This window comes from Schistocerca nitens, chromosome 2, assembly GCF_023898315.1.
Source record: "Schistocerca nitens isolate TAMUIC-IGC-003100 chromosome 2, iqSchNite1.1, whole genome shotgun sequence".
Classification (NCBI taxonomy): domain Eukaryota; kingdom Metazoa; phylum Arthropoda; class Insecta; order Orthoptera; family Acrididae; genus Schistocerca; species Schistocerca nitens.
In genome coordinates this window covers 614,365,170-614,426,117 of record NC_064615.1, presented here as the reverse complement: position 1 = coordinate 614,426,117, position 60,948 = coordinate 614,365,170, and the positions used below count along the sequence as shown (strand labels likewise).

The following is a 60,948-nucleotide window of genomic DNA, read 5'->3' as shown; positions in this document are numbered from 1 at the left end:
CGGAAATATTTCCTGCATCAACACTATACTAAAAAATTGATGTTCACGACATGCCGACTGTGCTTTGCTTGAGTCACTGCAGCTTGATGAAATAGCATTTTACTGAGCTCGAGATGGTTCTACAATTCGTTAGCTATAGCAGGTGAACATGAGTTTTGGTCTGTACATGTAATATTCTTCATGCATCCAAAAGCTCACAACAGTTCGTCTACTTCCAGATTTACTCATAAGGACTTGGTTAGCTGTATTTCAGAGTAAGTGAAAAATAATGGATGAAATATGGTGCCTATTAAGGAAAATGGTCGTTCAGACTCTCAGAGCTGTAGTAACATTAGTGAGTTTTGAGGCGAGTCAGGGGTACTTTGCAAGAAATAACTGAAATATTTAAAGCATACTGTTGAAAGCGAAATTAATTTATTGACTGGGCTAATGAGTTTGTACAGTTATAAGTGAAGTGACGATGTTTAGGCGACGGGTGCGACTGGAATGGCGTCTCCGGTGGCGACGAAGCCGAACTCGTCGGCCTTGTACTTGATGTCGACGGGCTTGCCCTCGGGGCTGGTGTACTGGTACTGGCCGCTCTTGATCAGCACGTGGTCCTTGCCGTCAGGGGTGGGCTTCAACTCGCCGTGCTCCACCACCGTGATGCCGTTGGCCGTCTGGTACCTGCGGACCCACAGCCTACATTAATCGACTTGTTACTGCTGGAGGGGTAAGCTGCAATTGTCCTACAATAAGTCACCTTGTTACTATTGGAGGGATGAACAACTACACATATCCTAGGATATCGTACTTTGTGACTATGGTCGCGGTAAGAAGCTTTTAGTAAGGTATCCGACTGCGTAATAATGAGAGTCGTATACTTGCTATTTTGATTCACAAGAGCCACTAACGCATATTTGTGTCTCCTAGGGAGAAGAGGAGTTTGTGGCACAACTTGATAAGAAGAAGGGACCGGTTGGTAGGACATGTTCTGAGGCATCAGGGGATCACAAATGTAGCACTGGAGGGCAGTGTGGAGGGTAAAAATCGTAGAGGGAGACCAAGAGATGAATACACTAAGCAGATTCAGAAGGATGTAGGTTGCAGTAAGTGCTGGGAGATGAAGAAGCTTGCACAGGATAGAGTAGCATGGAGAGCTGCATCAAACCAGTCTCAGGACTGAAGACCACAACAACAGGCACCCATTATTCAACTTCAAAGAAAATGAAAAGTGGAGTGAGTGAAGTAAGTATCTAAAGAAATCCTTTTGACAGTAGAGAAATTGAAGTCTATTTTTTATTAGAACGTCTAAACCCGCTAATGCAAGCGAGAGATGAGTTGCTGTTTGTTTATATAAATGAAAATGGAAATGTCAGCTTAGTGTATTATGAAAACATCGGAAGCTCCATTTCAGCACTAGTGCCTCATGTTGCGTATATAGTCGTGTGTGTAATACGAAAGAGAGAGTGTGATTATTCGTACGTCCAGCCACGGTGAAGACGTATGTCTTTAATCCACATCTTAATATTATGCTATTTACAAATCCGTTGATTTAATCAGGCTACATATTCGAATGTGACAGTTGTTCTCTATGAAATGAAATATGAACGGATATAACCGTAAAACTGATTAATGACAGAAAAGAATTTAATTTATTCAATTATCAAACTATTTGTATAGGTTTTCTGTATGAAACGCCAATACTTTTCGTTCGAGTAGCTCCTTCCTATTAACACTAAAAGATAAAGTAGATTGCAATCCTACCACAATCACTAATCGTTTCCTTGCATTTAAATGTTCATATAATCCACAGAAGCAAAAGCAACTCGAGAATCAAAAATCATTCTCGATTAATTTTAAAAATTCTTAATCCCATACCGGATTTCACTAATCTCACTACAGAACAGAGCAGACAGACAGGACTCACGTGAGCGAATACTGTCCGGCAGCATCGTGGACCTCCTCCCGGGAGATCACCTCGATGGGTTTGGTGTCGGCCAGCACGTAGGACACGGCGACGACCAGGCACAGCTGAAACACAAGGGCCGCCGCTAGTACAGTGGGCTCTTCCACAAAAGGTAGGCGCGCTGCAGGTCGCAGGATAGTCTTGCACAACACCGACAGTCACTGTTTTAAATCGTTCATTACTTTTTTAATAGCGTATTGACAACTGATTCCGAAGAAATAAAATTACTTAAACCAAATATCATTTTCACTGGTTATACCGCACGTCAGGTTTCATCCATCACGTAGTACTGTTGTGAAGGATGACGTCATTCATTAGTCAGAGATTAAACATTGGCTTTGAGTTTTCTACTAACGAGCGGAAGCAGTGATTACAATTTACGTGAACATGAAACTATTTATGGATACATTTGCCTTTCGAATATAAAATTCTTGCCTGACTTACTACTTTCTTTGAGAGATCGAGGCTCAGTTTGTGTGTTATAGTGATGTTAACCTATTATTAATGCTTTGATTTATTTTGATACTGCGATTTTAAGTACGTTTATTGGTATCGGATTTGGTTTTTTGTACTGCTATAGGTCCGAATTCCTGTAAATTTAGCAATTCTGATGATATCTCTCTCTCTCTTGTTTATTCTGCTTTTATGCTGTGTATTTCAAAATCTTTTTTATTTTCTGGGATCGAGCTTGTTCTTAATTTCTTTTTCCAGAGATACTTGAAGACTTCTTTTGTCAGTCTATTACCATTAATCTTCTATAAATGTCCTGAAAGTGTCAGTCTTCGTTTACTATATGCAGAAAAATTAAACTCTTTGTCAGACTTGGACGCACAGTAGTATAAATGCTCCCGTAAACTAACCGAGCAGCTGCCTCTAGACATTCTCATATTAGATGTCTCCGAGTAAACCTCCGATTCTTTAAACTCCCATGTATAAAACAACGTCTGATTGCTTTACAAGTGAGTTAATGTATTCAGTATCTCACGTTAAGCATGTAAGCGAGCAAAAGTTTAGGAATGGTTTGAAGTAGTGTTGGAAGTTTGTTGCAAGTCGCTGAAGGAGTACAGTCTGGTTAATTTGCTCTCCGTTTTAAGCAGAGAGCTAGTTTTTTACGCATCACAGTCTCTATGACGTCATATCTCCTGAACTGTGTATCGTACAGTAACACAATTTTGCAGATAAATTCAATGTTATACGTGGATACGGTTTGTGAACTGTGCTGCGAATATAGATAGTGATAAAACGTCATGTCTGATGCTGAACAGCAAACATGTAGTAAGCTACAAATTTTTTCTTTGTACATTTTGTGGGGGTGTCACCGAGAAAAATACTCGTAAAGATTGGGAATTATGTGGAAAGTTTGTTGGAAGTCGCTATGTGCTCTCATTCTCAGTGACTGGATGAATAAAGTCCGGGTGTTTGTGGGCCTTGAGTTGCATTGCTTCAAGACATGTACACAGTTTTTAATTGCAACACCTATCTTGCTGTATTAACTGTTTAACATAAAATTATATCTCTTAATGAGTTGACCACGACAGCATTTAAAATTTTTAAATTGGGTCAGTAATTATATGAAATACTGAAAATTACATTTTTGTTGCTCCTAGAAGCCCTTACATACGCAACATGCAATTGGTGCTGTACACCAGGAACCGGGTGAGACGTTTGCTGTTATAGATTGGCTGGACACTGAGGTAGTACCTAACTCCACCCTCCCTACCTGCTCGATATTCTAAGAAGTTGGGCATCTCTACCAACAATTTTCCTTGGAATTTTTCTTCGCTTTTGCAAAATCCGAAAAGCCAATCTAAGCTCCTGGTGTGAAATTGCTTGGAGAAAAAGCGCACTGAAAATGAATCTGACACAAAATAACACAGAGCAGACCTACTGATAAAGGGATATACTTCCTGCTGACATGCACTGAAGGTTTACAGTTGTAGCATGCAGTTGGATAATAGCAAAGAGGAGCCACGATAAAATAGTGATGCGAAATACAGTTATATACAGTAGTGATTCTTACCCTGGGAACCATCAGATTTTTAAAAGGGATTCGCAACTGACCTTAGAAATAATAACACTATGTGTCATTCTTAGCCTGTATATATCTGATAAGTTTTTCGGCAAACTATTCAAATATTGGGGTTCTTCTTATGCCATCTAGCCCAAGTATTCAAGTATTCTCCCATTACTTGATGGAGGGAACGTTTCGTTTATGTCAATCCATATATAAAATTTTTTCCTTATAATATTATAATCAAAAGTTGATGAATTTATTATATCCATACAATAAATATTGATCCGAAATTTTAAGTGTTTCATTTTGAGGATCTGACATTTCAGACTTTAATTAAAAGAGACCCTTCATTAAAATGGGTAAATGCTGGTCAAAATCCAGTAGCATCAGTATAATGGCGAGACATTAACAGTTAACAAGTGAAGGGGTGATGGACATTGATAAAACAAATAGTGTGAACACTTACAGCGATGCACTTCATGGTGAGCGGTGAGTGGTGACGAGCTGTGCTGCCTCTGGAAGTGGACGACTGAGTACGCCCTCTGTCCGTTCTGCGCCTGCTTATATACCTGCACGAACTCTTTACTCGCCCGTCATAATAACAGAGCAGTCATTTACTTGTTTCTCAGCTGAGCGAGACCTTGAGTTAGGCGGTGATGGGTTATCACCTTCGCTGTAGGAGATTTCCTCTCGGCCGTTCATCATATGAAACTTACAGTACTTTCACTTCGCACTCTTAATTCGAGATTATGATGCGGTAAGCAAAAAATTACTCACAAAATTCGTTTCTCAAAAATAAAAATTACGGATATAACACGACTGACAAAAGAACTCTTAATAACTAGGAGCAATGTAAGTGATTATCGATGTTGCCTTTTAATAATTAATACATCTTTTCCGATTGTCAAAGCCGTCAAACTTGGATCCGTCTTTTTGTTCTTGAAGTCACAACTTACTTTGAGAAAAGTGTAAAATAAAATATTTAGATTAACTGTAAGAACATAATGACGGAATAGAAGTATAAGAAAATTTTGTGGAAAACCATCTTCTTTATAGCAGTATTAACGTATTTAGAAATACAGCATAGTTCGTAGTGGCAGGTATGTGTAGGACAGCAAAAAAGAAACGAAGTTAGAGTTTATCGTCTCAGCACTGCCGAAATAAATGTAGATCGATATCTTCTCAAATGGAGAGCATTGCAGAAGGAAACGTATAGGCTTTCCTCTAAAGTAATTCAGGGAATTTCTTGAGAGAAATGTAATGCTGCTGTGGATCTAAACCTAAAACAGAGTAGTAACTGTGTGCACAACACTGGTTGTTGAAAGAAAAGCTATATAAGACGATGCGACGTGGAAGAGAACACGCTATTGCTTCACGAATTTCAAAACAATCCTCGGAAATGGTCTTCCGATTTAGCATGATGATTTCTGTAAATGTTGGTTTTGTAGTGATAGGCGATGAAGCAGATGAGATAATTTGTACTAGCTAAAAGCGAAAAGGTGCGTTGATTTAGACAGTGGATACATATTCGGGAGTGTAGGACTGAAATATCCTTCCGACGACTCTGAGTTCGATTTTCATGCTTTCTCTTTATCACCTGACGTGAATGCCTAATGATTTCAGGAAAAAGATCGGTGTCGACTGGCTTTTACTGTGTTTACTGTATTTATGCAACCAGAGAATATCCTCCATCTTCAATGACGCAGACGTCGACGGATAATTAAATTCAGATCTTCTTTCCTTACACTGCTAAACAAGAGGCTCAGTCAACTGGACCACCGCATCGCCCATCAGCCGAATTGTTACTGTTCTGACTGTAACATTTTTTTCATTTTCAGAAAAGCTCCCACTACACTTTCTCTACCTTACACTTGTTCCATAGCTTTAGAGTCGCTCATACGATGCGTACACGAGATATATGTCAGTTTTTAATACGCTTCTTCTGGTATCTATTCACATGCGAGTTGGTAATTCAGAAATAGTGTCTCCGATTCACTTTTCCTTCTGTCTTTCACCACAATTTGAAATTACCCTTTAAAATGTAGATTTTTTCCCATTGCTACGTATGCGTACGCGTTCTCATATTGGAGGAGCAGCAGACAACATTATATGAAACAACGTTATGTCCATTGACTCAGTGTCAAACATTTCGAAAGTTTTTTCTGTGCAGGTTGTGTAATATACCAAAGAGGAGAAGCAAACAGCTCTTCGCGAGCACTGCGAAATGTACGTTACGCATCATGTCGATTGTCTTCATCTCCTAACATTTGTGCGAAGAGAATAAATGAGATAATTTTACTGTCTTGTAGTATATTATCTTGCCTTTTTTTTCTTTTTTAGCTGAAAAATATATTTTGACGTAGTGTCGATTGATGTCAAAGCACCTAATCCTCCGCTTTTGCTGTGAGTACACCCATACAGAGCGATTCGTGGAGGCCATTGTAATCTTTTCTTTTACTCCAAAAATTTCCAGCTAGCAATTACTCAAAATGTATGATAGGCAGTAGTGAAAATATGCCAAATCTGATGATTAAGGTGGGAGTTCTAACATTTAGTAAGTCAGTTATCTCATAGCTATGTTATTCGCAAGTGACTTGCCTTTATTATTTACTGTTTCTATGTAGAATTCTCTCCAACTAGTTTTTCATTCAGTTAGTTTAGGGGACATGCGTTGTGTTAGAAACTTATTGTTTTACTTTTGAAGGTATTCTCAAAAGCACTTCCTGCAAAATGGAAGCACTTTCCATTTTATTTGATGGACAGCCGCCGACTTCGCCTCTGTGTAGTGATTGATATTTACTTTTTGGTGCTCAGTGGTGGATTCACGTCTCACACAGAGTGACACGACGGTGTACAAAATCAGTTGGGATATTCTTAGAACTGTCTGAAACGGGATTTAAAATTTGGTTCGCGTTTACTCTTGTTTGCCGCGCGGGATTAGCCGAGCGGTCTGGGGCGCTGCAGTCATGTACTGTGCGGCTGGTCCCGGCGGAGGTTCGAGTCCTCCCTCGGGCATGGATGTGTGTGTTTCTTCCTAGGATAATTTAGGTTAAGTAGTGTGTAAGCTTAGGGACTGATGACCTTAGCAGTTAAGTCCCATATGTTTTGGGAAGCTACCAACGTTGTAGAAAAAATAGCATATTGTCTCATATACTCATTCTTCTTCTTTGGCACTACAGCGCTTGATGGACCTTGTCCTCCTCAACAATCTTCCTCTAAACATCTGTGTTCTCTGCTTTACTCTTCCACCCCTGGATCTTCGTCTTGGTAAGGTCGGCCAACACACTGCCCAGCCATCCGGCTCTCGGTCGGCCCCTCCTTCTGGTGAAATACCGTCTGTCATTCATCATGCATTTTTGGCATCCTGTCGCCTGTCATTCTCTCCATATGTCCTAAAGAGAGTATTCTTTTGAGATTTAACAAATATCACTGTCTCTTTCGCTTGTATAAGCTCTGTACCTTACTCTCCAACACTCTGCTTCCGTCACGAGCACACAAATTTTTCGCTGGGTTTCCCTTTCAAATGCCTTTAGGTTGTTCATATCTGCTTCTATCATCGTCCACATTACTGATCCATATGTAACCGCTGCTCGTGCAGGGGAATAGTATACTCTTAACTTAGTTGATCTTGTACTTACAAGGGGAGGCCGCCAATTGTGAAATTCAGATTCGATTCATACTGCGCATAATAAAAGCTCATGGCCAGAGGTGTAGTGTGGCAAAGCACCAAGATGCACTTCTCAGCCGTTGTCTAGAAAATCGACAGTTAAAAGAAACCGTTGCGGTGAAATACTCTCTACGATTAATAATTTTGTACAGCGTCGTGGCGCAGCGGTAAGCGCTGGGGTATATATATATTCCCGGCAATCAGTTGCAACAATTATGCATATAATAAGTTGTTGAAAGTCGTTTGTCGTGGAAAACTGGCGACTTCGAACATCATTATGTTTTCCGCAAACAAAGTTGTATTTCACAAATGTTATGAATTGTCTTCATAATGTTAACCACGTATAGTTAACGGAAGACGTAGAAACGGTACTCCGAAACGAATACGTATAGCGTAAGTCAAACGTTCGAATTAGAATAGAGACCCCACGAACACAAATTTGCTGCGGCAGGTATGAAATATAAACTCCATTACTCGCTCGTTACACTTGAAGGACAGATGTTGAATGGGCCGAAACGAGCCGCCTCATAACAGCGTAGTTGCCTGCTAACTTCGAAAGAAGGTAGATGCGGTCCCTAGCGCAACTTATAACATCGTCGAAAATGAGTGCGGACGGGAGAGCTTTGGTACACCCTGTTAAAAAAACGGAAAAATGGAGGCGGTACAATTGGAGAGCGATCCGCCTTCACCAACATGCATAAGCAATTCATTAATAGTTTATATATATATATATATATATATATATATATATATATATATATATATATATATTACAAAAACCTAATAATAAAAAAAAAAATTGCATGGTGCGAGATTCGATCCGGCGACCTTCGGATTACGAACACGAGCGCTTAGCGCTGCGCCACGACGCTGTAGAAAATCGTTAGTCGTAGAGTATTTCACCGCCACGGTTTCTTTTAACTGTCGATTTTCTCGACAACGGCTGAGAAGTGCATCTTGGTGCTTTGCCACATTACACCTCTGGCCATGAGCTTTTGTTATGCGCAGTATGAATCGAATCTGAATTTCACAACTGGCGTCCTCCCCTTGTTAGAGAAATCTTGAATACCTTTAAGTTTGCATAATAATCTCTGTTTCCTGCATGTATCCTTTCCCTAACATTTTGTCTCATATTATTAGCGCTGGTGTTAAGAGGACAGTTTAATAATGGAAGCAGCTAACAGCTTAAAAATATTTATTAGAGGCTTCTAGGTCAGTAGTGTTCATCTTGCCTTAAAGTTGAACATTACCATGTATTTAGTCTTGTTTCAGTGTCCAGCGACTATTAGTAAGAACTGATCAAGCAGTCTACAGACTAGGTAAACCTACATTATGTCAGAAGCTTCCGCACTTGTATCTACTTTGGAATAAGTCATTGCTAGTTAGTTAATTCCGTGTTGCGTAGATTATTTGTACGATGTATTTCACAATGATGAGGAAAAAATCAGCTTACAGGCAAGGTATACAACATTCGCCTCTAGTGTAGCTAGATCGTTACCATTTAATGATTACAGGGCAGCTCAGAGGTTTAAATTCAACAATAATGAGCATATTAATCTCTGACATTACCCGAGTAATTGGCGAAAGATATTTAGATTTATCACATTGTTTATCATTCACGTTCCACATTCATACAAGGTTACATACTCTCCAGACAAAAATCTACATAAAAACTTTCTAAAGTTTAAATTTACATCCGAAGTTAATTAATTCCTCTTTTTAAGAAATATTTTCTTGCTATTGATAGTCTACATATTATATTTCTTGAGGGTATATTAGTTCTGTCCTTGCAACTGCAAAAAATGCGTGTTTTCCACCAGACGCGTGAAGTGTATTTTTCCTTCTTTTCCTGTTGTTGTTTATTTTGTAAGATATGTGGTGGGTCTTATACCAGCACTACGGGAAGTTGCCTCCCTGGCCGATATAACAAGGCAATATTTTGCCCACCCCAATACACCGCCAGATGAAAGCATTATTACCTTTATCCTCCTCGTGGTCTGAATCCTTCCGTGCCGCCTCCCTGTCGATCCAGCTGCGGTGAAGATCCCTGGAATGCCTCTGCAAGTTGTCTCTGTTGTGCTACTAAATAAGTGGCCACACTTCTCACAAACATGGGTATATTTTGCCCAACATTTTCATTATAACTTTTCACAACACAACTGGCAATTTCTACGGTAATACCCTCCCTTGAGTACTTTCAAACGTCCGTACATGCATACTGTAGGATCTGGGAGAAAAAAAGCAGAAAAACAACTACCACCCTCCAATTGTTCATTACGCCCTTGTTGGTGCGTCGTTAACTACGTGGCTCTCGGATACAGGGACTTGCTGCACCTTGGCACAAATGATTCCCGGACGACCAGTGATTGTAATACCATTTTTACTGGTCCCCTTCTTGCTGGCTCCACCACTGCTCCACATTCACTACATACAAGAAAGGAAAATACACAGTTTTACTACATTTATCCTTATTCGATTTAATCACTAGCATCTCTTGTTGACGGCTTTCCAAAGGTTTGTTGGGATGTTTACAAATATCCCGAAAACCTACATATCCTGCCACTCTCACAAAAGATCTCGTGCTTATGTCTATAGTTACATAAACACTTTTATTAACAATTCTGTTATTATTATCCTACTCTTATATTTTTAAGCTGCCTTTACATAATCTCTCTCACATAACTTTTTATAATCGTTATGATCACTCGTGACTATGTTCACTTAATTACTTAACTACTTTGTTCCTGTTTGGCAGGATTCATCCATTTTCTTCATACTTGTAATATTATTTCTTATATCTTGTTACTTTCTTCAACAGTATGGCCATCTTTTCTAGATCAGCCGAAGTATCTGAGGAACGTGCATAGTAATACAAACATATTAGTTGTCATTAATGCTATTCTTAAGTTCCTTTTATTGGTGATCTTGTTAACCTCATAAGTCCGCTGTTCGTGGTCTCGCGGTATCGTTCTCGCTTTCCTGGTTTCGATTGCAGGTGGGGTCAGGGATTTTCACCTGCCTCGAGATGACTGGGTGGTGTTGTGTCGCCTTCATCGCCATCATTCATCCCCATTACGGTCGGAGGAAGGCAACGGCAAAGCACCTCCATTAGGACCTTGCCTAGTACGGCGGTGCGGGTCTCCCGCATCGTTCCCCTACGCTCTGTCACAGAGTATAGGACTTCATCATCCATGACCTCATAACCAATTAACGATTTTTGTTTCAGATTTAAGACAATTTTACTACCTATCTACTGGATACTTGTGAGACATTTATTCTGATATACTTAGACATCATAATATTATTCCTCTTTAAATAGGTAACGCAATATTAACCTTCTTTAGATAGGTAGCTCATCTTTCGTTATTATACTGATTATAGACTTTCTGATTTTCCATCATATTGACATATCGTTCTTCTCTTTTTAGAGAACTTAACTTCCTTAATATCCCACCTTCCAAGAGTACTGACTTGTATTCAAAAGCTTTTGAGCGCAATTATGTTGAGTTGAAAATTGTCTCCACCACTGCACTCAAATCCTTTCACCTCTTTACTATAAACCATTGGGAGAAACCACTTGTTATTTCTAACTACACTCCTGGAAATTGAAATAAGAACACCGTGAATTCATTGTCCCAGGAAGGGGAAACTTTATTGACGCATTCCTGGGGTCAGATACATCACATGATCACACTGACAGAACCACAGGCACATAGACACAGGCAACAGAGCATGCACAATGTCGGCACTAGTACAGTGTTCAAATGGTTCAAATGGCTCTGAGCACTATGGGACTCAACTGCTGTGGTCATAAGTCCCCTAGAACTTAGAATTACTTAAACCTAACTAACCTAAGGACAGCACACAACACCCAGCCATCACGAGGCAGAGAAAATCCCTGACCCCGCCGGGAATCGAACCCGGGCGTGGGAAGCGAGAATGCTACCGCACGACCACGAGATGCGGGCTAGTACAGTGTATATCCACCTTTCGCAGCAATGCAGGCTGCTATTCTCCCATGGAGACGATCGTAGAGATGCTGGATGTAGTCCTGTGGAACGGCTTGCCATGCCATTTCCACCTGGCGCCTCAGTTGGACCAGCGTTCGTGCTGGACGTGCAGACCGCGTGAGACGACGCTTCATCCAGTCCCAAACACGCTCAATGGGGGACAGATCCGGAGATCTTGCTGGCCATGGTAGTTGACTTACACCTTCTAGAGCACGTTGGGTGGCACGGGATACATGCGGACGTGCATTGTCCTGTTGGAACAGCAAGTTCCCTTGCCGGTCTAGGAATGGTAGAACGATGGGTTCGATGACGGTTTGGATGAACCGTGCACTATTCAGTGTCCCCTCGACGATCACCAGTGGTGTACGGCCAGTGTAGGAGATCGCTCCCCACACCATGATGCCGGGTGTTGGCCCTGTGTGCCTCGGTCGTATGCAGTCCTGATTGTGGCGCTCACCTGCACGGCGCCAAACACGCATACGACCATCATTGGCACCAAGGCAGAAGCGACTCTCATCGCTGAAGACGACACGTCTCCATTCGTCCCTCCATTCACGCCTGTCGCGACACCACTGGAGGCGGGCTGCACGATGTTGGGGCGTGAGCGGAAGACGGCCTAACGGTGTGCGGGACCGTAGCCCAGCTTCATGGAGACGGTTGCGAATGGTCCTCGCCGATACCCCAGGAGCAACAGTGTCCCTAATTTGCTGGGAAGTGGCGGTGCGGTCCCCTACGGCACTGCGTAGGATCCTACGGTCTTCGCGTGCATCCGTGTGTCGCTGCGGTCCAGTCCCAGGTCGACGGGCACGTGCACCTTCCGCCGACCACTGGCGACAACATCGATGTACTGTGGAGACCTCACGCCCCACGTGTTGAGCAATTCGGCGGTACGTCCACCCGGCCTCCCGCATGCCCACTATACGCCCTCGCTCAAAGTCCGTCAACTGCACATACGGTTCACGTCCACGCTGTCGCGGCATGCTACCAGTGTTAAAGACTGCGATGGAGCTCCGTATGCGACGGCAAACTGGCTGACACTGACGGCGGCGGTGCACAAATGCTGCGCAGCTAGCGCCATTCGACGGCCAACACCGCGGTTCCTGGTGTGTCCGCTGTGCCGTGCGTGTGATCATTGCTTGTACAGCCCTCTCGCAGTGTCCGGAGCAAGTATGGTGGGTCTGACACACCGGTGTCAATGTGTTCTTTTTTCCATTTCCAGGAGTGTAATTTTAAGAATAATCTATGTATTATCCTTTTAACAATACTTATCCTCACTTCCCCAAAGGCCACTTCTGTGTCTCAGTACTTTAAAATATTTCTATTTCATTCAGTGTGGTAGTGCCCCATACTTATTCCTATTCTGCTATGGTACCCGTCAATCCCTTTCTTGGTGCCCCTGCCCGCACAGTACAGGTCAACCTTTCTTAGGTCCGCCTATCTGCCTTTTATTCATCATTCCTAATTAGAGAGTACATTCCACATTTCAGATATATTTATATCTTCCACTACTTTTCCCTCTGCTTTCTTCCATATTACTTTGAGGTTCCCTTTTGGCTTCCACGTCTGTACTCTGTTTCAGTTGTTAAGTCTTTTGCTTACTACTTTCTTCATATTTCAACTCATCTATTGACGACACTACATGTGTTTCTTAATTGCACTCTATTCTTTATTTTGTTATCACTTTTCTTAAAACCCAAGCTCCAGCTAGATTACCGATTCAAAACATTACTGTTTCTGCTGCCCTCTTCTATTAATCCATTTTCTATACCTTTACCCTATCTTTCTATTTGTCCATCCTATTATTAAAGTCACGTCAAAAATATATAATTTTTAAGTTTATTTATTGCACAGATTGATTAATTTCTTTAGTTTGTCGGGATTATATAAACTTTTCTCCTGACCAGTATGTGGGCCAATTAAATAGTATGCTTTCGAGTGTGGACTATCTATGATCTTAATTGGTCCTGCATATTTTGGAAAAAATTCTGCGTTTCCCTTTTAAGATTATAACCACGATGTACTTCTTTGACCAACTCAAGATCGTTTATTTCAAATGTTGGGTTTATTGCTGACGTATTATAATTTCGTAATCGTTTATCAGCTGTTTTACGCAATTGATTTCCCACTATTTTGTCTTAAGTTAGCACTTTCTTCTTGTTGTACCTCTGGCCATTTGAAGAATTTTAGTAGTGGTTCCCCTATAAATTTTCTTCGTAGTATTTCTACGGGCGACAATCCAGTAGACAAATGCGGTAGTTCATTCAAAACAATCTGAAATTCTAGCACTAATTTTGCCCAAGTTGTATGTCTCGGTGAACAGTAAGTTCTGTATAAACGTCCTATCTCCTTCATAACCCTTTCACACATTTTCGGGTTTGGGTTATATTTTGATATCGTGACATGTCTTACATTCTCCCAAACTAGAAACTCTTTAAATGATTAACTCACAAACTGTGAACCGTTATCTGTTAATAATCTCTTAGGTTTTCTTACCTCTACAAAATATTTGTGCAGTTTATAACTGTGTCTGTGTTAGCTTGTTTAGATGGATATAATGTAACATATTAGACCAACACTCTAATAGAACGTAAATATATCTGACGCCTCCTTGACTTGTTGGTAATGGTCCATAAAAATCCGAAGCTGTTAAATCATGTAAAGCTCTAGGTACTGTAAAATACGAGGTGCGGCTAGAAAAAAACCGGACTGATGCTGGAAAAAACATTTATTTACAATTATTTACAATTTCATGTTATCTCCTTCAATGTACTCTCCTCCTCGGTCTCTACACCGCTCCATACGAATTTTCCACTGTTCATAGCAATGCTGCAGATCATTTTCGGTAAGTCCATACATTACTTCCGTCGCTTTTTCTTTTACCGCTTCAACAGTCTCAAATCTAGTTCCTTTCAAAGCTGACTTGACTTTAGGAAAAAGAAAAAAGTCACAGGGGGCCAAATCAGGTGAGTAGGGTGGATGATCTAAGATGGCAATGTTGTGTTTTGCCAAAAACGTCTTCACTGACAACGCACTGTGAGCTGGGGCATTGTCTTGGTGAAGGATCCATGACTTTTTTCTCCACAAATCGTTCCGTTTTCTCCGTACTCGCTCACGTGGGGTAGCCAGGACGCTAATGTAGTAATGCTTATTCACTGTTTGTCCCTCTGGTACCCAATAAATGTGCACAATCCCTTTGATGTCTAAAAAAAAAAAAAAAAAAAAAAAAAAACAATCATCATTGCCTTGAATTTCGATTTTGACATTCGTGCTTTTTTTTGTCGTGGAGAACCAGGAGTTTTCCAATGCATCGATTGGCGTTTAGTTTCGGGATCGTAAGTAAAAAACCACGATTCATCGCAAGTAATAACATTTTGTAAGAAGGTGGGATCCCTTTCAATGTTTTCCAGGATGTCAGAACAAATCATTCTTCGGCGTTCCTTCTGTTCAATTGTGAGACACTTTGAAACCATTTTTGAACACACTTTGTTCATGTTGAAACTATCATGAAGAATCTGCCTAACACTTTCCTTGTACAACTCCTGTTAACTCAGACACTGCTCTGATTGTTAAACGGCGATCTTGTCGAACAAGTTTACCGATTTTTTCAATGTTTGCATCAGTTTTTGCTGACAATGGTATGCCAGTGCGAGTGTCATCACTGGTGTCCTCGCGGCCATCTTTAAATCGTTTAAACCACTCAAACCCTTGTGTTCGCGATAAACAATCATCGCCGTACACTTGTTGTAACATTACAAACGTTTCACTTGCAGATTTTCCTAGTTTGAAACAAAATTTGATGTTAACACGCTGTTCTTTCTGTACACTCAACATTTTCCGACGCTCAGACAAAACGTCAACTACTTAAAACAGACGCCACGGGCAGACTGAGTGCAGGAGGCAGATGAAACTCGAGCAGTAGGCGGAGCGAGAGTCACGTGATAGGCCACGCGACTTTCAGCCTTATTGCATTCGTTTTATTGTTTCACCAGTACTAGTCCGGTTTTTTTCTAGCCACACCTCGTACGTTGTGTAATATGTTCCTTTATAATTTTCCTACATCTTTTGACAGACTTGACAGGTTAGTAGTAACCTTACAACTTTCTTGCTTAGGTGTTTAAAATGGTACGACTTTGCCATATGTTTTATACACTTCCTTATTCCAAAATGCCCAAAACCTTCATGTATAAACCAAATTAAATCATTTTGTGAACTCTCAGGTACACTTAATTGTGTGCTTTCTCCAAAACAATACTTGCTTGATCATTGTCCAAAGTTTGTCTTCTGTGTAACTCATTTTTCTCATACTTTAACATTTTAAAATTTACCTATTCTTCGTCTTTCATTCCTTGCCCGGTTTTATTAGCTAATACACGTACTTCGTCTTTCGTATAGTTTATTTTCATAAAATTTATATTAAAAATCATTCCTGGTCCAGTAGTTCTCTGAGAATTACTCATTCCTAATGGCAGTCGTGATAATGGATCTGATACCCAATTTAATGTTCCCTTGATGTATACTATTTGTGTCTGAAACTGTTGTAAAAACAGTACCCATCTCATGAGCCTCCTACGTCATAAACGACTTTCCAGTAAGAATATCAATGCTTGGTGATCTGTATAAATAACAGTTTCTGAACCCCAAATCAATGTTTCAAATTTCTTTAAGCTCCATACCACAGCAAGTAATTCTTTCTCCGTTGCTGTATAATTCAGCCCTTGTTTGTCTAGGCTGTGACTAGCGAAAGCACTGGTTTTATGTTCTCCTTCTTCTGGGTCCCATTTCCCTTGAAATACTTCTGCTGCTATGCCATATTCTGGTGCATCTGTTGCGATGCCAAATGTTCACGATGACTCGGATGGTTTAAAATAGGAGCATTTACTAGGGTATCCTTTACTTCCTGGAATGCATTTTCTGAATTTTCAAATGGTTCTGAGTGCTATGGGACTTAACAGCTGAGGTCATCAGTCCCCTAGAACTTAGAACTACTTAAACCTAACTAACTTAAGGATATCACACACATCCATGCCCGAGGCAGGATTCGAACCTGCAACCGTAGCGGTCACGCGGTTCCAGACTGAAGCACCTAGAACCGCTCGGCTACTCTGCATTTTCATCCCATACCTATTTCACCTTTCGCTTTGAATGTGGATTATTCATGACTTGCCCTTGTACATACCGTCTATAAAATCCTGCTGATCCTAAAAATGAACATAATTGTTTCACATTCCGTGGATGTGGACAGTCTTTAATAGCCCTAATGCGTTCTTCTGGATCTGGTTTAAGTCCTCTTATTGCTACGAGATGTCCCAAGAATTTTAGTTACTCTCACCCAAAATGTGATTTATCGAGCTTCATAGTTAATCCCTTGGTATAAAATTTCTCTAGTGTACTTGCAAGTAAATCACCATGTTCCTCCCATGATTCTGAAATAATAAGTATATCATCTACATAAATTAATAGCTCTTGTAACAGCTTTCTCCCTAATGCTTGATCTAATGCTCTTATAAACTCTGATACTGATATGATTAACCCAAATGGTAAATCTCTAAACTGGTATGACTTTCCGTCATATAGGAATAAGCGATCATTTTACTTATATATGAGCCGAGTATTATTCTGTGACATCGTGGAGTCTGGTCCTTGTCTCAGGGTTGTTCTCGTTTCCCGTCGCTATGGCCGGATACCGGTTGGGACTTACTTCAATTATTCGCTGATTTGATTCTGCATTATTATTTCGTTGCATATTTATTTGCTGGTGGTGGTGGTGGTGGTGGTGAGTGTTTGCGTCCCGTCGACAACGAGGCCATTAGAGGCGGAGCGCAAGCTCGGGTTAGGGAAGGATTGGGAAGGAATTCGGCCGTACCCTTTCAAAGGAACCATCTCGGCATTCGCCTGAAACGATTTAGGGAAATCACGGAAGGCCTAAATCATGATGGCCGGAGGCGGGATTGAACCGTCGTCCTCCCGAATGCGAGTCCAATGTGCTAACCACTGCGCCACCTCGCTCGGTTATTTGCTGATTATGAGGTGTAAACACCCGCGAGTTTATGTTACCAGTCTGGTGATTTAGACCGTTATCCCGGCTGTGAACAGTTGAATTACTGCTTACTACAATAATTGTATTCCTTCGTCCGCGATAAGGAATTAGGAAAGGATTTGTTATTCCTAGTCCCCGTATTTCGGTCATTCACTCAATAATTTTCCTTTCTTTCAGTATTCGGTGTCTAAACCTTCAATAAACGTCAATAACTCGTTCACGGTTTTCCACCCTCTAAATAATATTCCTTGTCGAGCCTGGTATGGTAAACATCTAATGAGTACTTTTACTAAGTGCATTTCATCTATTGGATCATCTAAGTACCTCGATTTTGTCAAATGCCGTTCTATGTACTTTGTATATGTGCTTTCTTAATTACTGTATGGAGTAGGATCTAATAACCTTAAGATTAATTTTTCCTGGGGGCTTGGTTACCAGTACTTCCTCTTAAAGCTTTCCTCAAAATCTTTCCAAGATACAAATTCTTCTGCATGAGCTTTTCCCCATTCTGCAGTGTCTCCCATCAAGTATCCTAATGTGAAATCTATTTTCTTTAAGTTATCCCACTTTTTAGGTAAAGATCTGGCAAACCCTCGTAAAAAATAAATTGAGTGTACATCACCGTCTGGTTTATACTTTGGAAATTGCTTTGCTAAATTAAACCCATTTCCTATATATAAATCTTCTATTACATCTTTAGTCACTCCTGCCGTAGTTTCAGGTTTACTATTTTCTAATTTCTTTTTATTATCGTCTATTACCTCCCATATTCTATCAAGTTCTTGTTTACTGGCAATGTTCCTTCCCGAGAAGTGATTTTGTCATTACATATTTGTTTTGTCTCTTACTTCTTGTTCTACGAATAACTGTAAACGTTTTTCCAAATGTTTTATAGCTTCAGGTGTCTCTATTACAGCATTTTTCTGTAGGTCCGTGATACGTTTATTTGCGTCTGAAATACTAGCTCGTACCGCTTGGAATCGCGAATTCATATTATCTACATAGCCCGTCCATTGTCGGGTTGTTATTCAGTGACACCTTCTTGTAAATCATCTGTTGACACTTGTTTGACTACTTGTTGTACTTCTACTGGCACTGATTCCCGTAATCCAATTACTTTAGAGTTTATTTCCATTATTTTATTGGTTTGATTATTAATTTGAGCATTAAAGTTAGATTCTAAGTGAGCTTTAACGTCTTGTATTTTATGGCTTAGTATGTCATCTATTGGCCAACTGCCTTGCCGCAGTGGTAACACCGGTTCCCGTCAGATCACCGAAGTTAAGCGCTGTTGGGCTGGGCTAGCACCTGGATGGTCACACATCCGGTCTGCCGAGTGCTGTTGGCGAATGGGGTGCACTCAGTCCTTGTGAGGCAAACTAAGCAGCTACTTGACTGAGAAGCAGCGGCTCCGGTCTTGGAAACTGACATACGGCCAGGAGAGCGGTGTGCTGACCACATGCCCCTCCATATCAGCATGCAGTGACGCCTGTGGGCTGAGGATGACACGGCGGCCGTTCGGTACCGTTGGGTGCGCTAGGGCCTGTGGACGGAGTTTTCGTTTTCGTTATGTCATCTATTGATTCAGTCATTTGTTCCTCAAAGGACTTAATTACTTCTACTTGTTCCGCTTTCCGTCCTTCCTTATCGTTCTCCGCTTGTTCTTTAATTATACCTTCTAGTATCGATCTTAGCTCCTCGTTTTGCGTTGCCATCTTTCTTGTGATCGGCATGCACTATTTGTTACCGATCGACAATATTAACATTAAACCATATACTCACAGAACTGTTTCTACTTTTTAAGTGTTCACTGCTCACCCTTCTGCGGAATTGTGAACTGTGTGCTGATTGTAGAACAGCCAAAGCCGAGGCTGTCGATCCAACTGCGGTGAAGATCCCTGGAATGCTTCCGCAAGTTGTCTCTGTTGCACTACTAAATAAATAGGCACACTTCTCACAAACAGGGGTATATTTTGACCATTTTCATTATAACTTTACACACCACAACTAACAATTGCTACAGTAATACCATCCCTTGAGTACATTCAAACGTCCGTACATGCATAGTGTAGGACCTGAGAGAAAAAAACCAGCAAAACAACTACGACTCTACAATTGCTCATTACGCCCTTGTTGGTGCGTCGTTAACTCCGTGGCTCTCGGATTCAGGCACTTGCTGCACCATGGCACAAATACTCGTAACTCCCGGACGAACAGTGGCTGTAATACAATTTTTACTGGTCGCCTTCTCGCCGGCTCCACCACTGCTCCACATTCCCTGCATACAAGAAAGGAAAACACACAGTTTCCTTTTCCCACTACATTTATCCTTATTCAGTTTACACACAAGCGTCTCTTGTTGACGGCCTTGGTTTTCACGTTTGGTGAGTTTTGCTTTATTTTTCTCCTACATTGGGAAATGCCGACTGATAGCACATCAGTGATGTTTTTCTTCTTTCGATACTGATAGTTGTGGTCGAATTTTTAGTTGTTCTACAGCACTATGCATTTCATTATTCATTACACAGCACACTTTTTCACACACCACTGTTTTCTGTTTGTTTTTGTACTTCCAAGTATGTATTGTGGTTTGTGTTTTGTAGCGTGGCCAATAGTTTGTCTTTGACCTGTACTCATCTTTTTTTAGTTTCTTGTATTTGTGTAAATCTATTTAATTATTTTGCTGTGTATATATGTTCTGTGTAAGAGTAGGGAAGGAATGCCGATGGAGTTTTGTTGGGTGGGGAAGGGAGAATCCATGATGAGTGGACATGAGTGTATAGTAGTGTGATGTAGTGTGAGTTAGAGGAAAAAATGAGGAGCAAGATGTGAAATGAAATTGGGAGGGGAATGGGGAGGGGTGTTGGGTGGGAGAGTGGGAGAGAGTGAACGATGGGAAAGGCTCTTTTCTTTTTCATGTAATCTCATCAATTACTTTGTGTAGAGTCTAGTTTCCAATATTTATTAGTTCATTTAGCAACTGTTTATTTTATGTGAGCTTTGTGTATGCGAGAATTTACTTGGAAAGCGAGGAGGTGCCAGTCTTTACTGATTCTTATGATGTTCATATTCTTTTCAATATTGCTTGGTGTAAGGTGTTCTTGTTTTAGGTGATCTACACATGTTGAATGGTTTGTACCGTATTTAAATGCTCTGACGTGAACACATAAATAAAGAATGCATGTTATATCCTCCCCAGTTCGGACATAAACACCTATTTTGATGCCTAATTTAATTCGACTACATTCTGTCACCCTCGACGTCCATCTTATAACCTCTTCTCTATCACTATCAGTTCCGTTCAACTACTCTTGCAAGGTCTTTGCCGTCTCCTATGAAATTACAGTGTCTTCGACAAACAAAGTTCTTATTCTTCTCCCTCTAAATACACACTGAATAATATCTGGTATTGACTATAATACTGTCTAATTCGCTTCCCAACTATTGCTTCCCTTTCAGTCTGGGTTTTCTACAAGATGTAGTTAATACAACGGTCCCTGTGTTTTATTCCTGTTAGCTTCAGCATTTCAAACAGTGTATTCTAATTAACATCGTGAATAGCTTTCCCTCAATCCCCAAATGCTATAAACGTATCCTAACGTATCCTACATTGACCTAAATTTTCTCGGTACTCTTCGCCTTCCTTGTGTTTTCTCTACACTGCCTTTGGCATACTCAGTATACTATATTGTGCGATTTGGTATATGGGGTATATGCCCAGCTAAATTACATTAGGTACACACAACCTATGTCATGCTTCATTTTTCAGCTCTATCCCAGGTACCATAAAAGAGTCTGTCAGTGACGTAATTGGAACAGGAAGGCAGGAAGGGGTTAAACCGAAGGATACAAGGCTTCTACGAAATGTGTAAGACATCCAATTGCTGCTACTTACGTTCGCTGCTGTCACACACATTGAAACACTGTTGCAGCCCTCCCTTGGTCACCCTCTTTAACATTCTACCATATCTTCTTCTGACACCAAGTATAGTGGTGTCGCGGAGAATGGAGTGGGCGATTGGTTGGTGGATGGGCGTGGATGGGGCGGATGGAACGTTAGACGATAAAGGCAGCCAAATATGGTCAAAAGTTTTTATTGTTAACCATAAAAGACGTACTGCAGCATGCCTGCAAAAAGCGGACGACGTGTGACGGCCGTAGAACGCTACACCGAGTCTGAGAAGATGCATTGCTGTAAGCTTTTCTTGAAGAGGTAGCCTACTGTCGAGTGGTCTTGGCTACCGGTCCATTCTAAGCGGCCAAGTGATGCTGAGTGAATATGGTGGCATTCTAAGCGCCCAAGTGTTGCTGAGTGAATATGGTGTGACAGTCTCCCGGCTCGCGTTGTCACAGCGAAGCAGGAAAGTGGCCAGCCAAGCGGGAGACGGTGATGACGTCCAGCTGACGAACCCTGGACCGATGACTAGGGTGATGAATCCAGCGGCATCTTATTCCAGTGTCGCCGAGCTGGGGGACCTCAGTTCGTATCTCAGATCAGAAGGCAATGGCAGGGTCCCCAGCTGATGGTCTCGTGGATGGTGGCAGAGTGAAGGTGACATAATGGTCAGGCCGTTAGGCAGCAGTAATTGGTTCGCACAGCTGCGGCAAAAGAATGTGGACGATCTCACAGCAGAGATTGAAAAATGACAGACGTCGACGCATAGGCCACCCGTGCCGATAACCTACTCAGCTTGCTCGAGAGTATGTGTACAGCCAAAGTAGACGTCTTAGTGTGGAAGACAAGTGCTGTCGCATACTTCAGCGCTATCGAACTTGCTAGCGGCTGGTCGGCGCCTGGTGAAGGTTGCTATTGAGGAAGCCCTCTGTCTGCATCTGCATGCGTACTCTGCAAGCCACCTGATGGTGTGATATGATCATCCCTTCCCTGTTCCATGCATGAATGGTGCGTGGGAAGAATGATGTCGGTAAACTTCTGTATTAGCTTGAATATTCTCGTTCGGCAAACATATGTGGGAGGAAGTAATATGGTATCCGACTCTTTCCGGAACGTACTCTCGCGAAATTTCAAGAATAAACCAAACGGTGGTGCAGAACGCCTTTCTTGTAGCGTCTGCCATTGGTGTTTGTTGAGTATCTCTGTAACGCTCTCGCGTCCACTAAATGACGCTGTGACGAAATGCGCTTCCCTTCGTTGGATGTTCTCTATCTCTTATGTCAGTCCTACACGGAATGGATCCTACACTGACCAGGAATACTCAAGAATCGGTCGGACAAGAGTTTTCCGTGCCACCTTTTTTATGGGTGAGCTACATTTCCTTAAGATTATTCCTAAGAATCTCATTCTACCATTTGATTTTCCTAATGTTTTTTTATGTGATTATTCCACTTATAGTCGCTCCGTATGCTTACCCCAAGATATTTTATGATAAATAATGTTTCTAGTCATTTTTTGTTGATGGTGTAGTTGTACGACAGTGAATTTTTTTCTGTGTATACGAATATCAAATACACTCCTGGAAATTGAAATAAGAACATCGTGAATTCATTGTCCCAGGAAGGGGAAACTTTATTGACACATTCCTGGGGTCAGATACATCACATGATCACACTGACAGAACCATCGGCACATAGACACAGGCAACAGAGCATGCACAATGTCGGCACTAGTACAGTGTATATCCACCTTTCGCAGCAATGCAGGCTGCTATTCTCCCATGGAGACGATCGTAGAGATGCTGGATGTAGTCCTGTGGAACGGCTTGCCATGCCATTTCCACCTGGCGCCTCAGTTGGACCAGCGTTCGTGCTGGACGTGCAGACCGCGTGAGACGACGCTTCATCCAGTCCCAAACATGCTCAATGGGGGACAGATCCGGAGATCTTGTGGCCAGGGTAGTTGACTTACACCTTCTAGAGCACGTTGGGTGGCACGGGATACATGCGGACGTGCATTGTCCTGTTGGAACAGCAAGTTCCCTTGCCGGTCTAGGAATGGTAGAACGATGGGTTCGATGACGGTTTGGATGTACCGTGCACTACCCAGTGTCCCCTCGACGATCACCAGTGGTGTACGGCCAGTGTAGGAGATCGCTCCCCACACCATGATGCCGGGTGTTGGCCCTGTGTGCCTCGGTCGTATGCAGTCCTGATTGTGGCGCTCACCTGCACGGCGCCAAACACGCATACGACCATCATTGGCACCAAGGCAGAAGCGACTCTCATCGCTGAAGACGACACGTCCCCATTCGTCCCTCCATTCACGCCTGTCGCGACACCACTGGAGGCGGGCTGCACGATGTTGGGGCGTGAGCGGAAGACGGCCTAACGATGTGCGGGACCGTAGCCCAGCTTCATGGAGACGGTTGCGAATGGTCCTCGCCGATACCCCAGGAGCAACAGTGTCCCTAATTTGCTGGGAAGTGGCGGTGCGGTCCCCTACGGCACTGCGTAGGATCCTACGGTCTTGGCGTGCATCCGTGCGTCGCTGCGGTCCGGTCCCAGGTCGACGGGCACGTGCACCTTCCGCCGACCACTGGCGACAACATCGATGTACTGTGCAGACCTCACGCCCCACGTGTTGAGCAATTCGGCGGTACGTCCACCCGGCCTCCCGCATGCCCACTATACGCCCTCGCTCAAAGTCCGTCAACTGCACATACGGTTCACGTCCACGCTGTCGCGGCATGCTACCAGTGTTAAAGACGGCGGCGGTGCACAAATGCTGCGCAGCTAGCGCCATTCGACGGCCAACACCGCGGGTCCTGGTGTGTCCGCTGTGCCGTGCGTGTGATCATTGCTTGTACAGCCCTCTCGCAGTGTCCGGAGCAAGTATGGTGGGTCTGACACACCGGTGTCAATGTGTTCTTTTTTCCATTTCCAGGAGTGTATTCTGTGCTGAGGACTAAGATGGAGATTACATTTGGTCCATATAATTCCATAATTTCACGCTGAATCTGTGTTTCAGACGTTTTGCCCACGAGAATCGTAATGGCTCGTGATCTTCAGCTTTGGGTACGTTTCCAGTTGCCTCGCCATTTCACTCCCACACTGAGCTGCACCTGTTATCCATACCGCAGCAGAACTGTGTCTGCAGGAAAGCCAGAACATACAGCCTCTCCAACAAAGCGCCATTCTTGTTGCGCAATGGTCATAGCAAGGGTCGACTTGTGTACTTATTCTTTGAAGTCCTCTTGTACGTGTTCACCGTCTATGTTTGGTTTACCTCTTTTAGCAGTCTCTTGGCCAACTACACAACTTACAATATTGCATTGTTTTTGTAGAACTAAAATCTCTTTCATAAAAATCAACGTGGATTCCGCAAACAGAGATCTTGCAGAACTCATCTCCTCTGTTTCTCTATGAAGTACGTAGTGTAGGAGACATCAGCGTTTAGACTCATGCCGTGTCTCTAGACTTCAGGAAGCCATTTGACATGGTCTTCCACTGCCATTTAGTGAAAATAATACGAGTTTACCGAGTATCGGACCAGATTTTGGCTTGGATTCATGACCTCCTTGCAGAGAGAACTCACCGCGTCGTTCTTAACGGAACAAGATCGACAAGTGTAAAGGTAATTTCGGAAGTGCTCTAAGGAAGTGTAATAGGACCGTCATTATTTGCAATGTGTGTGTGTGTGTGTGTGTGTGTGTGTGTGTGTGTGTATTTTGCAAAAAGTAACTGTCCTATCGCACTTCCTTTGAACACTCCTGAAATTGCCTTTACACTTACATATACCCTTATATTCTAGATAATAACGGTCCTATCACGCTACCTTAGAGCACTTCCGAAATTACCGTTATACTTGTCGATCTTTCCCGTTAAGAACGACGTGGTGAGTTCTCTTTGCAAGGAATTCATGGATCCAGGCCCAAATCTGGTTCAAATGGCTCTGAGCACTATGGGACTTAACATCTGAGGTCATCAGTCCCTAGAACTTAGAACTACTTAAACCTAACTAACCTAAGGACATCACACACATCCATGCCCGAGGCAGGATTCGAACCTGCGACTGTAGCAGTCGCAGGTTCGAATCCTGCCTCGGGCATGGATGTGTGCGATGTCCTTTGGTTAGTTAGATTTAAGTAGTTCTAAGTTCTAGGGGACTGATGACCTCAGATTTTAACTCCCATAGTGCTCAGAGCCATTTGAACCATTTGGAACCAGATTTTAGTTCTACAAAAACAATGTAATATTGTAAGTTGTGTAGTTGGCCAAGAGACTGCTAAAAGAGGTAAACCAAACATAGACGGTGAACACGTACAAGAGGACTTCAAAGAGTAAGTACACATTTCGACCCATGCTATGACCATTGCGCAACAAGAATGGCGCATTGTTGGAGAGGCTGCATGGTCTGGCTTCCCTGCAGACACAGTTCTGCTGCAGTATGGATAACAGGTGCAGCCCAGTGTGGGAGTGAAATGACGAGGCAACTGGAAACGTACTCCAAAGCTGAAGATCACGAGCCAGTACGATTCTCGTGGGAAAAACGTCTAAAACACAGATTCAGAGTGAAATTATGGAATTATATGGACCAAATGTAATCTCCATCTTAGTCCTCAGCACAGAATCTTTTATATTGACTACTCAGATACTCTGCAATTTGTATCCTCTCACTCGGTTAGCAGAAATGTTTTCCTTCCTTCCTTAACTTTCCTTCTAAAACCCGCAGACATAGATGCTATCACTGACTTACGGTCACTGATATCATCCTCTACGTTAACTGATTCGAAAAGACCCTGTCTGTTCGTTGCTAGGAGGTCAAAGACGTTACCTCATTAATTCATTCTCTAACTACATATTCTAAATAATTTGCGGACGAGACATTCAGAATAATGTCATGACGAAATGCTGAGTCGGCTGGCTGGAACCCGCACCCTGGGCTTCTGTATAACCCTAGCCGTTACGGCCTCATGGAACTGAGGACGCAAAGTTTTTTAGAATCTGAATTTAATCCACCCGAATATTCGCTTCACGATGAAGGTGGAATATATGGCTGCCTTCCTTTACTTCTTGTGTTGATTAGGAAGAAGGTATGTGTTGCGTTGAGACACACTATTTATGGGAAGGCAACTCACACTGATTTGTATCTTCAGACTGGTAGTTGCCACCATCCATCTCAGCATGAAGGGGTACTTCGTGCATTGATGCAATAGGGCCCCATCTTGTCAGACCCCGATAGTTTGTCGGCTGAGTTAGCCCACCTCGCCTGCGGAAGTGGCCGTGCGGTTCTAGGCGCTACAGTCTGGAACCGAGCGACCCCTACGGTCGCAGGTTCGAATCCTGCCTCTGGCATGGGTGTGTGTGATGTCCTTAGGTTAGTTAGGTTTAAGTAGTTCTAAGTTCTAGGGGACTGATGACCTCAGAAGTTAAGTCGCATAGTGCTCAGAGCTATTAGCCCACCTCGGTGTCACTTTTCGCCAGAATGATTATACTGAAAGACAAATCAGGCGAGCGTTGTTGCACTATCGACCAAACGTAAATCGTGTGAGTGATGAAAATGACGAGGTGGAACGTACAGCATTTTTGCCTTGCGCCATAATCATTTCCAACAGGGTTGGTCACGTCCTGCGGAAACAGTGTGTGAAGAGTATTTTCCGGCTTTCGTCTAAGTTTAGCACCCTTTTAGGAACTATAAGGATAGATTTTGGTTTGCGTAAGATGAGTGTCTACCATATCCGTTGCTGTTGCGGCGTTCATGCATTGGTTAAATCAGAGGTCGGCAAACTCTTTGGCCCCTTTAGTGTGGCTGCTCTATAAAATACCTCGTGCAGGCGCTCGCGAACATTTCCGGAAAGGTGAAGTATCAACGCACATCCGCAAGTAATATTTTCTCATCGTGTTCTACAGCGTATTACTACCGAGAGCATGTATCCGCACAAAAAATTAGAATTGTAACAAAAATACGAACTCCTGCGGTTGACAATTCCAACCGCCGAAGTGCTTTGCCTCCCCTTCAAGGTTCCCCCACCAGCGGCACTTTCCCCACCACTTTCGCTGGCTCTACTACTATTTGCTTTGTTTTACTATTACTCGCGTAACAACTAATATATGAGATAAAATATGTTGCTACGAAAAGAGCCCCGAAATACCTTTTAGTGATGCTGTGCTGTGACTTTCCTTGGATCATTAATTTTCAACAAAACAAAATAGATTATGTTCTTATTGTTCTAGATCTGGCTTTCTATTAAAGGAACATTTTTTTGTTACTGTAACTCGCCATAAAGTTCAACACATCTTCCTTACTTTATAGTTATTGAAAAGGTTAATGAAAATTACTTCGTTATCAATACTGATGTTACCGTATGAAATGATTGTTCAACATCAATTTTGCAGTGGATTTTTGTTAACAGTAAAACACCAATAAGTACCACGACTAACCCGAGAACATGAGACTATTATCAGAGAAAAAGATGTTTTTACTATAAGGTTTGCCAGACCAGAACTACGCACAGCAAGATTTCTTTTATGTTATGAAGGTAAATTATCTTTTTGCACTGTTAATAATATATTATCAGCAGCCCGCGTCAACCTGTAAAACACATCATTAAATCTGCTGTTCTGCTCAGCAATTTCGAAAGCTGAAAGAAATAATTTTAGTTCACTATTACCTGCCCGCTTCTTTGCGGTATGATTGATTTCATTTAATGCAGTTTGAATGCGCCGCAGCAGCGGCTCGTTCGTTCGTAGCGCAGCTCTGCGCCACGAATAATATTTAAATAACTGAAAATGTCTTAAAGGGATGGGATAAAATCCAGGCAAGCTTATTACAAATCATAATGCAAGGTTTCACTAAGTAACTCTATTCAAAACATTTAAACAAATCAAGTTATTACACACCTTTCCAAAGCTATGTCTAATGGCGTCCCTCTCACAATCTTGACAAAAGAATGTTACGCAAGCGTACAATATAACGTCACAGGCTCTTCCTACTCACGTAACTACAAGAAGACGACAGAGGAATTAGTGTTCGTTCTGTACTATTTATACTAGTCACATATTCTCATCTTTGTTTGATATTTATTAAGTATCGTCTGTGGCGGTTTCAGTACTCGCCGACACAGATATTATCTAAATAAAAAAAAACAGTACGTAATTCTATACAAGAACAAAACATGACACATAATGCTTTCTCTTTATTACATAATATGTCTTTTGCTAAGAGACGTTACAGTAACAAAAATACGAACCCCTGCGGTTGACAATTCCAACCGCCGAAGTGCTTTGCCTCCCCTTCAAGGTTCCCCCACTAGCGGCACTTTCCTCACCACTCGCAGCCGGTCTGCACATTTAAGGGCAACAAGGTTTCAAACGCCATGAAAGCGCGGGGAAGGCACATCTGACTCATGGAAGAGTCCAGTGAGCCAGCCGGCAGACTGTCCCACTGCGGTAAGTGTTAGTCGCGTCCGCAGATAGCGTGTGGGCGATAAAAGAACTTACTCGAAGCATAAAGTTAACTGTATTTTTTTCAATCTTCTGCAAATCCTACAACTATTTTTGTCATCAGTAAAAGAATTGATTTTTTTTGTTAGTTGCATTACTATTATGAAATGAAACATTTGTTAAGTACCCTATTCGACATGACCACAAAGAAGAAACAAAGGAAAGCGGAAGGCGAAAATCGTGTATTTAAAGTTTAATGCACCGATACTTACACGTTTATTCAGAACTTCTACTGAGTTGTCTTATTCATCAGGAAAATTTGGCTCATAATAAGAAATCAGATTTGAAGAGAGACATTACAACTGAACAAGTGTCGTATTATGTAAATTGAAGGGGAACGGGATGGAGGGAGGGGGAGAAAGGAAGGGAAAGAAACTAATAATATCAACTGCATCGGGAATCAGCGGCGATGAATGAAAGCGTGTGTTGGAGCAGGATGCGAACCCAGGATTTCTTGCTTACTAAGCAGTGGGGTTAACCACTGTGCCAGGCAAACATAGTTTATCGCATATGCTCGCACTATCTCTGCACGCACCCCAACCGACGCATATTCCCACCCACCGCCACCTGTCCGCAGTCCCTGTCAATGCCCTCCATACGCGCTGATTTTAGATGCCCAATGGAGCTCGCATATAGATGTGCAACCGCACTGAAGTTCGTGGTTTCATTGCCCATCGAGGCGAATAAATTATATAAATGCATTCTTTCAGACATGTCACTTAATACTAAATATCCTGATGGTCTTGCAGAGAAAAAAGCCGTTGTCGAACGTCGGAAGAGTCAGGAAGCATCAAGTTCTGTATTTGATTACAGTAATTAGTCTTCCAGCAGTGTTAATATTGTAAGTTTTGTAGTTAGTCATGAGAGGAAAACCACACACAGTCGGTGAATATGTACGAGGGGACTTCAAAGAGTAAGTTACACATGCCGACCCATGATAAGAGCGTTGTGCAACAAGACTGGCTCATTATCGGATGGAGTGTATACTCCGAATTTCCTGCAGACACTGTTCTGCTGCGGTACGGATAACAGGTGCAGTGCAGTGTGGGAATGAGATGGCGCGGCAACTGGAAACGTACTCCAAGTGGAAGTTCGCGAGACAGTACGAGTCTCGTCGGCTGAACGCCTAAATTGCTCACAGATTCACTGCGAAATTCGGACGCTATATGGACCAAACGTAATGTCGCCTCCAGGCGACTATGTCCAGGAAATCGAGGAACTGATTCGCAACAGTCGCAGATTTTTCGACGATGAGGACATTCACATGACGGTCCTCCCGTGGCTCCGTGACAGACGACGGAATTTTTATCGTCGAGGAATTGAACGATTAGTAGGACGTTCCGACCGTTGATTATAGAGACGTGGTGTTGGAAAATACACTACTTGCCATTAAAATTGCTACACCAAGAAGAAATGCAGATGATAAACGGGTATTCATTGGACAAATATATTATACTAGAACTGACATCAGTACCCAGAAGAACCACCTCTGGACGTAATAACGGTCTTGATACGCCTGGGCATTGAGTCAAACAGAGCTTAGATGGCGTGCACAGGTACAGCTGCCCATGCAGTTTCAACACGATATCACAGTTCATCAAGACTAGTGACTGGCGTATTGTGACGAGCCAGTTGCTCGGCCACCATTGACCAGACGTTTTCATTTGGTGAGAGATCTGGAGAATGTGCTGGCCAGGACAGCAGTCGAACATTTTCTGTATCCAGAAAGGCCCCTACAGGACCTGCAACATGCGGTCGTGCATTATCCTGCTGAAATGTAGGGTTTCGCGGAGATCGAATGAAGGGTAGAGCCACGGGTCGTAACACATCTGAAATGTAACGTCCACTGTTCAAAGTGCCGTCAGTGCGAACAAGAGGTGACGGAGACGTGTAACTAATGGCACCCCATACCATCACGCAGGGTGATACGCCAGTATGGCGAAGACGAATACACGCATCCAATGTGCATTCACCGCGATGTCGCCAAACACGAATGCGGCCATCACGATGCTGTAAACAGAACCTGGATTCATCCGAAAAAATGACGTTTGCCGTTCGTGCACCCAGGCTCGTTGTTGAGTACACCATCGCAGGCGCTCCTGTCTGTGATGCACCGTCAAGGATAACCGCAGCCATGGTCTCCGAGCTGATAGTCTATGCTGCTACAAACGTCGTCAAACTGTTCGTGCAGATGGTTGTTGTCTTGCGAACGTCCCATCTGTTGACTCTGGGATCGAGACGTGGCTGCACGATCCGTTACAGCCATGCGGATAAGATGCCTGTCATCTCGACTGCTAGTGATACGAGGCCATTGGGATCCGGCACAGCGTTCCGTATTACCCTCCTGAACCCACCGATTCCATATTCTGCTAACAGTCATTGGATCTCGACCAACGCGAGCAGCAATGTTGCGATACGATAAACCGCAATCGCGATAGGCTACAATCCGACCTTTATCAAAGTCGGAAACGTGATGGTACGCATTTCTCCTCCTTACACGAGGCATCACAACAACGTTTCACCAGGCAACACCGGTCAACTGCTGTTTGTGTATGAGATATCGGTTGGAAACTTTCCTCATGTCAGCACGTTTTAGGTGTCGCCACCGGCGCCAACCTTGTGTGAATGCTCTGAAAAGCTAATGATTTGCACATCACAGCATCTTCTTCCTGTCAGTTAAATTTCGCGTCTGTAGCACGTCATCTTCGTGGTGTAGCAATTTTAATGGCCAGTAGTGTAGTATCAAGCTGCTGTTTCACTTTGATGTGCAGTGCAATATTATTGGACTGCCGTGATAATCTGTAACTTACGTTTTGAAGTCTGATCATAGAAAGTTGTTTCATAAATGCATCCGAGAAGCCATTTCGGTATTTTAAGAACAAAGCAGATATTCTAAGAAACATTGAAGAGATACAATTGTTTGTGAAAACAGTAAAAGATGGAACAGCAAAAACTTCTTCGAATATAACCAACCAGCAAGTCGAAAATCTTAAATTGGTTTCAGCTTTACTGATAGCTGTTGTCGAGTCTTTTGGCATAAATGATACAACGCATGTTACACTTTTCGTACGATTTATTTCATGAACATGCCCTGAAGAAGAACTTTAAGGGTTCTTCCCACTCAAAGGTCAAGCACTTGGAGAGAATACAGCAAATGATATATTGCGTGTGTTGGTAAACACCATATTCCACTCGATAGAATAGCCTCAGTTTCAACAGATAGGGCGACAAGTGCTACCGTCATAAGAAATTAGTTTATTGGTATTTATTTTGAAACAAAAATTAATATATGATAATTACTTACCACTGGATCATTTATTATAAATTTTTTGCGCTGAAATTTCAAAAGAAATTTGCAAAGTTACATTGCGATTATCAACACGAAGGTGACTAAAGCTTTTAGTCATCACCAGTTTAGAGAATTTTTAGTTGAAATGGAGAGTGAGTCCGCAGATCTTATGCTGCATAACAAGGTACACTGGTTACCAAGAGGAAAAGTTTTGAAACATTTCGCTGACTTATTAACAGGAATTATAGGATATCTGTTTGAGAAGGGTGTTCACTGTCCAGAACTGCCGAACGATCCGTGAATCCAAAATTTTATTTCATGGTAGACGTACGTCTCACCTAAATCTGTTTAATCGTAAACTACAGAGGAAAGGAAGCGATTTCTTCACTGTTAGAAGCTCTTTCATTTGAAAACATATTATCTCCTTTTGTTCAAGATTTCGAAAGACAGCACTTGACTTACTTCCCAAGCCGGCTGAAATATCGCCAAGAAAATGATTCTGATTTTGACATTTTCTATTTGCCGAAAAGTGACATTTTGAGACCGTGCTTGTGTACGAAATATCGGCTGATTATTTCAGGGGAGAGGACAGAAAACAGCCACTATTAGTAATGTCATTTATATGCACAAATAGCGCCGTAACCGTTCTCTAACCGCCAAGTTCATCTTCATACAACTTTTCACGTCAAGATGCACATTTATTGAAGTTTACTTAAGTTTTTGGCTCTTTATTCCCCCTTATGCTGCAAGATTCTTGGAATGGTGGTGCCCTACAGTAAAAACGATGTGAGAAATGACCTCATTAAAGGTAACTATCAAGTTTTATTCAATGTACGTATTGAAGATGTAATGTCGAATACTTAGAAAGGTTTGAGGAAATTTTTGAACGCACAGAGGGGATGAACGAAAGGTGATGAATAAATAATTATTTATTTGTTTTATTTCTTTGTTCTTCACAATCACAGCCTTTTATCTGGAAAACTAAAAAATTCCATACTACTCGCAACTTTGTGTACATAAAATACTTATATATTCATTATTTATTCATGATGCTTATAAAAATTACGGAGAAAAAGTCTAGTATGGAAGACGAGTGTAGGTGGGACAGTTGGAAGAAACCGATCTCAACGAACGTGCTTCAGTCATATTGAGGACGGTTTTAGCAAAAGGCAAATTTAGGAGTATCCTAAATCAGTTAATAACAATGAGTCTAACTACATAGTTTAATTTCCATAACTTAATCATAGCTAACACTTGGTTTAAGCATCATGAAAGAAGGTTGTATACGTGGATGAGGCCAGGAGACACTGGAAGGTCTCAGATAGATTATATAATGGAAAGACAGAGATTGAGGAACCAGGTTTTACATTGTAAGACATTTTCAGGAGCAGATGTGGACTCTGACCACAATCTTTGGTTATGAACTGTAGATTAAAACTGAAGAAACTGCAAAAAGGTGGGAATTTAAGCAGATGGGATTTGGATAAGCGTCAGGGAACGACTGACAAGAACGGGGGAAGGAAATACAGTAGAAGAAGAATGAGAGATGAAATAGTTAAGGTAGCAGAGGATCAAGTAGGTAAAAAGATGAGGGCTAGAGAAATCCTTGGGTAACGGAAGAGGTATTGCATTTAATTGTTGAAAGGAGGAAATATAAAAAGGCAGTAAATGAAGCACGTGAAAAGGAATGCAAACGTCTCAAAAATGATATCACCAGGAAGTGCAAAATGGCTACGCAGGGATAGCTAGAGGACTTGGAGAGAATACAGCAAATGATATATTGCGTGTGTTGGTAAACACCATATTCCACTCGATAGAATAGCCTCAGTTTCAACAGATAGGGCGTAACGCTATCACGGTTACCAAATAACCCCGTGACGAAACGCGCCGCTCTTCTTTGGATCTTCTCTATCCTCTCCGTCAACCCGATCTGGTACGGATCCCACACAGTTAATTGTTGGTAAGGCGGGTACCAGGTTGAGATTCATTGGGAGAGTCCTTAGAAAATGTAGTCCATCAACAAAGGAGGTGGCTTACGAAACACTCGTTCGACCTATACTTGACTATTGCTCATCAGTGTGGGATCCGTACCAGATCGGGTTGACGGAGGAGATAGAGAAGATCCAAAGAAGAGCGGCGCGTTTCGTCACAGGGCTATTTGGTAACCGTGATAGCGTTACGGAGATGTTTAGCAAACTCAAGTGGCAGACTCTGCAAGAGAGGCGCTCTGCATCGCGGTGTAGCTTGCTCGCCAGGTTTCGAGAGGATGCGTTTCTGGATGAGGTATCGAATATATTGCTTTCCCCTACTTATACCTCCCGAGGAGATCACGAATATAAAATTAGAGAGATTCGAGCGCGCACGGAGGCTTACAGACAGTCATTCTTCCCGCGAACCATATGCGACTGGAACAGAAAAGGGAGGTAATGACAGTGGCACGTAAAGTGCCCTCCGCCACACACCGTTGGGTGGCTTGCGGAGTATAAATGTAGATGTACATGTAAAGGCATATAGCACTAGCGATAAGATAGGTACTGCCTACGGGAAAATTAAAGCGACCTTTGGAGAAAAGAGAACCACTTGTATGAATTTCAAGGACTCAGATGCAAAACCAGTTCTAAGCAAAGAAGGTAAAGCAGAAAGGTGGAAAGAGTATATAGAGAGTCTTGAGGACAATATTATGGAAATGGAAGAGGACGTAGACGAAGATGAAATGCTAGATATGATACTGCGTGAAGAGTGTGACAGAGCACTGAAAGACCTTAGTCGAAACAAGGCAAAATTCCATGAGAACTGCTGGTAGCCTTGGGAAGGCCAGCCCTAACAAAACTCTACCATCTGGTAAGCAAGATGTGTGAAACAGGCGAAATACCCTCAGACTTCAAGAGGAATATAATAATTCCAATCCCAAAGAAAGCAAGTGTTGAGAGGTGTGAAAATTACCGAACTATCAGTTTAATAAGTCACGGCTGCAAAATACTAATACGAATTCTTTAAAGACGAATGGAAAACTGGTAGAGGCAAACCTCGGTGACGATCAGTTTGGATTCCGTAGAAATGTTCGAACACGTGAGGCAATACTGACCCTATGACTTATCCTAGAAGTAGACGAAAGGAAGGCAAACCTACGATTCTACAGAAAACTTTTGATAATTTTGACTGGAATACTCTCTTTCAAATTCTGAAGGTGGCAGGGGTAAAATACAGGGAGCGAAAGGCTATTTACAATTTGTACAGAAATCAGATTGCAGTTATAAGAGTTGAGGGGCCTGAAAGAGAAGCAGTGGTTGGGAAGAGAGTGAGACACGGTTGTAGCCTATCCACTATGTCATTCAATCTGTATATTGAGCAAGCAGTAAAGGAAACAAAAGAAAAACTTGGAGTAGGAATTAAAATCCATGGAGAGGTTTAGCGATGACATTGTAGTTCTGTCAGAGACAAAAAAAGGACCTGGCAGAGCAGTTGAACGGAATGGACAGTGTCTTGAAAGGAAGATATAAGATGAACATCAACAAAAGCAAAACGAGGAGAGGGCAGCGTGGAGGGTAAAAATCGTAGAGGGAGACCAAGAGATGAATACAGTAAGCAGATTCAGAAGGATGTAGGTTGCAGTATGTACTGGGAGATGAAGAAGCTTGCACAGGATAGAGTAGCATGGAGAGCTGCATCAAACCAGTCTCTGGACTGAAGACCACAACAACAACAAACGGTATTTTATTTCAAAATGTTCAAATGTGTGTGAAATCTTATGGGACTTAACTTCTATGACCATCAGTCCCTAAGCTTACACACTACTTAACCTAAATTATCCTAAGGACAAGCACACACATCCGTGCCCGAGGCAGGACTCGAACCTCCGCCGGGATCAGCCGCACAATCCATGACTGCAGCGCCTTATTTTATTTCGATTCGTTATCTTTTGCCAGTTTATGTGTCATAGGACCTTTAGACAAAATTTTTAGTAGGGCTAATTTTACATAACGATGCAAATGCGTTGCTAAATACAATGCATTTTACGTTTGTGCTTCTTCAAATACTTTCTTTACCCGATTCTAGATGTCACATCGTTTTGTAAGATAGCTATTATTTCGCACCTTACAAGAACTCATTTACATACTTTGCCGTGATTTACAGTCGGAATTCGGTATCATTTGAAAGGTTGTACATCGTATATATGAATATTTACCTTGTAAATACACACATCAAAAAAAGTTTTGCATCATCCCGGTTCCAAGAACTGCTGAAGATAGACGTTGACTGTGGATACTGTATCACAGACACGGTCCCTTTGACTGTTCAGAGGTGACACTAAACCCTCCCAAAGATGTAAACTACCATGCATGAGCAACGCCTATCAGACGGAGGGAGCCCGACAGCCGATCAATTCCAGTCATTCCACCACGAAGGAGGTACACGGCTCGTGTTGTCTGTTGTGCAGCCATGCCTAGACGGTCAACACCGCGGTTCGATCGCGTCCGCAATGTTACTTCCTTCCTGGATGGGGTCTCAACGAGGGAAGTGTCCAGGCTTCTTGAAGTGAACCAAAGCGATGTTGTTCGGACAAGGAGGAGATACAGAAAGACAGGATCTGTCGATGACATGCCTCGCTCAGGCCGCCGAGGGGCTACTACATAATTGGATGACCACTACTTACGGATTATGGCTCGGAGGAACCCTGACAGCAATGCCATCATGTTGAATAATGCTTTTCTTGCAGCCACATTACGTCGTGTTACGACTCAAACTCTGCGCAATAGGCTGCATGATGCGCAACTTCACTCCCGACGTCCATGGCGAAGTCTATCTTTGTAACCACGACACCGTGCAGTGCGGTACAGATGGGCCCAACAACATGCCGAATGAACAGCTCTAGATTGGCATCACGTACTCTTTACCGATGAGTGTCACATATGCCTTCAACCAGACAATCGTCGGAGACGTGTTTGGAGACAACTCGGTCAGGCTGAGCACCTTGGACACACTGTCCAGCGAGTGCAGCAAGGAGGAGGTTCCCTGTTGTTTTGGGGTGTCATTATGTGAGGCCGAAGTACGCCGCTGGTGGTCATGGAAGGCGCCGTAACGGCTGTACGCTACGTGAATAACATCCTCCGACTGATAGTGTACCCATATCGGCAGCATACTGACTGGGCATTCGTCTTCATGGAGGACAATTCGCGCGCCCATCGTGCACATCTTGTAAATGGCTTCCTTAAGGATAACGACATCGCTCGGCTAGAGTGGCCAGCATGTTCTCCAGGCTTGCACCCAATCGGACATTCCTGGGATAGATTGAAAAGGATTGTTTATGGACGATGTGACACACCAACCACTCTGAGGGATCTATGACGAATCGCCGTTGAGGAGTGGGATAATCTGGACCAACAGTGCTTTGATGAACTTGCGGATACTATGCCACGACGAATAAAGGCATACATCAATGCAAGACGATGTGCTACTGGGTATTAGTGGTACCGGTGTGAACAGCAATGTAGACCACCACCTCCGAAGGTCTCGCTGTATGGTGGTACAACATGGAACGTGAGGTTTTCATGAGGAATAAAAAGGGCGGAAATGATGTTTATGTTATCTCCATTCCAGTTTTCTGTATAGGTTCCGGAACTCTCAGAACCGAAGTGATGCAAAACTTTTTTTGATGTGTGTAGTTGTTAATGTTTATTGCATAAAAGGTGATAGTTTGTCTTTATTATGAGAACGGCGTAATGAATGATTGCCTATACTAGCAGAAGGCCAGTGGAAACGAAACGGCAGGCATAACTCAGGCCTTCGGTGGAAAAGCCCGCACAAGTGACTTGGTCCTGTTTAACAAAGGAAGTAGCCCAAGACGGACAGTCGGGACACCTGAGCGCTGACGTGCAATAGAGAGGCGGCTGGCCGGTTTTGTAGCGAGACCAGAAGAATAACCGGACAGTACTTCAGAGACTGAAAAGCTTGGACGCGACAGTCAGGAACGAGGAAGCGTTACCTCGGAAATCACGCAGAAGAATCTGTAGAGAGGGAGAATATTCCGTAGTTCCGAGAATATGATTCGCCTTCTGCAATTACGAGGGAGGGGAGCCAAGCTTTTCTGGGAAGCCAGCTGTGGAGAGAAAGAGTTCTTCCGTTTTGAGCCCCTGTGTTTGACAGTCGCTCAGTATCAGCTTTTGTTGGTGCAGACGGTCTTGCTGTCTTTGCTCTCAGGAGGTTTTAGTTAGTGAGCAGTTCGCCATTGTACAGTGGCGAACTTATACGATTCTGGACTTCACCTCCAGCTAGGGAGTTGTCGTTGAGGACGCAGGGTTCAGTGACTGAGAGCACTTCTTTTATCATACTCATGTTGAGACGTTATCTGAATTCTGTTCTTGTGGCTGGGAGTTCGCGTTTCTCGTCTGTTGAACACACAGAGGAGAAAACAGTATTAGATTATACTAGTCAGAGGACTGACTTCTGCCGTCCTAGTGTTTGAATGAGTTTTTTTATATTTTGTGGCTGGAGTTCTTCTGTCGTCCCAGACTTGTAGGAGAACCATCAGTCCAATGCACCGGACACAGTACATATGGTGATATTGCTAATCGCTTTGGCTTATTAAGGCTACAAAGCTAAACAGCTGTGATCACGTAAGTTTTTTTTCACTGAGGTTGCACACCACTGTAGATCATCTTTGAAAGTAGTGTCTTCTAGTGTTTGGTATGCAGATGATGTCAGTCATCTCGTGTTATTTGTATTATATCGCGTATCAATAAAAAGGACAGATTTGGGAAATTGACAGGTAATATTAGTTAGGAAATTCCTTTGTATCTCTTTATGTGCATTGGACATTGAGATATAAACATTGTGATGTATAAACGGGTTTTTAATCTACATTAAATTTCTAAAAGAATGAACTGTTTGCTCTTGTCTGAAGGTATGTCAACAATGGAAATAGATTTCTCATAATTAACTTAAATTTTCTGTGTGTTACAATTATAAAATCATTGGGCTTGAATAAGGACTAACAAGGGCATGGAGATTCTAATCAGCGAGCAAACTTATGCTTTTCCAATATTTTTGACCTTGATCTTTTTGATCTTATCATTTTGTAGTTACTAGTTTACTTAATCATTCATTTATGTTTTATGTTGTAATTTACATGTTAAAGAGTAAGAAGGAGGAAAAATATCACAATTACGAGATCCTAAGATCTGCATCAGGGGATAGTCGGGCAGGGCCAAACCTTAATTTTCGTGTTCAGTATTTTCCATTGTGCACATTCATTTTACACTCGCTTGGAGTACGATCTTGGCGTACTTCTGAAACATTGTATTATGGTCTTATTAATAAGATTCTCTATGTTGTATGGACCTCTGTCAGGGCTGTATGGCACTGTATCGTTCATTTTCACCACTTACCAGTCAACTTGACGTTTTATTAACTACTGGGTAAACTTTGATTGTTTCTGCCAGTACATTTCCTATGATAAAATTATCAATTAGTGCTCTACTAACTTGCTGTAAACGAACTGGAAAATACACTCATGCAATAAGAGTTTAATACTGGATACTGTTTCTAGCTAATTTTTCTGTTGGATTGTTTTCAGAAATCCACACAGAAATTTCTAAAAGAATTAACTGTTTGCTCTTGTCTGAAGGTAGGTCAACAATGGAAATAGATTTCTTATAATTAACTTAAATTTTCTGAGTGTTACAGTTATAAAATCATTGGTCTTGAATAAGGACTAACAAGGGCATGGAGATTCTAATCAGCGAGCAAACTTATGCTTTTCCAATATTTTTGACCTTGATCTTAACTTTTTCAAATGTAGGATTCTTCCTTTTCCCACACTGGCTCCACATAAAAATGACACTATCCCGCAAGCACCTCTGTCTAAATTCTCTATCCCTGTGGATAAAAGTGTTCAGACAGACAAGAACATCCGTCTTTTCAAAACTGTTCAGATCTTGAAAGCATACAACAAGCGCATCTATCCCGTTTTTCAATAAGTAATATTTTGATAAATTATACTAACTTTACTAACTTTGCGTTCCTTTCCACTCTCATTTCTTTGGAAACTGCCTGTTGTCTCAAATCTAAAATAAGAGTCCCTTTGATTCAAGTAATCACAGAAATTTCGCCTTGTGTGCTTCTGACCTCTGTCCTACAAGAACGGCAGTTAGTGTTTCAAAAGATCCAAAGAACTATCTTCGTCATGAACAGAGGTAATGCACAAGTTGTCCTAGTCTGTGAATCTTAGTTGTCACAAAAGTAGTGTGCAGAAGTGTGATGGTACTAAGAACATATAAACTGAATTATCTCGGCTGCGATTTATCGATGAGCTGTCCGACGGAGGTCACTGTCCCACTATTGTCTGCAGGCCATCCGCAAGTTTACAGGTGACTAAAGTATACCTAAGACTATGGCATATTTTAGCAGGGTGAAACGCCAGCTGAGAAATGAATGTATAAACGACCGTAGATAGAGCAGTTGTTAAGGCAAGGGACACTTATTAAAAAGGAGCAGGTTCGAATAGCTGTCCATGAACTACATTTCCGTCCGCTACCTTGTAAAAGTTAAATCAAAATTTCCTCCTTTTTTCGTCTCCCATTGTACTGATGGTTCCTGTCTAACAGCTGAATACTTGACAAACAAACACCATCCGAACAGGCCATGAAGGTCCAGCGCTAACGACCGGCCGCCGTGTCATCCTCAACCCTTAGGCGTCACCAAATGCGGATACGGAGGAGCATGGGGTTAGCACACCGCTCTCCCCGCCGTTGCCAGTTTTCGTGACCAATGCCGCTATTTCTCAGTCAGGCGGCTCCTCAGTCGGCATCACAAGGGCTGAGTGCATCCCGCTTGCCAACAGCACTCGGCATACCTGAATGGTGTCCCATACAAAGGCTAGACAAGTCCTACAGAGCTTTACTTCGGTGATGTGATGGGAAGCGGTGTTACCACGGCTACAAGGCCGTTGGCCAATAGTTGACAGATCATTAAATAATAATCTTTGTTTCTAATCAGTCTAGGGCTGAAAATATGTGCTACACAATTGTTCCCTGACCAAGTTCTCTATAATAATGTGGCTTACTCATTATTTGTGCAGAGGCCTTCTGTACAGTGTTTGAATCGATTATACATAACTAACTGCAGTGTCTTGCGATGCCGGCCGGAGTGGCCGAACAGTTCTAGGCGCTACAGTCTGGAACCGCGAGTCCGCTTCGGTCGCAGGTTCGAATCCTGCCTCGGGCATGGATGTGTGTGATGTCCTTAGGTTAGTTAGGTTTAAGTAGTTCTAAGTTCTAGGGGACTGATGACCTCAGAAGTTAAGTCCCATAGTGCTCAGAGCCATCTGAACCATCTTGAGATGCCCAGGAAGTTTATATCTGACAAGCAAAGTTTTTGGCCTTGTGCACTGCTGATACTCTTAGCGAATGCGAGGCGCATGGGAACTGCAATCGCTTTAAATCGAAGGGTATATTTGAATCATTGGGTGTCAACGGAATGCGACGAATGAATACATCTTTACCTGCAGTATCAGTTTATCATTTTGCGGTAAGTATGTCTCTGTGTTTTTGGACAATTCGTCTTCTGTTGGTTCAGCTCAGTTTTCACTGTTTCAAGTAGGGCTGTGTTTGAGCACGAGTTGAACTGTTCAAACAGTTTACGCCACAGTTCGGGAGATCTCCTTTTCTGTTCGATCTTTTGATCGGCCTGCGATCTAGTGACTTTTTTGATACTATGACCACGATCTGCCTTAGAGTTCGTATGACACTGTGGATTATAATAATAAAAATAACTGTGAAAAACGGACTATAATATCTTCTAGGGTATATGCCGAATGTAACAATGGTAGCTGGTCAATAAATAAGAGTTTCCAATCATGTTTCTCTCAAATTCGCAGGTTTTCGCTCGTCCCACGATCTAGCGATGGAGGGTGGTACATCACCAAGACGGGTATAGCCGCTATAATTTGTTATCACGATATGAATTACAGTCAATTTACCACGATATATTTCGTTTGTTAGCTAGGCATCTAATTTTTCATTAATTTTCTCCATTGTCTCGCTGAAAGCAGAAATTTGAAGTAAATCGGCCAAGAATTTTGAAGCAAATCGGTTAAGTAATACTCGAGATGCTTGATATATATATTCTATGTCCGCCCAAATGTTCATTAGGGGATTGTGTAGAAATTCGAAGTAGATCGGTTAAGAACTTGAAGAGATTTTTGATAGCATCATTTCCAGTTTATATACTAAATACAAAAATGTTTCAAGTAAGGTTAAGAAATCTTTTGTAGACTGTGATCTTCCTCTTGTCGTGAAGATGAAGTGTGCAAAATTCCATCAAGTTGGTACTAAAACTGTAGATTTGATTGAATTACAAACAAACAAATGGGCACTTTTCTACATGTATACCGGTCGACATTACAGCATTTTATTGAGCTGGAGATGGTATTAAAGCAAGTTAGGTACAGTAGGAGCCCATGAGTTTTCTTTCGTGTGTGTATGCAACACTACTGCGATCAAAAGAACCAATCACCTCGCCTACTTCAACTTTTATCCATACGTGTTCTTTTACATGTATTTTAGACTAAGTAATCACTTGCCAATTCAGAATGGCGCCTGTTAAGGAGAATTGTCGTTGCGATGGTGGACGCTCTTATACCTACAGTAACATTAGTGAGTTTGCCAGGAAACAATCTGCAGGAAATATTTAAAGCATAATGTTGAAGGCGAAATTAATTTACTGACTGGGCTAATGAGTTTGTACAGTTATAAGTGAAGAGACGGTATTTAGGCGACGGGTGCGACTGGAATGGCGTCTCCGGTGGCGACGAAGCCGAACTCGTCGGCCTTGTACTTGATGTCGACGGGCTTGCCCTCGGGGCTGGTGTACTGGTACTGGCCGCTCTTGATCAGCACGTGGTCCTTGCCGTCAGGGGTGGGCTTCAGCTCGCCGTGCTCCACCACCGTGATGCCGTTGGCCGTCTGGTACCTGCGGACCCACAGCCTACATTAATCAACTTGTTACTGCTGGAGGGGTAAGCTACAGTTGTCCTAGGATGTCTTACTTTGTGACTACTATCGCGGTAAGAACCTTTAGTAAGGGGTCCTACTGCGTAATAATCAGAGTCGTATACTTCCTACTTGGTTCACAAGAGCTACCATCTGAGTACACGTGTCGACTTGGCACCCTTGGCACATTTCCGATGGTTCAGATTCAGAGGAAATAATTTCGTGGAAGAAGATAATCTCGGAAGAAAATTAAAGTAAACCACAATAAGCTAGTTATGTGCCTATCTGCTCTTCTCAGTGAAAAAATTGAAGCGTTTAGCTTATTATTATTATTATTATTATTATTATTATTGGCATTGCATTTATTGTCGCAAGATAGGGACCATTTCGTGGTTGTTTACATCAACGAAAATACGACTGACCAATCAGTTACTCATGAACCTAACGGGAAGTACTATTCTGAGCTAGAGACCACAGCTGTGATTAATATGGGCCTCGATATTCCGGTATTTAGAAACTTCCGTCCAGGACGTTCCTGTATAATACTTTGCAATACACAAGATGTTTCACAATTCCTGTTGCACACGTCTAGAGGTTATAGAGGGGACTTAGTAGATTAAGTTTTGCCTAGGACTACATGTCCGAAAACGTCATCCAATGACGCTACAGAGCGTCGAAGTTATAGGCGTCGGCGCCTGTAAATGTATGTATAGACAGGGTGATTCCATAATCATGTTTAAAAAAATCTAGGATGATGCAAAAGGCTGAATGTATCAATCGGATGTAAGGATCCCTCTTCTGGAAACGAACAAGTCGAAAGTTAGCGATAAACGTTCTGATACATCTGATAGTGGAATAATATACTGGTACTGTTGTTGCGAAGATTGTAAGGTAATTAACTTTCAGAGACGGCGGTATGGATAAAAGTAAGAAAAATAAGTCCAATAAATACGGGCTCTAAAACGCATACCTGAGTAGCTATGAGCATATGTTCATCTTCACTACTGTGAAACACATCTCCTCTATTGAACAAGTGTTCATAGCTCTTAAGATATGCATTTTAGAGCCCATCTAGACATTTTTTCTTGTTTTGGTCCATATTATCACCTCTAAAAGTTACCTACCCTGCGATCTTGGCAACAACAGCACCACTGAGCGAGGTGGCGCAGTGGTTAGCACACTGATATCCGATTCGGGAGGACGACGATTCAAACCCACGTCCTGCCATCCTGATTTAGGTTTTCCATGATTTATCTAAAGCTCTTTAGGCAAATGTTGCGATGGTTCCTATGAAAGGGCACGGCCGTCTTTCTTCCCCATCCTTCCTAATCCGATGGGACCGATGGCGTTGCTGTTTAGGCCCCTCTCCCAAAATCAACCACACAACCAACAGTACCAGTACATGTATTCCACTGACAGAGGTATGTCAACGGTTTTTGCTTGTAACTTTCGACTCGTTCGTTCCCGGGAGAGTCACCCTTGCCTCAAGTTGATACATCACGGAATCACCCTATATGTAAGTATATATATATATATAGGGCGAATCATCTAAAACCTGCACCGCAAATGGAAAGTGTTACTGATGTGCGGTTTTCACGGAATGGATTAGTAGTCAAGGGCTCGTATTGTTAGCCAATAAACACACTGTAATAATACTTGGAAAGTGTGTTTCTTGCGCAAATATACACATTTTAAATGGTACAATGCCTGTTGACATTTGTTGGAGGATTCTAATGCGAGTCGTTTAGGAGATATCATTTTTTGAAAAGTTTCCACTCCGTCATTTGTTTGTGCCATTCAGTCTGCGTAGTTGCTACGTACAATGTTTATCGTGTGTGCTTACAGTGTGTTTGCGTGTTGTTGAGTGCATTGCGACTTGCTAGTCAGTTAGTGGGTGATAATGCAAGAAGCAAGTCGTGAGTGGGCTATTGGATTTACAAAAGTAGAAGAAGCTGACATGCTCGTGGTGTACGAAGAGATTAGAAAGAATCAATTCGTTCTTGTACGGTTTAAGCGGCAAGATAATCCAACAGACGTCAACGATCTCGGTAATTATTTATCATCCTCTTCAACCAATTACGTGACAATGGTAGTGTAACACCCAAACAGCGGAACAGAAGGAAACATGTGACGACAGAAGAGGGGGATATTAATGTTGCTGCTGCTGTTGCAGTCGATCGGCACATTAGCTTCTGCGCAATAACCCGAGAAAGTAGCATGAATCAGGCAACTGTCGTACGGATTCTCCATCGACATAGGTTACATCGCTATCGCATCTCTCCTCCTCAAGAGCTGCATGGAAACGATTATGAGAATCGTGTTACCTTCCGTACATGGGCATTAAGACATGATACTCCAGATGTATCATGTATCTTGTTTAGTGACTAAGCCACATTTACCAATGACGGCCAGGTAAACCGCCAGAACATGCGCTATTGGTCTGTTGACAATCCCTGTTGGGGATTCATCGGAACGTTGGCGTCCATGGAGTCTAAACGTGTGTTGTGGGATAGTGAACCATCAACTCATTGACCCGTTTTTCATAGACGGAGCGATGAATGTACACAGGTTTCACAACCTCCTAACAGGCCATCTTCCAAGTATGCTAGAAGACGTTCCAAGGCAAACTAAGAGAAACTGCGATATCAACGTGTTGGCTGCCCAATCCGTAATGCACAAAATGGTATAGAATGTCTTCAAGAGTTGTTTCCAAATCGTTGGAGTGGATGCAGAGAACCTGTACCTTGACCAGCCCGTTCCCCAGATTTGATGCCTGTAGACTTTTTCTGTTGCGAAAGCTGAAAGAGACTGTCTGCAAGGACAAACCAACTACATCCGATGATACGCAACAACGTATTACTGCAGCCTGTCCGGACATCTCCGCTGAAATGTTAGCACGTGACCAGCAGTCGTTCCATACCAGACTGGAAGACTGTATTCCCGCTCCCCGGTGGTCATTTTGAATACAAACTGCGAAGGTCAGTTACTGGCACTTGCATTGTAATTTACCCTGTTATTAGTTTTTTAGTGTCAATAGGCATTGTTCCATTTAAAAAGTGTGTATTTGAACAAAAAATACGCTTTCTAAGAATTATTACAATCTGTTTATTGGCTAACAGTACGAGCCCCTGACTACCGATCTATTTTATGAAAACCGCACATCAGTAGTATTTTCCACTTTCATGTTATTTTGGGTGTGACGTTTTAGGTGATTCACCCTGTATACAGGCGCTGGCGCCTGTAACCTTGACGCTATGTTCCATCGTTGGCCGACGTTTCCGGACATTGGTTCCTATGTAAATCTTGATCTACTAAGTCATCCGTACAACCTCTGGCAGCGTGGAACATGAATTGTGAAACATCCTGTGTAAGACTGGTGTTTTATTTATTAAGGGCTCAGATGGAAACCCAGTTCTAAGCAAAGAAGGGAAAGCAGAAAGGTGGAAGGAGTATATAGAGGGTCTATACAAGGGCGATGAACTTGAGGACAATATTATGGAAATGGAAGAGAATGTAGATGAAGATGAAATGGGAGATACGATACTGCTGGAAGAGTTTGACAGAGCACTGAAAGACCTGAGTCGAAACAAGGCCCCAGGAGTAGACAACATTCCATTAGAACTACTGACGGCCTTGGGAGAGCCAGTCCTGACAAAACAAGATGTATGAGACAGGCGAAATACCCTCAGACTTCAAGAAGAATGTAATAATTCCAATCCCAAAGAAAGCAGGTGTTGACAGATGTGAAAATTACCGAACTATCAGTTTAATAAGTCACAGCTGCAAAATACTAACACGGATTCTTTACAGACGAATGGAAAAACTGGTAGAAGCCGACCTCGGGGATGATCAGTTTGGATTCCGTAGAAATGTTGGAACACGTGAGGCAATACTGACTTTACGACTTATCTTAGAAGAAATATTAAGGAAAGCCAAACCTACGTTTCTAGCATTTGTAGACTTAGAGAAAGCTTTTGACAATATTGACTGGAATACTCTCTTTCGAATTCTAAAGGTAGCAGGGGTAAAATACAGGGAGCGAAAGGCTATTTACAATTTGTACAGAAACCAGATGGCAGTTATAAGAGTCGAGGGGCGTGAAAGGGAAGCAGTGGTTGGGAAGGGAGTGAGACAGGGTTGTAGCCTCTCCCCAATGTTATTCAATTTGTATACTGAGCAAGCAGTGAAGGAAACAAAAGAAAAGTTCGGGGTAGGTATTAAAATCCATGGAGAAGAAATAAAAACTTTGAGGTTCGCCGATGACATTGTAATTCTGTCAGAAACAGCAAAGGACTTGGAAGAGCAGTTGAACGGAATGGACAGTGTCTTGAAATGAGGATATAAGATGAACATCAACAAACGCAAAAAGAGGATAATGGAATGTAGTCGAATTAAGTCGGGTGATGCTCAGGGAATTAGATTAGGAAATGAGACGCTAAAGGAGTTTTGTTATTTGTGGAGCAAAATAACTGATGATGGTAGAAGTAGAGAAGACATAAAATGTAGACTGACAACGGCAAGGAAAGCGTTTCTGAAGAAGAGAAATTTGTTAACATCGTGTATAGATTGAAGTGTAAGGAAGTCGTTTCTGAAAGTATTTGTATGGAGTGTAGCCATGTATGTTAGTGAAACATGGACGATAAATAGTTTCGACAAGAAGAAAATAGAAGCTTTCGAAATGTGGTGCTACAGAAGAATGCTGAAGATTGGATGGGTAGATCACATAACTAATGAGGAGGTAATGAACAGAATTGGGGAGAAGAGAAGTTTGTGGCACAACTTGACAAGAAGAAGGGACCGGTTGGCAGGACATATTCTGAGGCATCAAGGGATCACAAATTTAGCATTGGAGGGTAGCGTGGAGGGTAAAACTCGTAGAGGGAGACCAAGAGATGAATACATTAAGCAGATTCAGAAGGATGTAGGTTGCAGCATGTACTTGGAGACGAAGAAGCTTGCACAGGATAGGGTAGCATGGAGAGCTGCATCAAACCAGTCTCAGGACTGGAGACCACAAAAACAACATCCTGTACACAGGCGCTGGCGCCTGTAACCATGACACTCTGTTCCGTCGTTGGCTGACGTTTCTGGACATGGGCTCCTATGTAAATCTTGATCTACTAAGTCATCCGTACAACCTCTAGAAGCGTGGAACATGAATTGTGAAACATCTTGTGTAAGACTGGTGTTTTATTTGTGCTAGATATAAGAGTTTTGATCTTCGTGAAAGCTATTTCCGTAATAATGTTACTCAAGTACCAAACTAACTGTATACGTTAACCGTATGAAGTCACAGCATTCTTGGAGGATGGGCTTAGTCCTAATGATAATGGCAAATTATAAAATCAGTTGCATTACCGTCACAATCACTAATAGTTCCCTTGCATTTAAGTGTGTGGATAAAACTCACAGCGATATCAGCGATTGAAACACAGCCGTACAAACTCTGAGCGGTGCAGCGTATATCTCTGGCCTATGTTGCGTAGGGCTAGAACGTTGCTACGCAACACTACAGAACAGGGCAGACACACAGGACTCACGTGAGCGAATACTGTCCGGCAGCATCGTGGACCTCCTCCCGGGAGATCACCTCGATGGGTTTGGTGTCGGCCAGCACGTAGGACACGGCGACGACCAGGCACAGCTGAAACACAAGGGCCGCCGCTAGTACAGTGGGCTCTCCCAAAAGAGGTAGGCATGCTGCAAGGTGCAGCTAATTGATGGCTATTTACAAACAGACAAAATTAGTTAAACCAAATATCGTACTCATTTACAAAAAAATTAATAAGTCTGGTACAGAATTCAGTCAGTTCAGTTTTGACTGCATTGGAATGTGATTCGCGATGCGTGAAAAATGCTGAAAAACGCTGAAATTATGTTAGTGTATTAGTTCCATTATCTGAGTGATATATACTTCAACTGAGACTGCACCTGTACTGATTTCTTTTACAGTTTAACAGGATACATGCTGTGATTATAAATATGACAAAATAAATAGTGTGCCATACCAAGAATAGAATTCATGTACCGCATTTCGCAGCACTGCGCTGAAAGAACACACCCCGAAAGTCGGCGACACGCTTCAACACACTAGGGTCCCCAGTGCGCCACTCTCCCTATCTCTGAGGAGCCTGTCCTGCAATTACTACCGTTAGTGCCGAAGATTCGTTGCGTTTACACAGGATTGTAACAATTTCCCCTTATATTTCACAAAAAAAGGTTTCAGAATTCTACTACTGATTGTGTATCGAACTCTAGTATGTAAGTACGTCTTTCTGTACCTGCTACATATTGTACCACATCAATTTGTGCTCGACGAAAAATCGTAAAAGTTTTGTGACCTCTCTTCATGGAATATTTTCTGCAGTTCCCTAGTAATATAATAGTGAAAGCCTGCAAAGTGTACACTTGATGTCACTTGGAAGTGAACTTGTTGAAAACTGATTAACTAAAACCACTCACTGCAAAGTGTACACTTCATATGACTTGGAAGTGAATTTGTTGAAAACTGATTAACTAAAACCACTAACTATACCCGTTATAAAAGACAGAATCATGAAGGAGATATTGTTTGCTGCTGCAGTGAAAATACATTAGAATGGGTAAAATTGTTACAGATCTGCTGCAAACAGAAAGCTTAGCTTTATATGTCCCATCCAAGACAACGACAAAGCAGATAGTTATCAAATCCGGAAAGGATGTGACTGACCAAGGACCTGTGATGTGTGCTTATCAAACCACTGAGCCCCACATACTTGTTTTAAGCTCTTTTGAAAAACCATGGAAAAACGAAATACGTATGCAGGGTGGTTCTCCTTAATGCCACGCCAGTATCTCAACTATATTGATGCTACTGTTCAGAAGAAGACACTACAAAACATTATTAATAGCTGAATAGAGCGAGTAAGACTCGACGTAGCATCTACAAGACTGAAGAGATGTAGACAACAGACAAGTGAAATTTCAGGTACTGTGCTGATAAACAAATGTGATGGGTACTGACAAACAGTGAGAACACTTACAGCGATGCACTTCATGGTGAGCGGTGAGTGGTGACGAGCTGTGATGCCTCTGGGAGTGGACGACTGAGTACGCCCTCTGTCCGTTCTGCGCCTGCTTATATACCTGCACGAACTCTTTACTCGCCCATCATAATAACAGAGCAATCATCTTCCTGTTTCTCAGCTAAGCGCAACCTTGAGTTAGGCGGTGATCGGTTTCCACCTTACTTGTAGGGGGGTTTCCTCTCGGCCGTTCATCGTACGAAACTTGGAGTACTTTTACTTCGCACTCTTCCAATTCAAGTTATTGGAATAGTTTCATTCCATCACGCACGTGGGTGCACTCACAAACTCTGATCTGATTAATAAATGATAGAGCGCAGTAATCAGTCGTCCTTTTTTGCAAGTTTTATTTGGCAAATCCCGATTTTGGCTACATCTACACCGATACTCTGCAAATCATATTTAAGTGCATGGCAGAGGGTTCATCGAACCACCTTGACAATTCTCTATTATTCCAATCTCGTATAGCCCGGGGATAGAACGAACACCTATATCTTTCCGTACGAGCTCTGATTTCCCTTATTTTATCGTGGTGATCGTTTCTCCCTGTGTAGTTCGGCGTCAAAAAGTATTTTCACATTCGGAGAAGAAAGTTGGGGATTGGAATTTCGTGAGAAGATTCTGTCGCAACAAATAACGCCTTTCTTTTAATGATGTCCAGCGCAAATCCTGTATAATTTCAGTGACACTCTCTCCTATATTTCGCGACAGTACAAAACGTACTGCCTTTCTTTGAACTTGTTCGACGTACTCCGCCAGTGCTATCTGGTAAGGATCCCACACCGCGCAGCAGTATGCTAAAAGAGGACGGACAAGCGTACTGTAGGCAGTCTCCTTAGTTGATCTGTTACATTTTCTAAGTGTCCTGCCAATAAAACGCAGTCTTTGTCTAGCCTCACCACAACATTTGCTATGTGTTCCTTCCAATTTAAGTTGTTCATAATTGTAATTCCTAGGTATTTAGTTGAATTTAGGGCCTTTATATTTGACTGATTTATCGTGAAACCGAAGTTTAACAGATTCCTTTTAGCACTCATGTGGATGACCTCACACTTTTCGTTATTTAGGGTCAATTGCCAATTTTCGCACCATTCAGATGTCTTTTCTAAATATTTTTGCAGTTTGTTTTGATCTTCTGATGACTTTTTTAGTCGATAAACGACAGCGTCGTCTGCAAACAACCTAAGACGGCTGCTCAGATTGTCTCCCAAATCGTTTATATAGATAAGGAACAGCAAAGGGCCTATAACATTACCTTGGGGAACGCCAGAAATCACTTCTGTTTTACTCGATGACTTTCCGTCAATTACTACGAACTGTGACCTCTCTGACAGGAATTCACTAATCCATTCACATAACTGAGACGATATTCCATAAGCACGCAGTGTCACTATAAGCCGCTTGTGTGGTACAGTGTCAAAAGCCTACTGGAAATCTAGAAATACGGAATAGATCTGAAATACCTTGTCAATAGCACTCAACGCTTCATGCGAATAAATAGCCAGTTGTGTTTCACAAGAACGACGTTTTCTAAGCCCATGTTGACTGTGTGTAAATAAAACGTTTTCTTCGTGGTAATTCACAATGTTCGTACACAATATATGTTCCAGAATCCTGCTGCATATCGTCGTTAATGATATGGGCCTGTAATTAAGTGGATTACTCCTACTACCTTTCTTGAATATTGGTGTGACCTGTGCAATTTTCCACTCTCTGGGTACGGATCTTTCGTCGAGCGAACGGTTGTATATGATTGTCAAGTATGGAGCTAATGCATCGGCATACACTGAAAGGAACCTAATTGGTATACAGTCTGGACCAGAAGACTTGCTTTTATTAAGTGATTTAAGTTGCTTAACTACTAGTTCTTAGCCATTATCAATGCTAAAAAATACAAGAAGTACATGGTCAGGCGATACTATAGAAAGTTACAACCCGCAGCATAACCTATATGGCTTATACATTAGCTTACGTACCACTATTTTGTAGTCTGAATGCATGTCAGTTCCCTGTTATCCGGGCGTCAGTCACAGTTCTCTGAATACTACTGTATAACGAAGGTAGGTTGTATGGTGCCCTCTATGTGAACTACATAATATATAGCACTCAAAGGAAAGCAGTTATGGTCTCTAGTAGAAAACTTCAAGTTTGCGTGGAAATTACGTATAATAAAACATAAGTAAAATTATTTATATTGCTCTCCGCATATAGCGTCAGATGGATAAAACCTTTTTTTTTTTAATGTATTTACAAGACACAAGGAGGCACATGCTATAAGGTGCAACTATTAGAATTGGTTTGATTTAAATGTTTGTATATTTTGTAATATTTTTCTCTGTATTTAAATATCGGGCGGGTATGTTGTTCCTCTTCTTTACTGAATAGCTCATAGATGGTGCCAAAAGTCAACAAGTTGGACAGTTGGTGTGACTTGGCATTCCGTTACAGATGTAGAGAGTACTAGTCTCTGTGTCACTTCAAACAGATTTTAATCAAAAATACAATAAAACCAATACACTGAATTGCGGTTTTTGACAATGTACATGCATTTTAACTAATGTACCATGGAGAAAGTTCTGTATGTTCAATGTTATAACCATCGTACTCGTACAATATTATGGTAATGGCTGTTAGATATTGGCAAGACGGCTGGAGCTACTTCGTTCTCCCTGTATTGAACCTTACATTATTTCCAAGCAAAAAGTTTTCAAACAACTACCAGAACAGTGTATTTTACATAACAATCTGATCATTAATCAGGCTACAGTTGGCAATTTCATGAAGACAAAAGATCTCCAGCACACCACAAAAAAAACTCACTGTAATCTGATGAATGATCAGGTCGTTATGAAAAATGCAGTGTTCTGGGAATAGATTGGAAACTTGTTTAGCAAACAGTGTAAGGTTTGACCCAGGAGGAACGCAGTAGCTCCTGACGTCTTCCCAGTATGTAGCAGCCATTAACAAAATATACTGTACGAGTATTATGGTTATAACATTGAGCCTACAGAACTTTCTCCATAATATGTTAGTTTAAAAGTATGTACATTGTCAATAACAGCAAATCAGTGTATTAGTTTTATCGTATTTTTAATTACAATCTGTTTGTAGTGACACAGAGACTAGTACTTTTTTTTTTTTTTTTTTTTACTCTGAGCACTATGGGACTCAACTTCTGAAGTCATCAGTCGCCTAGAACTTAGAACTACGTAAACCTAACTAACCTAAAGACATCACACACAACCATGCCCGAGGCAGAATTCGAACGTGCGACCGTAGCGGTCGCTCGGTTCCAGACTGTAGCGCCTAGAACCGCTCGGCCACTCCGGCCGGCAGACTAGTACTCTTTACATCTGTAACGGAATGCCAAGCCACACCAAATACCCATCTCGCTGACATTTAGCGCCATCTATGAGCTATCCAGTAAAGAAGAGGAACAACATACCCGTTCTGAGTTTTAAATAAAGTGAAAAATAGTACAAAAGATAAAAACATTTAAATCAACCAGTTCTAGTAGTTGCAACATATAGCATGTGCCTCTTTGTGTCTTGTAAATATATTTTTAAAAAGAGGTTTTACCCATCTGACGTTCCATATGTGTTTTAAAGAATGACAAAACAACTCACTCACAAGGAGTTAACGAGGATTTTTTAAATATTTTCTATGTCTACTGGCGAATATGGAAATAAGTCGGACAATAATGTAAATAATTTTACTTGTATTTTATTTTATGTAATTCCCATGTAAACTTGAAGTTTTTTACTAGAGACCATAACTGCTTTCCTTTGAGTGTCATATATTGCGTAGTTCATAAGAAGGGTGCCATACATCCAATATATGTTCTCCACACAGCCTACCTTCGTTATACAGTAGTATTCAAAGAACTGTGACTGAAGCCCGAACAACGGGGAACTGACATGCATTGAGACTACAAAATAGTGGTATGTAATCTAATGTATAAGCCTTATAGGTTATGCCACGAGTTGTAACTTTTTATGTTATCGCCTGACCATGTACTTCTTGTATTTTTTTAGTATTTATAGTGGCTAGGCACTAACCGAAATCTGGATTTGCCACATAAAACCTGCAAAAAAGGACGACTGATTGCTGTGCACTACAGTCTAAAAATATTGGAATACTATTATTAAGCCAGCAGATGAAATTAAATTAGCAGGTTCAAAATGGTTCAAACGGCTCTGAGCACTATGGGACTTAACAGCTGAGGTCATCAGTCCCCTAGAACTTACAACTACTTAAACCTAACTAACCTAAGGACATCACACACATCCATGCCCGAGGCAGGATTCGAACCTGCGACCGTAGCGGTTCCAGACTGAACCGCCTAGAACCGCACGGCCACGCCGGCAATTAGCAGGTGACATCGTAAATAGATACGGAGGTTTTTGTTTAAATTCATCTTGTTATCTTGATCTTCGATGGCTCATCTAAAGATGACTGACAGGTGTCCAGTGAAGTTTACTACGACCAGTGTCAGACGTATTCGAAGAGATTTGGGAATTGCAGCTGGCCGTAGTAAACTTCACTGGACACCTGTCAGTCATCTTTAGATGAGCCATCGAAGATCAAGATAACAAGATGAATTTAAACAAAAACCTTGTCTTTCTGCATATGTCGTGTTGTAATAACTCATCTGCATAAATGCTCGTGATATTTAGAATATGTATTCTTGTGCTATAAAACGTAGAAAATTTCATTTCCATGTATCTGCTAGTAGTCTATAAAATCAACGAGTCAAACATTACTCTGTTTTATATACCACTTGCACGACTTGGTGATGTTAGAGGAAGCTTAGAAATTCCATTTATAATTGTGTACGGACAGCTGCCTAAACTCAAAATCCTCAGTGGCGTACTCAGCTATAAACTTAGTTGCTTCTAGTTGCTTCTGATGTAAATAATAATAATAATGTCGTGTGACGAGGGTCTGGTAGACCGCTCGCCTGGTGCAAGTCTTTCGATTTGACGCCACTTCGGCGACTTGCGCGTCGATGGGGATGAAATGATGATGATTAGGACAACACAACACCCAGTACGAATAATCACACTCTCTCTTTCGTATTACACACACTACTATATACGCAACATGAGGCACTAGTGCTGAAATAGAGCTTCCGATGTTTTCATAATACACTAAGCTGACATTTCCATTTTCATTTATATAAACAAACAGCAACTCATCTCTCGCTTGCATTAGCGGGTTTAGACGTTCTAATAAGAAACAGACTTCAATTTCTCTACTGTCAAGAGGATTTCTTTACATACTTACTTCACTCACTCCACTTTTCATTTTCTTTGAAGTTGAATAATGGGCTTAGTGTATTCATCTCTCAGTCATGATACTAGATATTATCTTGTCTATTAACTAATTTTCCTGGTCTCGTTGTACAGTATACCACATTGTTTTATTTCCATTATCAGTATCATTAATTGATTTGATGTTGTCCTAATTTTTGTAATATTTAAAAACTCTCCTAACATATTGCCTTTTCTGTAAATTCAAGTAATAAGGAACTTTATTTTTCTATAAATTACGAAAATTTTCCTTTTAAGCGTATAATATGGTTTAATTCGTTTGGTTATCTTTTGTCAGCTTGTTTTTCATGGAATCTCTGAACAGTTTTTTAGGATAGCTACTTTCACATACTGTCTCAAATCTAGTAGGAAATACAACGGATTTTCCGTTTATGTCTTTTTTTTTATACTATTAACAGACGTCTTTATTTCCCATGAACATTTGTCAGGGCTGTAAAGTGCAACATCATTCGTTTTCACTAGTTGTCAATGGAAGTTAGATGTTGTACTAACTACTATGTAAATTTTGATTGTTTCAACCTGTACATTTTCTACCATAATATTATCAATTATTACTCTACCATCTTGCTGTAAACGAGTTGGAAAGTATACGCAACAGAGTAGATTGTAACGTATCAGTACTGTTTCAAGCTGATTCTCCTGTTCGATTTTTTCAGAAATGTGCCATGAAATTTCCAGAAGAATTAACTGTGCGTTTTTCGTTGACAGGTATCTCAGTAATGAAAATAGATTTCTCGTAAATCCCTTAAATTTTCTTAGTGCGTATCGGCAAACCATTGCAATTGTAAGGCAATTATGCTTCATTAAGGATTAACAATAATATTATGGTTCTAATATAGAAGCAAACTGCTATTTTCTCAAATATTTTTTCACTTTGGCCTTAACTTTTTCATATGTGGGACACCTCCATATCCTATATTGGCTATATGTAAAACTGATGCTAGCCTACAAGCACCTCTATTCCTGTTGGTAAGAGTGTACAGTCGGAAACAGAACATGCGCCCACTCAGTGTTGTACAAACCTTTAACACATACAATAATATCATCTACCTTTTTTTCATCTTAGTAATATGCTGGCGAATCAAACTAACTTTACTGCATAGAAAGTAGATGTTTTACTTTCCTGTTCTCGTTTCTTTGGAGAATGTCTGTTTGTAACTTGACTCTAACCTAAAAAATATGTCCCTCAGCTACAATAACCACTTAAATTTTTCATTGTCTGTGACCTCTATGAAATGCCCTATAACAAGCAAAGTTACTCAATGGTTCGAAAGATAAACACAAGTGTCTTCGTTTAGACTAGATCATAGGAAACAATGCTTCGTCTACGATTGTGGTGTCTCTCACAGATCCACAAACAATGACTTAGGGTACCAACTGTTCGAGCTAGCTGTCTCGCTGGGCATTGAACAAACTGCACAAATCTATTAAATTAAGTTGTCGACGAAGTAATGTGTAGGCCGGCCGGTGTGACCGAGCGGTTCTAGACGCTGCAGTCTGGAACCGCGCGACCGCTACGGTCGCAGGTTCGAATCCTGCCTCGGGCATGGATGTGTGTGGCGTCCTTAGGTTAGTTAGGTTTAAGTAGTTCTAACTTCTAGTAGGGGACTGATGACCTCAGATGTTAAGTCCCATGGTGCTCAGAGCCATTGGAACCATTTTGAAGTAATGTGTAGAATAGCGATGACACTAAGAATGTGTGAAATGAATTATCTCAATTGACGAGTCATCAGCAAGTAACTGTGACCATCATTGCTTGTAGATTTTTTGTAGCCCTACAGGGGACTAACGTGTTTCCTGAGACGACATCACGTTTCAGCGAGGTGCGCACCAGCTCAAAAATCAACATAATAAAATAATGTGATAAGGCAGCTGTTAAGACAGTGGACTTCGCTAAAGACGAGGAGGTTCGAATTCCGATCCATGAGTTACGTTTTCTTCAGCTTATTACAACGTCTCAATCAAAATTTCCTCTCTCGTTCTTCTCCTAATGAACTGGTGCTCCCTATCTCACTATTGAGTTGTCAACAGAAAGAAAGTTAAATACCAGTCTTCGTTGCCGGCCGATGTGGCCGTGCGATACTAGGCGCTACAGTCTGGAACCGTGTGACCGCTACGGTCGCAGGTTCGAATCCTACCTCGGGCATGGATGTGTGTGATGTCCTTAGTCTAGGCGACTGATGACCGCAGAAGTTAAGTCGCATAGTGCTCAGAGCCATTTGAACCAGTCTTCGTTCATGATCTAGAGCTGAAAATATGTGTTATATACCTGCTTATCGACCAAATTCTCTATCGTACAGTACTGTGGGTTACGCAAGATTGGATCATTATTTGTCCAGAGTCCTTCTGTTCATTGCTTGAGTAATACTGCAGTACATTACTGAGATGGAGATGGTATTACAGCGTGTGTACGTGTATTAAGAGTGCATCCATTTTGGCTTGTGTATGCAACACTATTGAGAGCGAAAGAATCCATTAGCTGGCCTACTTCAAGTTTTATTCACACGTGTTCTTTTAGATGTATTTTAGACTAAGTAATTATGAATTTAGAATGGCGCCTGTTGAGAAAAATTGTCGTTCCGAAGATGGACGCTCTTATACCTACAGTAACATTAGTGAGTTTGCATGCGAGCCAGGAGGTAACTGCAGGAAAGAACTGAAATGTTTAAAGCATAATGTTGAAGGCGAAATTAATTTATTGACTGAGCAAATGAGTTTGTACAGTAATAGGTGAAGTGACGGTGTTTAGGCGACGGGTGCGACGGGGATGGCGTCTCCGGTGGCGACGTAGCCGAACTCGTCGGCCTTGTACTTGATGTCGACGGGCTTGCCCTCGGGGCTGGTGTACTGGTACTGGCCGCTCTTGATCAGCACGTGGTCCTTGCCGTCAGGGGTGGGCTTCAGCTCGCCGTGCTCCACCACCGTGATGCCGTTGGCCGTCTGGTACCTGTGGACCCACAGCCTACATTAATCGACTTGTTACTGCTGGAGGGGTAAGCTACAATTGTCCTAGGATGTCGTACTTTGTGACTACTATCACGGTAAGAAGCTTTTAGTAAGGGGTCCTACTGCGTAATAATCAGAGTCGTATACTTCGTACTTGGTTCACAAGAGCTACTAACGGAGTGCATGCGTGATTAGGCAGACTTGGCATGCTTCCGATGGTTGAATTTCAGAGGAAATAATTTTGTTGAATAAGAACATTTCGAAAAAAGAGTTAAGGAAAACGACAGTAAGCTAATTCTCTGCCCACCTCCTCTCGACAGTTGAAAAATCGAAGCGTGTAGTTTGTTATTATTATCATTATTGATATTATTATTGACATTCTATTATATTATCGCAATGTAGTGAACATTCCTGGTTGATTACATTAATGAAAAAAATATGGCTGATCGATCGAGTTAACCATGAACTTGCCTGGAAGTACCCTTCTGAACTAGGGATTACAGCTGTGACTAATATGGACCTCGATATTCAGAGGATTAGTAACTTCCAGAACGTGTCCGTGTAATATTTTGCTACATATAAATCTGGATTTATTTATGCTACATACCTGAGCGTTGTTCTTCATGAAAGCTACGTTCGTAATAATGCTACTCAAGTACCCAACTAACTATATATGTTATGCGGGTGAAGTACGCACCATTCTTGGACAAGGAGCTCTGTCCTAATGATAATGGAAAATTATGAAATCAGCTGTATTTCTGCCGCAGTCACTAATCGTTTCCTTGCACTTAAGTGTATGGAGAAAACTCACAGCGTTCGAAGCTATTCAGTAAATGAAAATCATTCTGTTCTTTCTTTTCCAAACACAGCCGTACAAACTCTGAGCGGTGCAGCGTATATCTCTGGTCTTTATTGCGTAGGACTAGAACGTTGCTACGCAACACTATAGGACAGGGAAGAGACACGGAACTCACGAGAGCGAATACTGCCCGGCGGCATCGTGGACCTCCTCCCGGGAGATCACCTCGATGGGTTTGGTGTCGGCCAGCACGTAGGACACGGCGACGACCAGGCACAGCTGAAACACAAGGGCTACCGCTAGTACAACAGGCTCTCCCAGAAGAGGTAGGTGCGCTGCAGGGTCTCACACAGGACGACTGCACCATCAGCGTCCGTCTTAAATTAATTCTTTCTTTCTTTAACGGCTAACTGAAGACAGTTTACAAAGAGACAAATTTACTTAAGGCAAATACTGTACTCACTCAAAAAATACAAAATCTGGTACACAATTACAGTTAATCCCCAAGCTAAATGTACAGTAAGACTGCTTTAGTAGGTAACTTATGATTCATTATAATAGCTTAAGAACACTTAAATTATCTTAGTGACTGAGTTCCAGTATTTGAGCGATTTCTGCCTCAAATGAGACTGGACCTACATCGAATTCTTCTACAATTTAGCAGGCTACATATTGTGATTAGAATTAGTACTAAAGCTTTGTTGGGTATAGACAGAAGTTTTTCAATGACTAAATACTTTCCCCGTAAATTCCCCAGCGAGGATCTCGGTATTCTGTTACTGATTGTCTGTCGAAGGACGCACATCTAGCAATAAGTACTAGAGTATCAGTTAGATATTGTAAGACTTCAGTCGTAAAAGTTTTGTAATCTCTCTTCACGGAATATTTTTTGCAGCTCTCTAGTAATGTAACAGTGAATGCCTGCTAAGTCCACACTTTTCACGGTTTAGAAGTAAATTTATTGAAAACGGATTAACTAAAGCCATTCGCTACACTCGTGAGGAAAGACAGAATGATAAAGGACATATAGTTTGCTGCTGCAGTGAAAATATATCAGAATGGGTCGAACGGTTACAGATTTGCAACAAAGAGGAAGATTACTGTTAAATGTTCCATCGACGACAAAATAAAACCATATAGTTATCAAATCCTAAAGAGACATGACTGAGCCAGGACATGGTGGAATGTCAGGTATTCCGCCCATAAACAAATGTGATGGTTACAGATAACTTAAGTAGATGAGAATACTCACAGCGATGCACTTCATGGTGTGTGGTGAGTAGTGACGAGCTGTGCTGCCTCTGGAAGTGAACGACAAAGTATGACCTCTGTCCGTTCTGCTCCTGCTTATATACCTACACTAACTCTTTACTCGCCCGTCATAATAACAGAGCAGTCATTTTCTCGTTTCCAGCTACACGAGACCTTGAGTTAAGTGATGGTCGATCACCAC

General features: G+C 41.8%; 1 protein-coding gene and 1 pseudogene across 1 annotated transcript; one reads left to right on the top strand and one right to left on the bottom strand.

Annotated features, from left to right (window-relative positions):
• Nucleotides 1-464: 464 nt before the first annotated feature.
• Nucleotides 465-4,443, bottom strand: LOC126235201 (larval cuticle protein 16/17-like). The gene is made up of 3 exons (XM_049943931.1): nucleotides 4,429-4,443; nucleotides 1,910-2,013; nucleotides 465-666 (listed from the first exon to the last, which is right to left on the bottom strand). The coding sequence occupies exons 1-3, from the start codon at nucleotides 4,441-4,443 to the stop codon at nucleotides 465-467; spliced, it is 321 nt and encodes a 106-aa protein (XP_049799888.1).
• Nucleotides 4,444-18,906: 14,463 nt separating this feature from the next.
• Nucleotides 18,907-19,024, top strand: LOC126237996 (5S ribosomal RNA; annotated as a pseudogene).
• The last annotated feature ends 41,924 nt before the right edge of the window (nucleotides 19,025-60,948 follow it).

Bases quoted from the DNA above. Each gene is read 5' to 3' on its own strand.
- LOC126235201 (XM_049943931.1), bottom strand. The intron at 667-1,909 runs GTGAGTCCTGTC...GTGGGTCCGCAG, and splicing joins GCCGGACAGTATTCGCTCAC to GTACCAGACGGCCAACGGCA.